Consider the following 72,089-nt stretch of genomic DNA (forward strand, 5'->3'; position numbering starts at 1 on the left):
AAATGCTAATACCAGAGCGCCCCAAACGGGCCCTGCTCAGCAGCCACCCATGGAGAGTCAAGGGAACAGATTTGAGATCCTTGGATCTGAAACCATAATTACCCAGGAGACAGAAACCCCGAAAGAAGTCTCTCCGCCTAAATCTAAAAGCGAACCAGAGAGATCCAAAGGAAAGATGTCAAAGGAGGAGGAAGAAACACAAGAGTCCGAGGAATCGAAGGAAGAAGGGGAAATAGGGGATACGAAGTCTACCCCCAGAAGATCTACAAGAGGCCGAATGTCAACAAAAGGAAAAAGGGAGCAAGAAACATACAAAGACAAGCTCTAGGGTAGCCAGCCTATGCTAGAGAAACTCCTAGTAAAAACCCCGAAGACGAAGAAGATCCAAACCCAGAGCTCCAAAGGAGCTCACCACAGCAAAAGCAAATAATGAAGATAGTCTCCTGGAATTGCAGGGGAATGGGCTCCAAAGCCAAGGAAGAAGCGATGAGTAATCTAATAAGGCTGGAAGCCCCGGACATCCTCCTCATCCAGGAGACCAAACTGGAGGATTTAGCCTTCCTCCAAGCAAGTAGAAAGTTTTGGAAAAAAGACGTAGCACATGCAACCTCTGCCCGGGGAGCATCAGGAGGACTTGGGTCACTCTGGAATCCTAATAAGTTCTCCCTTATCTCTGAGTCCCTGAATACTCATTGGATTTTGTTAAAATTGCAGCATTTAGAATCTAAAGAAATTATTAGTCTGGTCAATGTATATGCTCCTAATAATGCAGGTGAAAAGAAATTATGATGGGATTCCATAAAAAACCTGGCAGATCTGGAAGTTTTGGAGAACATTATCATCGCCGGAGATTTCAATCTCGCCCTCCTTTCATCAGAAAAAAGAGGAGGCAGTATTGTCAGAGACCCAGCAAGAGAAACAGTAGAGGATCTCATGCAGGATTGGGATCTGATAGATATTAAGCCAACTACCAGCAAGTACACGTGGTCAAACAAGAGGGCTAGCCGAGGACAAATAGCTACAAGACTGGACCGTTTCTTGGTGCAAAGTTCCTTCCTACTCCTTGGATTAGAAGCTAGATCGCACATCCTTCACAGCAGTACATCAGATCACAAGCCTATCAGCTTGGAATTGCTGACCACTAAAGATCTGGGGCCTATTCCATTCAGGTTCAGCTCTCTCTGGATCAAGGAGGCGGACTTTATGGATAAGGTCAGAGACTGCTGGAAAGACCCAGTCAAGGGTTCTGCCTTCTTTGTGTGGGAGGAAAAACTTAGAAGAGTGAAAGCCATGCTAAAAAATTGGGCCAAGACCTGCCCAACCTAGCTGCGGAAAGGAAAAAATCTCAATTAGAACTTGAAAGCCAGCATCTTCATCTTGAAACAGCTGAAATTTCAAAAGAAGATCTGGAAAAGGAGGCCAAGCTTCACCAAAACTTCCATAAGGCATGCCTGGCTGAAGAGGAGTACTGGAGGCTCAAATCTAGAAGTCTTTGGCTCAAAGCTGGAGACAGGAATTCCTCCTTTTTCCACAAACAAGCTCAAGCTAGGAAAGGACAGAACTCCATCATCGAAATAAAAGAAGAAAACTGCGTTCTAAAGGACTTTGCAAGCATAAAAAAGGCAGCTTCAGAACATTTTGAGACGTTGTACAGGGAAGATATATGAGCTGAACAAAATGACAGCCTACTAGATGTTGTCCCTACGCTCATCACCCCCAAAATGAACCAGGTTCTAGAAAGTAAAATCACGCACAAGGAAACCAAGGAGGCCCTCTTTGCCATGGACTCGGATAAAGTCCCGGGACCGGACGGTTTCACACCGAGATTTTTACAAACCTGTTGGCAGATAATTGAGAAGGAATTCCTCAAAATGATTTAGAAATCCCAGGACTGTCAGAAGATTGGAGGCTGCACAAATTCGGCATTTCTCGCCCTCATCCCTAAGGAAAAAGGGGCAAACTCCTTTAGCAGATTTCGCCCAATTTCACTATGTAGCATTAGGTACAAAGTGATCACCAAAGTGATAGCAAACAGGTTGAAAATATTTCTCCCTAAAATCATACCGGACAATCAAGGGGGATTCATTAAAGGCAGGTAGCTGGTGGACAACTTCGTGTTGGTGCAAAAGGCAATTCATTCCAGCCAACACCGAAAGGAAAAAGGTATGGTTATCAAACTAGATCTAGCTAATGCCTTTGATCGTGTTAGACATAGATTTTTGTTTGATGTAATGTATAAAATGGGATTCGGGCAAGGCCTCATAAAGTGGATAAAAGCTTGCATATCGGAACCTAGGGGTGCCCTCTCTCACCCCTCCTCTTCGTCATTCAGGCTTCTGTTCTCAGTTTCTATTTGAATAAAAAGCAGCAAGAACATGCTATTACCGAGCTGTGCATTGTAAGAGGGGTGAAACGCATCAACCATGCCCTTTTTGCTGATGATACTCTTCTGCTGGGAGCTGCCACACCGCAATCAGCTATTAACTTCAAAGCAGTTTTGGACGACTTTTGTAAGATCTCGGGCAGTGTGTTAAATAAGGGGAAATGTCAAATATTTTGCTGGAATATCCTTGCTTCCACTACAAATTTCATAGCTAGATGTTTGGGATTTGTAGCCTCCACTATTTGGTCCTCTTTCAAATATCTTGGGTTGCCAATCTTCAATAAGAGGGTATCAAGCAAAGACTGGTCTCCTCTTCTAGACAAATTCAAAGCAAAGATGCAATCCTAGGGATCCTCTTGGCTCAACATCGCCGGCAAAGCAGTGCTCATCAAGGCAGTTCTCAGCAGTCTTCCAATCTTCAAATTCGTTGTCCTCCTGGCACCTGTGGGAATTATCGATAAGATGGAGGAATTAATCAGGCATTTTTTCTGGAAAGGCGACAAGAAAAATGATAAGAGATTCTCCCTAATCAATTGGGAAACAGTCACAAAACCAACTCTTGAAGGGGGATTGAATCTTAAAGTCCTCAAGGCTCAAAATCTAGCGAGCCAAATTAATTTGGAAAAGTATTGCCCCTAACCCAAACTGGGCTCAGATCGCATTATGGAGGAAATACTTTAGAGTATCGAGGCTTAGGTGTTTAGATAAGCCAAAAAACACATTCAGAACACACTTCAGCGGCTTCATTAACAGAATCGCTCCGATTATAAAAAAACCACATGCATTGGATCCCTGGAAACAAGCGAATACAGTTATGGAGTGACAGAATATTGGATCGCCCTCCTCTGGAAGAATCAGGAGATTTTATAGCGTTAAGAACCTGGCTTGTTGCAACAAACGTCCACACTCTGTGGGACATCTCGTTGTGGACAGAGGATTTCTGGGTGGGTTGGAAACAACTATCGGTGCTCAGTGTCTTGCAAACTGAATGGACAGTGCTCAGATCTTATTTACACGGATTGGCCCCTATCCACGCATGTAGGAAGGACGGGAGAGGCTAGGGGAAAAAACGAGCAGATTACACAGTCAAGCAGGGATACTCTAAGTATCTAGAGCGCCCCCACGTGCCTCCCAATACTGTCCCTTGGGCAGGCATATGGAATTTCCCCTCTATTCCCAAAATAGACCACTTTTGCTGGACTCTCTGCCACCAAAAAATCCTCACTGAGGACAGACTCCAAAAAAGAGGATTCAATGGACCGTCCAGATGCATTCTTTGCAAGGCAAACTCTGAAACCGCCCTCCATATTATGATTGAATGCAATTGCACAATTTCTATCTGGCAGGCGCTGCTGGAACCTTGGAATTTCGATCTCAATTTTCCCACTTCTGTTCAAGATCTGTTCGCGGGCTGGATGACCGGATATCTAGGTATTCAACCAAAAAACAAAACGATTAGATCAGCTTGGAGTGCATTGCCAAAATTCACTACTTGGCAGGTTTGGTTAGAAAGGAACAGGAGGATATTCCGTAACAAAGCTCAGGATCATAGAATAGTAGCCAACTCAGTGAAATGCCAATTAAACGAGTGGCTGGAAGGCACAGGTGATGATTCAAATCTTAGTCAACAAGACAGAGATCTGGGTTATGCCCTTAAGCTTAGCTTCCACAAGCCAAGAAGCTCACCCCCAGCTCTTGAAGATTGGCAAATCAGGAAAAATGAGATAGACTTTCAGGTTTGGCTGTCCAAGCAATCAATTCCCTCCCTATTCTTTGATGGAGCAGCTAAAGGGAACCCAGGGAAGGCCGAGGTTGGAGAGCACATTATTATGCCAGACAACACTTCTCCACATAATTTCGCCTGGGGTCTAGGACACACATCTAGCATGCAAGTCGAGGCGTTGGCCCTCTTTCAAGGTGTAATCTTCCTCAAAGAGCTGGGAATTTGGGAAGCAAATATCTTTGGAGACTCCCAAGTAATCATAAGAGCAGTGGCGCTAACTCCAACCCAACAGATCTGCAGCTAGCAAGGTTATTTACAAGAATCAAAAGCATATCAAAGTCTCTACACTTGACTTATTTTCATGTACTGAGAACAAATAATAAAGCAGCAGACACCCAAGCAAACATTGCAGTCCACTTATAGGCTGGAACTATTCTCAAAAATAAGGAAACTCTGTGGGCACCTATCTCGTAAAAAGCCATGTTTTATTGCTATCTTTTAAATCAGTTCGTTTGTATCTTTCAGCTAGGACAATTAGCAACAAAAGTGCACTTTGATAATTGTAAAAAGAGGAAGTGGATAAGAGCAAAAACCAATTCCCTCCTGGTAGAAAGGCACGCTGGAAATTGCTCCTCACTTTGTAACCAATTGTGTGGCCATTAGCCAAGCAGATAATGAAATCCTATAACCGTTCTTGTTAAAAAAAAAAATAATAATATCCATTTTTAAAGTCACAACCAAGCCAGACACCAAATTGGTGTATGAGACCCCCTTGTTTGTGAGACAAGGGACCCACCTCCGCGTAGCGATTTGACTGCTAAGTATACAAAGGCATACATACTCCACCCCCCTCTAGTTTTGAACCTGTGACCTCTTAGGAGGAAACACATGCTCTTAACCATTAGGCCCACTCAAGCTTATATATGTGTAATTTATGCGAAACATCATTGAACATATAAAAAAAAGTGTACATTTCTCTTACTGAACTGTAAATACCACCTTTAAACATAATTCTTATTAATTTTAATAGATTTAAACTCTTATCTCTTATATATATATATATATATAAAAATTGGCACCCCTCGCACCCCACGCACCCGGGACGAGGAGTCTCTTGGGGGTGCGTTTCCCCATGCACCGTTTTTGGGGAGTCTTGGGGAGACGCAAGGGGGTGTGTTTCCCCAGTGTGGGAGTCTAGACTCCCCAAGACTCCTCAAAAAGGGTGCTTCTAGGCGTCCCCCTTCAATGTGGGAGTCTAGACTCCCCAAAAAGGGTGCGCCTGGGCGCCCCCTTTAAATTTGTCTAATAAGATTTAAAAATTAAAAATCAAAAATTCAAAAATCAAAACCATTAATTTTTTTTTTTAAACTAAAATTAAAACTAAATAACTAAAACTTAAAAGTATAAAAAAAAAAAAATTAAAACTAAATAACTAAAACTTAAAAGCCTAAACCTAAAAGTCATGAAAGGCAAAACTTAAAGTTAAAAGCTCATTTCATTTCAACCCAAAGTCATTTCCATTTCCATGCAGCACTGATTTGAATAAGTTATCGATCAATGTATTTGAATATTTTATTATTGATTTTTATTTTTGTTTTTCGAATCTCATGGTATGTATGAATAATAATTAATTCAATAATGAGACTTGTCACTTGAGTATGTCATATGAATGATGTATGTATCAAAATGATGAGGATGGATCAATGACTCAAATTTCAATTGTCTATTTAATATTTTTATGCTTTCATTATTGAACAATGAACAATGAATATCAACTTGAATTATATATATATATATATATATATACCTCGACGACTCCCCGCACCCCCGAAATTTCCCTAAAATTTGAGGGTACTCCCACACGTCCCCCCTGTGCGTCTCCCCGCACCCGCGTCTCCCCGCATTGGAGTCTTGGTGGAACATTGTACAAATGAGAGGGAGGAGCCTGCTTATATACTAGGCAGTGCCTTTTCATGGAGAGTCATGTCTCATTTAGACATGCCTATTCAACCTAATTACTAATTAACTAATCATTATTTATGATTATTATCATTTACATTATTTCCTCTATATTTTATTCATAACATTGCCTTCCTCCTCAAAAAGCTTTGTCCTCAAAGTTTGTTGATGAAAAAGGTTTGATCTCTTTTTTGGGTTCGAATGTGTTCTCGTCTCAGGACAATGATCTTCATTGATACAAATTGATATGATCCTTGGAGTGATATATAAAATTGTCGCACAGAGAAGGGATTAGACCATACTAGATCAATCTTTTGAGGAACCTTGCAATTATTGAGATAATTTTTTATCTTCATACTAGATTGTGCTGAAATCATTATCCTTTGGAACATCAGTATGTTATTTCTGTTCTGAATGGTATAGATATGTAGCTTGATTGGGTTGTCTACTCTCATGATTCGGATGTCGATATGGAACTTTTTTGGTTTGACTTTCCCTTATTGGGCATGTGGTAATTTTTCGATTTTTTTCTGGCGAGTATGTTGTTGAGCTGGTTACAGAGCATTCACTTGGGATGTTCATTGTCTAGACTGCAACAACATCTAAATTTATATTTATTTCAACTTGCTTGTCTTCTTCCTCAGTTGTGACATTCATTAGATTGGTATCTGCTCCCTTATCTTCAACCTGGACTGTTACGACTGGAGACTTCGATACTTCCTCTTGAATACAATGTTCTAACTTGTCTTTTAATGACTTCTTGTCATTCTTAAGCTTTTTAATTTGTGTTAGTAATTTTTCGCTATGATACCAAATGGAACGAACAAAGTTCATTCTTCAATTTAAATACTCCAGAAGATTTGGAATATAAAAATCTCCATTGAGATACAAGAATATATATTAAAAAGTCTGAATAAGATGATGATACAAAGGAGAGTGAGGGATTGCTTATATACTAGGCAGTGCCTCTTGATGGAGAGTCATGTCTCATTTAGACATGCCTCTTCATCCTAATTACTAATTAACTAATCATTATGTATGATTATTATCATTTACATTATTTCCTATATATTTTATTCATAACAAAAATAGTCTAGAATAAGTTTTGCGGAAGTGGTGCAAACAACATTGGAGAAATTGAAATAATATATTCTTGGGTATCACTACTTATCGTTGTTATTTGCTATAGGATAGGTTGCCTACAGAGTTCTACTCCAAGGCAATTGCTAAATGGCTGGACCAACTACCTATTTACAATCCCAGAATGATGATTTTGATCCCACAAATCTTAAACAAGTTAGGTTTCCACTATGGATTGAGTTCACAGACTTATTGCATAAAGCTAAGACTAGTGTGAAGTCAATGGTGATGTGGTTTGGGAAGGTCCTTATTTCTGATCAAGGACCTTCCACATATTGTGCAAGTCTAGGTGTGTTTGGAGATTGGTTTGACAAGACTACTACCTCAATTTATTAAACTTGTGGACAGTGATAGAACTTTTATTCACGGATTGAGATATTTGAATTTCCAATTCCCTGTTTTGCATCCATGTACTAGACCGTGATGTTCAGGATTTGTTGTTCAAAAGAGTACCCAAATCTAGACAGCCTAGTAGTAAAAATTCTGTAGGAAAGATCGCTGAAATCATAGAAAGTGTCTACGGAGATAAAAAAGAATGCCCCCCCTTAATCAAACAACATAGATTCAACCCAAAACTAATGATGAATCGAATGGTTGGAAGGTGCAAGATAAATTGTCCTCCCAAATCTTCAAAGGGGTACAATGAAGAAAAATCAATTCATAGAAGAATGTAGTGTCTAGTAACACACCATATAATCAAGGTGACTTTGAAGAGGTGTTAATGAAGTAAGAGATTGTAATGTTCCCAATTTTTGAATTGCCTTGTGGTGAGATTAGGAGAGTTTTCTAGAGCTTATGTCAGCGAGGTCACTAGAGCAGGATTATATTATTGGTGGGCCCGAAGGGTTTTGAGGAGTTTTATGGGGGTAGACAAGAATTACTTGTCATTTTTCATTATCAGGATCAATTCCGCATGGTTCGATCTTGGTTTCGTTGCATTTTAACGATTTTTGTAAAACGGAGTTATTAATGGACATATTTTAATTAATTACGCTTAAGGTGTTGTTTTGCGCTGATTACTTGGGAAACACCTTAGTGTAATAGCTCGTTGGAATCGGGGCGAAAATATCTCCAGGGAAGGATGATGAAAAGAGGATTCTGGTGGTCGGTGTGACCATGGAGGTGAATTAAACATTATATGGGCTTAAAAGTGGCTTTAATTAGTTAATAAAAGTCACTTTATTACATTAAAAAATGAAAAGTGGTTTTATTGAAGGGAAAAGGTAAAAAGGGTGGCAAAAGAGTTAAGTGAGTTATAAAAAAAAGAAATGAGTGGATCTCTCCTCATTTTGGCATTTGCATTTGGTCACTCGAGAAAAAGAAATTTGGAGAACTCTTGAGGAAGAGTTTAGGGGTTTTGGAAACCCTCATTGCTGGTTGCTAGTTTCAGTGTTGAAACCATACACCCTAGTTAGTTGGAGAACAGAGTCACTCAAATTTCGCCATTGTGCTTCAGCAGATAAGAAGATTTAGCAAAGAGAAGTAAGTTAATAGTGTTATCAGTTGATTTTATTATCTGAAATTGGGTATTGTATATATCTATTTGCAGGCTAAATATCTTTATTGAGAAGAGAAAAATCTGAGACATTTCTGTGGACGTCGAAGTTCCTCATTTGTTGCTAGTTGAAGTTCACAATTGGAGCCACAAAGGGGACCAAGTTCACCATCAAAGAAGAGGGTTGCTTTGTTGGCCGAGTTTGCTTACATTGTTGACTGAGTTTCACTGTCAAGGAAGAGGCTGAGTTCCTGTGAGTTGCTAGTCGAGTTAACTGCTTAAAGGGGTCGAGTTTATCTTATTTCAGAGCTGAGAGCTAATATCTTAAAAGGGGCCGAGTTTTCTCTTTTAGGGTGGCTGAGTATCCATTTTCCATAGAGGACCGACTCCAGTCACTTTAGGACTGAGTTTTACCTGCAAACAAAAGCTAAAAATCTCCTCATTCGTGGCTAAGTATATCTGCAAAAAGAAAAGAACCGAACTGCCGTTACATATGGCCCAAGTTGGGGTATTGTGGGCTGTGTAAGCTACTACACCCATCATTTATAAGAGGCTGAGTTCACTTGCCATTGGCAGGATTGCTGTGCATGGATCTTTGGGCTGAAGATTGAAGTTTGCTGCTACTGCTATCAAAGGAGGCCATTAATATCATCTCGCTGGAGCACACCCAGGTTCATTATACTCTTTTTATATTGTAAAAGATTTCATATCAGCTCATAGAATTAGAAGAAATATGGCTGTTATTACTCCTTACAGTGGTCTGTGCACTTTATGAGTACAATATAAATTATATGTTGATGGTTTGAAGTATTTCCATTCTTGATACTGTGTGTATTATTTTAAATGAAAGACATGGAAATGCACCTACAGCCAATCATACACAAACTGTTTGATGAAATAACACACTGAAAACTCAGACCAAACTCATAAGATAAAAAGCGAAATTCTAAGTATTCGAAGGGGGTATCTTACAGAGATGGAAGGGTTCTGCTAAATTTAGAAGTGTGCTAAATTTGGCAGTAGAACCCACAAGTGAAGCTAAGAAGGACCAAACATTTTTGTCTTCAAACAACAATTTTGTGATGGTTAATCTTTTGAAGCAGATTCAAGCCCAACCGGAAAAATGTAAGCTGGCCCGCTGGGTCAAAAGCACCTCCAACAGTTTTTGGGACATTAAAGTGAAGTTCCCTATATGATCAGTCAAGTTCCACCAGAGCATTTCCAGCTTATGTTTCTTATGCCTTCCCAGATGTCACATGAAGGATCAGGTCAGCATTGATCCTGTCCTAGAGCTAGAAGGTATGAGTGAAGGCCGAGTTCATCACATGGTTGACATGACAATTTACCACGTCTTCCCATCGACAACAAGATCTTATGCATCCCCTTAGCTACTTGTAATGTGGCCAAGCCTTTGGTGTTTGATGAACCTTCCCCAGTGACAAGCTATCCTTCTGGGACCAAAGACGTTGATTCCCTAGATTCTCCAACAGTGGCAGCCCCAGCTGCCTTTGTTTTTATGTTTTGTTTAACCTCCAATTGTGCCCTTGGGGACAAGCTTTGATTTTGTATTTACACTTTTTTGTGCCCCTCAGCTGATGATGGGTTGGTTGAGATAGGGCTTACCTACAGGCTACCAGTTTTTCTTTTAATGCCACACTTTGACATTTGGTGTGAGTATTTCAAGAATATTCAGTTTTTAAACCCTTTATGACTCATTAGTGGTGACCTGTCTTGTCAGTCATTTTCCTTCTGTAATATGCTCCTTGTTCCTAATGTTTAATTAGGAGAAAATCAAAGCATATTTCAAAGTCCAAGTAACCTATAGTAATCACATTAGTTAGATGTTACTTGTTGCTATTCTACAACCAGTGGGAAAAAGCAACATGCACTTTTAACATTTCTCTAATTGGATTTGTTCACATCTTAAAGAATCATTTCAATAAACCTTCGTTGGTTGGATCTTTGGACTCATCTCCCAGTTAATTCTCAAATCATGTAAAAAGATTTGGGCTTTTGAGATTCATTTTACTGGGTAATCATGAATCCACAACATGTGAATAAAGTGATATGGATCGTCAAATTTTACTGGGTAATCATGAATCCACAACATGTCAATAAAGTGATATGGATCGTCAAATCCTCTTCCAATGTAATACCCAAAAGTAATTCGTGAGTAATTTATTTGACAGTTAATGATTTTGCCAATTTAGACTAATAAGAGGTATATACTTGACAGATGCATGTTGGCAGAGTGTCTATTGTTGGCAACTTCGCATGCTAGTACTTTATACCATTGGAGATTGATAATTGTTCGTATATGGTACTTAAGACTTTCAAGGTGGCCAGTAAAAGATTAATCTTGGATGAAACAACCTAACTACTAGATCGTTGGTCATATTATTATACCAGCATAGATCGAGCTTAAGTATGGATCTAATATAATCCGAGTGGGATTAAATTTCTTCATGTACAAACTTGTTTAGTATGTAAAATATAATGTGTTATTTTTATTGTTTAAATTGTATTTTTGAATGCTATATAGAGTATATATAGGAACAAAAATATACGTTTAACCATAAAAACTTAATTTTTTCATGGTGTGTATGTATGTATATATATATATATATATATATATATATATATATATATTTTTTTTAAATGATATATAATAAATACATAATTAACATTAAAATATTTTACATGTACATCGAGACATTTTATAGTGCAAATTAAAATGGTTTTTTTATTATTAATATATTTTTATGTATATGTGAATATTTTTTTTCTCTGTAAAAGCTAATTCTATTAAAAGGAAGGTAAAAAATATTTACAATGAGGCAGAAGCCTCAACATAGAACCACTAAGTTCCTTCTAGAAAAACATAACTGCCCCAGATTTGGGGAAACCAGTTTGGAATTTCAAAAACCATGCTAAAGACCGGGAGAACAACAACAAAACCAAAATGAGGACTTGAAAATTCACCATTCTGAAACAGTTGAAAGACCAGATAGAACTGCCTAACCAGAGCACAAGATACAAAACCACAGAAAACAAGACCTGACCATTCAGCATGAGGACTCTGAGGTGGCAAATGGGAGACCACATGTCGTCACATAGGGAAATCATGGTCTGGAGCCTCCTCAACAACTGGACATGCATTTCCATACCAAACTTCACCTTCTGTCGCCGCATCACCGTCAGCCCTGCCAACTGGAGTTCCAGTCGCCAGAGGAATGCCGCTTGAGCTGCCAGCAATGGTATCAGGAGCGTTGCCACCTGGGATCTCCAAAATTGAAGGAGTGCCACTTGAGCTGCCCACGAAAGTCGACGAAGTAGTGGCACCTCGAGCGCTGCCATTTGGGTGCCGGGTGTAGCCTTCAGAGACATCATCAATCCTCAGGTTGACACGCCGAGCGACTCTGCCTTCATCCAGCGGAGGTTGCTTAGGGCCCAAACTGAATTCCATTTTGCGAATGTTTTGAGTTTGGTCCACAGAGAGACGCACAGGAGCATTAAGCTAGTTTTGTTCTTCAGAAAAGATAATGGTGACATTAGCCAAAATAATAGGCCGATTCATGTTGCTCTGGAACCTGAAATGGTTCGAGTGGAAAGCATAGTGAGGGTGGTGATGGCTAGGCAGACTGGAAGGGAGCGAGCTGGTTTGAGGAGGCGGAGAAGCAGGAGGCGGAGGCGAAGCCTCATTGTGCGCAGCCTAAGAGCGAGCGCTGCCCCCTCGGTCTCCTCCTCTGCGACTCCGCATGCGATGTCGAACCATCACGCTGCACCGAATGTGAAGCTCTGGAGAATTGAGGGCTTGGGAAGAAATCTGAGAATGAGCAGAGGGTGCCTGGGTAAGGTTCAAAGGGCAGAACTGGGAACGGGAATAATGGAAACCATTACCAAAGGCAAGACAACAGAGCAGGCAGCAGCGTTTTCCTACAATAGTTTTGTTGCAGGGGATTTCTGCTTGGAGCGGGCAAACACTGAGGAATGGAGGGCAAGTGAAGGGGTTAATAGGCTCCATATTGAATTGATCTGTCTGCATTTCTCGGCCAGAGCGAGCATTAATGAAATTCTGCAGGCTGGCCTGCTTTCGCTTGAGGTAAGAATTCAGGTACCAAGGCCAGGCCTGGGATGGAGCGCTGGCCACCAGCTGGCTGGGCCGAGCGCCGTCATTCCATCGCCCCTGCATTAATGAACAGTGAATTCACCCGCATCCGGGTTATGTATATGTGAATATTAATTCGTATTAAAATATTTTATTGATAACGACATTGAATATTTTTTTATATAGGACATTAAAAAAAAATTAAGAAATTTTTTATCATAGCTGACATTATTTTTCTATTTAGAACATAATTTTATTTTTATTTTAAAGGGGCATTTGTCAAATCAACAGACAAATATACTTACGCATCCCCTCATACTGGGCTGTAGAATGAGCCTCTGGGCTCAATTAGATGACAATAATTTGACATATAATCATTATTGTTATTTGTTAATGCATTATATTTTATGGGATGCTAGTTTCCAGCTAACTTCCACGTTTAATCTGCTAAATATTTTTCCAGATAAATGTTACTTCAATTACTAGCACATTCAACCCTTTTCCTCGGTGAACCTTACCTCAAGTTCTCAAAATAACTGAATTATAAAGTTTTCTGGGCTCAAAAGTTATTAAATTTATCAGTCTTCTTTTCCCTGCTCGTAGATGAACTTCGATGCTGTGATATGAATTACAGATCATAAAATTCCACACGAATAGGGTCTACAAGTTTAAATTTTAAGTGCAAAGATTTGTTTTGATTCAATATGAGCAAATACTTATGGAAAACAAAGAAACTGAGCAAAAATCATCTCTTGCATACATGATGATAGATATAACAGAGGCATTCTGGCATAAACCGTAGATTTGCAGCTTCTCCCCAGATAAGAAGAAAGAGTCCCATGTATAAAATTTTACGTTGTTGCGCATCCTGCTGTATATTGGGCAACCTATATTTGACAAAACCAGAAAAACTAAACTTTTAAGTATATTCTCAGAATGAACCCTAAAACTACTGCCAGGGCAATATGTCGGTTATCATCTCATTGTGCAACACAATGGCAATAATAGCAAGATGAGTAAAACCATGGTCATATCAGAACATATTACCAGAGACTGCTTTGGCGACCTAAATATTTGCACCACTGCTTGTAATTTTTGAACATCTTTTTCATGACCTCGTCGAGAGCATTGTCATCCAACTGTCAATGCACAATAAGAAAAAAAAGGTGATTCAAATATCCATATTCCCAACTTCTATCTGCAATGGAAATGTTTTCAATAGAATGGAATACCAAGACTATTTCTGTGGATCACCTTGACAGTGTCTGCCGATTTATGAGGTTGCCGTATGTGGGCATTGGCAAGCAACAAAATTAAGTGCTCCCTTTGATTTGCCACGTTGTCTTTCTGCAAAAGTTAATGCATCACCACCAACTGGCTTAGCTCATATTTCATGGTTACAACTTCCATACAAGATATCCATATATCAACTCGCTTAGCTCATATTTCATGGTTACAACTTCCATGCAAGATATCCATATATCAGTTCATGTTTCTTCTGGAGTCCATATGTATGTCAATATAGAAGCAGAATAATTATTTAGGAGTTTGAACACATGAGTGCTGTGGCAAAAAGGAAATGTATAAACAACTCACAATCAGATGCTCTAGAAACCTATTTATGTGCCTCCAAATGCAATTACCTGGAATCCAAACCTAACTTGGAGCCAATCGAGAAGATCTTGGTCTTGCTTTTGATTATTTTCAGGCCATGGCAGGGCACGAGTGTTGTGCAGAGCTGTTACTACGGCTCTAATCTGAGATCATGAAGCAAGTAGGAATAATTTTCCAAAAGTGTAGACAAATAGTCAGGTGCTTAAGTTGCGTTAATAACAAGCGAAATGGATGCACCAGCAATCACTTTCCAAATGAAAACATGCAAATTAATGATTTTGAATATTCATGGGCATTGGATGCATCAAGAACATGAAAGCTAATGGCAAGATTCTTGCACTGAACAGGAATTAATCAGCATAATTGACACATCAACTAGTTACTAACCTCAGGTAACTTCATGATGGCTTGATTTGCACTACCCGGATCAAGAGGAAGAATATTATAGGGCACGAAGATCTCAGTTTTTTCCTTGACATCTTGACCAGTTGCCAGAATCTACAGGAAAACCAACAACCAATCAAAACCTTACTACTAGAAATAATTCATATGGTACAGTTCATAACTTCAAGTAGGGTTATAGATTTTTCTTGACCATAGCAATACCAAACAAATATGTAGTAATGCTGACCTCGGGAGCTACTTCAAGGGCTTCTCTTTGAGTGACTACCCTCAACAGTTCAAACAGTATATTAGCGGTTTGATATGCTTTTGCCAGTTCCGAACTGAAGAATATTCAACAACCAGTTAGCAACCTCTTAAGCACAGCTTCATCAGAGAAAAGATATAAATTATAAGTTCTAAAGAGTACATTTTTCTGGAAAGTTAAGTACTCTTGTCAGTTTAAGATATCGCACGCATTTTACATGCTTAAAAGAATGGAAGGAAGTTCTATCCAGCTGAATTTTTCGTCTATATAACTGAGATAGGCCTATGGAGCTCAATGGAGGAGGACCAAAGTGTAAAAGGATGCAAGGGAAACTAAAAGAAGAAAAAAGTAAATCTAGTCTTTTTTTAACAATAGTTGTACCGATCTGCTTGTTCAGCTGTTTGAGCAAGCTTCTTAACATAGTTCCCATAGTATTCCTGATAATAGGCCTGAATTTCTCTTGCATCACTTTCTTTCTTCCTTGCACATAAGGTTGTGTCACCATCCTGCAATTCAATAAACTCTATGAAATTCATATATTCATCGTCCAACAAAAACACAATAAATCTTTACACTGGTGACTGTTATGCAGGATCAGATTTCTTTATAATTTGTATCATGGATCCCTGTAATGTCAGAAAAACGGATTCTCTGACATTATACACACATAAAAGTTCAAAAAACTTTGGCAAATCATGTCTGGCATTCTTAAGGACCAGGACAATATGTAAAATAATTTTGAGATCCTAGTGCAAATATTTAAACGAGGACAATTCCCAAACATGGAAGATATACTTGCCAGCAGTTGCATACACTTGAAGAGCAGCCAAAGCCAAGTGAGAAAAAAAATCCCTTTTTTAAGATCCATTTAAATATTTTCAAATGAGAGCAATAACCAAACATGGAAATATATGCCCACCAGCAATTTCTTACATTCACGAGCAATCCAAGCTTGTAAGTATATTAGATTCAAAGTGAATTTTGCAACAAATAGAGCTCTGAGAGTATAATTGTTGAAGACAGATAAATAAGGAAATGTTTGTTAATTGAAGTTAGAGATGGAATGGTTCTGCTAAATTTAGTAGTGCACTATATTTGGCAGAAGAACCTGCATCTGAAGATAAGGCACAATCTTACTTTCTCGTGTTGACTTAGGAAACTTCTCTAATTTTCCTACAGTAAAAAATAGTAAAACGAACTGAGCATGCATGGAGATTTTATCTCAGTTCGACTTCAGTTTAGTGAGCTAGTTTGACTCGAGTTCAAAAGGCTAGTTCGCTTGAGTTCAAGATGTCAGTTAAACTTGAGTTATGTGAGGCAACCCGACTTAGGTTCAAGGAGCCAGTTCACTTGAGTTGAAGAGCGGATCAATCCTATAAAGGGTAGAGTACAGACTTGGTGAATCATATGATTATGCACTAGCGAGAATTTGTGTTTTGAGCTCAAGAAAATAGTTCCAGACCAGCGTGTGAGGTCAAGGATAGCGCATCACTTAAGGAGGCCAATATAGCTTGTGCAAAGAGGCAGTTCAACCTATACAGTTGGTACAACTGCACAAGGGAGAGGCCGAATTGGTCTAGGGTGTGCAGGATATTGTGTTGAGGAACAAAGAGTAAGAAGGGAATTTTTCCCAAGTGATTTGTAATTAATTACTGAGATTTTTCTGAGCAAATCAATAAAAACACATTAGCAGATTTTCCCCATTTTGGGTTTCCTAGGTATTTCTGGTGTTTCGTTAATTGTACGCTTGTGTCTTTATGATTATTTTTTTTCATTGCAAATTCATTAGAATACTCATTATATTTGATCAGTGGATTTCGCAGTTAAGTTTTTAGTTCTTGCATTTCAAAATATTGTTTAAATTAGTTGTTGGGTATTAGAAAACTAACATGGTATTAGAGCTACAGATTGATTGAAGACCAACAAGCAATATATTTTCCTTAGAAATGAGTGACAGTTACAGTGCAGGGTGTGCAGTTTCCACAAGAGTGCAGTCTTTTCCCATGAAATCAAATGCATAGGTGTTTTCCGTAGCAGGCTTGCACAACAATGTTTATGAGCAGTTTGAGTTAGAGCATGGCATCCCTGGGTCTAAGATTTGAGGATCGCCTTGATAGGGCCTCGAATTTCTGCTCTTGGAAGGCGAGGATTGGTATGGTATTGGAGGAATAGGGAGTTTGGGAATTGTGGAGAGTCCACTAGTTGCTCCAGCAGATCCTCAATAACAGGCCCAACATAACAAGGATGCAAAGGCCAGAAGAATAATCCTTCAAGGAGTCAAGGATCAAATCATACCTCACCTTTCTGGAAAGAAGACAACTCAGGCCATGTGGACAACTATCTTAGGATTGTACCAAGGTATGAGTGAGACCAGGAAGCTAGTTGTCGGGTAATTTAATTGACTTTAAATTACTTCATTAATTGTCAACCAAGGTTTGTGTAATTATGAAGTGTATGTGCAGTACCATATATGTTATGAATTCTATCTTTGGATGAAATTGATCTAAGTAGGGATAAATATTAGACGAGATTAAAGAGTTGTCACGCACATGTTCTAATAGTATGTGTTCCTAGTCCCATGAATCTTTTAAGTGCTCCATTTTTAAGAGTAGTTGAAAATAATTTCAATTTCTAAGGATAAAATAAGTAGTCATAAGATTTACATAAAACTTCAAATTTAAAGAAATGTTTCTAGATCCTCATTTCTTAAACCATGGAAATTAGGGAGAATAGAGGGTGAAATGCTTTTCATTGTGGTTGTGGTATTTTCATAAAAAATAGGAAATCCATAAGAATTTGGTTCTCCTCTACCACCTCTACCACCTCGTCCTCCACCTTGTCCTCTATTTCCTCCTCTGCCTCTTCCACCTTCAATCCTAAGTTCACCATTTACATTATGTACTTCTCCTTTCCATGCCATTGTGGATTCCTCAGAGCTAATATAAGGTTCTATAATAGGATTATCTAGCTCTTCTTCTGGTTCCTCTACTAATGGTATATTAAAATAAGTTTCTTCTTCTTCTTCGCTAGGAACCTCTAATTCTTGTCCGAAAGGTTGTTCTCCTATTGAAGAGAGAAAGATTACTCCTTTTGTTGGGGATGTAGGTTCTTCAACTACTGTTTCAATAGAAGAAGTTGGTGAATCTCTTGGTTGGATTTCAGACCTATGCACCTCATGGAGTCTATGTCTACCTGCAAATGATGGGATGCGAGTGTCAGTGGATGGTGTGGCACTACGAGGTCTAGCAAGGGTGAGTGGTGATGTTGGAATTGAACTTCTACCTCTACTTACAAATCTACCCCTAGAATCCCTTTCTCTATGCATAAATGGTTTTTATCATGCTTTAATTATGCATCTACAAAATCAAAGTTGAATGCACTTAAAATGATATGCAAACCAAGAATGAAATCGTATATACACTTTCTTGGCAATGACGCCAAAATGTTGGGTAATTTAATTGACCTTAAATTACTTCATTAATTGTCAACCAAGGTCTGCATACCTATGAAGTGTATGTGCACCATATATGTTAGGAATTCTATCTTTGGATGAAATTGATCTAAGTAGGGATAAATATTAGACGAGATTAAAGAGTTGTCACACACATGTTCTTTCCATTAAAGCTACATCAAAACCAAATGCCAAACTGTATTGAAAATTAATCTATAACTTGAAATCTCAATTTATTCTAATTGCATAATTGAAAGTCTATTTCTAATTTCATAAAGGAAATATTAATGCTAATTACAGAAAAGAGATCCTAATACTAATTTGCAGAATTGAAAGTTTAATAATACTTTGCAAAAGGAAATCTTAACACTATTTGCAGAAAAGGAAACTCAACTCTGAAAAGGATATTCTAACTCTAAATTACAAAAAGAAACACAAATGCTAATTGCTTGCAAAAGGAAAGTAATTTGAATGAACTGTAGCTTCAAGTGATTACTAATGTGCGCTAATAGCTTTGAAAAATCATCTACTCATCATCCACAAAATTTAACTGAGTCATAAAACTAAATTGCTTGAATAAAATACATTTTGGAAACAAATCTTTTTGTTTTGAACGTAAATAGATCTTTTTGTATTTTCTTTTTATGAGCGCTTTGGAAATAAAACAACAGGTGATTAGAAAATAACTGAAATGTAACTATTCGTATTGATAGAGAGAAGAAAAAAACTATATGAAATTGCTAATTAGATGCAAACTATCTACAAGGAATTGCAATGTAAATAGAAACTAACTATCCTTACAACCCTCTAGGGGGCCCTCCCGTGAGTGTAAGTTCGTCTTACAACTCTCTAGGGGGCCCTCCCCTGAGTGTAAGTTCGTCACTGATCAAATGATTGCTCAACCACGCATCGGAAAAGAGGAACAAAGTATTATATTAATCCACACAAGTTTCTTAAACAAAACTTGCAAATGCTGAAATAAACAACGACTAAATGTGTTTTTGGTCTTCCCTCACGACTTTTATACAATTCTTTATCAAACTGATCTAAGAATACTATGCCGATAGGCAAGTAACTTAGTCTTCCATCTAAGAAATAAACTTAAATTAAAAGTCTATTTCCTCATGATTTTCTACTGGAAGAGCAAATCATGAGGAATTCTTCTCGAACATGTCTTCTCGATCGAACAAATCATCTCCACACTCGCTTCATCTTGCCATGATCTCCTGTCGAACTTCGCTTGACTGCTGAAACGTCATAGCCAGAGTTTGACTTTTGATTTGACTTTTAGATCTTTCGATCTCTGTATCTTGCTAGATCATGATGGTAGGTGGACATCCATGTGTAGAACAATTTTCATCTACAGGTACCTTTCATTCCTTCATTGGTCCATTGAAACTTGTCTAACCATGGAGATGGCTGCAGAATTTGATATTAGCAGCGAAATGAGCAAGATTTTGTTGTTGTACAAATGTTTTAATTATATTTCACAAAGAAACAATAGGTTATAAAACATGGATGATTAATACCTTTTATATGCTTGAGTAAGTCTATGATGACCTTGATTAGGCTGAAACTGCGACAAGATGGTCACAAAAAGGTAAAGGAGAGGGAAAAAAAGGTAGTAAAAAAAAGAACAATTTTGGACTTCAACATTAGTACTTCAAGATAAGCTCAGAAATATCAAGATGGCTAAGTCTGAGTCTATGATTTCTTATATATCTAGATTCACCCAAGTAAAGGACAAGTTAGCTGGGGTTGGAGAGATTGTCTCTGATAGAGACCTTGTCAGTTTTGCACTATTGGCCTTTCCCAAGTCATCGGAAAACTTCATGGCTATAGTGAGTGTCAAAGAAAAGCTTACAGATTGGGAGCGACTATGGACTGATTGTGTGCAAGAGGAGATCCGAAAGCAAGCAAAATCTGGGTCTCATGCAAACACTGAGGAAGACGAAAACATTGCCCTAGCTAGCAAAGGGGGCAAGGGAAAGGGCAAGAAAAAGATAGGAGAGATTGGGTCCAGTACAGGAGGCAAGAAGAAGAAAGATCTCAACAAAGTGAAGTGCTTCTCTTGTCATCGGTTTGGGCACTACTCCACCAAGTGTCCAAACATGAAGGAGTCCAAGAACAATCACGTGGCATCATCAACAGAGGTGGAAGAGCTCAATTCTTAGTTTGAGGAGTTTTCAATCATAGCTTGCATGGCAAGCTCAGTGGCTAGTAACGTATGGTATATTGATAGTGGAGCATCCTTTCATATAACCGAGAACAAGAGATATTTCAACTATTTAATAGAGAAGGATATGCAGTTTCATATAGAGATGGGAGATGATGGTAGGTACCTAGCGCATGGCGTGGGTACAATCAAGTTTGAGAGGGAGTCTTAAAAACCTCTCTACCTTAGAGATGTCATCTATGTCCTAGGGTTGAAGAAAAACCTTGTTTCAGTCACAACCTTGGAGAGCAAAGGGTATGAGGTTACCTTTAGTAGAGGGAAGGCCTTCATCGATCATCTCAACTCCGAAGTAGTTAAGTAGTTTGGAGTTAGGATGAAGAACATCTACAGGTTGCAGTTTGAGACAAAAGTGGCCTTGAGCAGCAGAGAGATCGGTGCGCATAGATGTGACCTTAGGGAGCTTTGCATAGGCATATGGTTCACTTAGACCATGGCGGGTTGAAGATTTTGAGGCAAATTGCCACAGGGTGACCACAATACAGTGTAGATCAACATGACTTATGCAAGGTTTGTGTTACCACTCAAATTAGAAGGGGACCTAAAGGGGTTCCTAAGAGGGCAACTGCTAGGTTAAGGGCAATTGTGGAGGCTTAGCCCACTATCACTACAGCTAAGTCTCCCTGCTCTTTATGAACTTTCACCGATGGAAGGAGTCTCAGTAGTGTAGGGATTCACTTTGTAAAGTATATGTCAATGGATATGTGATAAGTGACCCTAAAAACCCTTTCCCAAGGATGGAGTGAAGAATGGAGCTTGCTTGCTCTTTAAGCAAGGGACTTGGTCCACCAAGGATAAGGGGTGAGGATTGGAGGGTTGAGGGAGAAAGATAGGCTTATGAACAAGTTTCTCAATCCCTATAATCCTTGGGAAACTTGGATTCCCAAATGGTCCTTGACAAATAGTCTTTATTAAGAAGTGGGACTGCACGGGGCCAAGCAGGCCCAACCTAGGTTTGAGGATGGAATGTAGCAACCAATGATGTTCCTATTCTGGACAAGGTGCGAAGAAAGGACCAAACAAAGAACACTTTCTTCAAAAGGTTGAATTGATCCTATTGAGGCCTAGCCTTCGGGATGCTTAGGCACAATTCAACCCTAGAGCTAGGGCTTGAGATTCTCGGGGATTCCACCATTAGAATTGCCTCAAATTTGGAGGAGAGGGAGGGGACCCACTAGTGCAGTAGCCTATACGAGATCGAATTTTTTCCTTAGGTCAATTCCTGGGTAATTGATGCCCTAGTTGACCTAATGGGGCTAGACTTGGGGAAAAGGGGAAAATGGTTAAAAAAGAGTTGAAATGATCACCCTTTTTGAGGGATCAATGCCTAGTTCACTTGGGGATGTGGAATCAAGGATAATGATGAGTAAGAACTTAGTTTCTTAATCAAGGAGGCCCAGAATGTCATGAGTAAGAACTTAGTTTCTTGATCAAGGAGGCCCAGAATGTCACCTTCGTCCAATGTTGAGAGGAATAAAAGAAAAGTGACATTCAAGGATTTAAAAAGCAAATGATGCAAGCTTCTCGAGATAAATAAATCTCTAGGACGTTTCATTCATATAACATTGGCCCATACATTAAATTAGCTAAAATATGCTCAATTCCACATTTCGATAATGTAGCAAACAGCCCTAATTTTAGCAATATGCATCAACAAGAATAATAATATCAAAATTTATTTACAACGTTATAGAATATATCCAACCAGCATTTCGTTTGCACAATAAAGCTCTAAGACAAGGGAATAACTCAAATCCATACATCAAAATTCATCCATCTTAAAAAATATCCACCAAGGAAAAAGAGCGAAAATTCTTTATGATTATAGAGATCCCCAGTCCAGTGATGATACAAATGAATGTATCTAACATCAATATATAGCCTCCTATGGAGCTCGAATTAGCCTATGGGCATGCATTAGCCCATAATGACAAAAAAATGTGCAAATAAAACCCCTATTGGTGACAAGCCCACCAAACTAGCTCGTAAGTGTAAAAACAAGCCTCACAAGGGGGCAAATAATGATATGTGCATGTTGTAGGGCTCTCTAAAGGCTCAATAATATCATGAAGTGCCATATTGAGGAATAAATTCCTCGGAATATGATGGACGAGGGGGTGGCCCCTTGTTCGCCAAGTAGTAGGCCTGTGGTGCTCCCATTAGGTATGAGGGCACATAGATGACCTCATGGGTCTCCATATGAATCGGAGATCCTCTGCAAGGGTCTAAGTGGTGGAATGAATGCTACCATGACATCGTGCAAGTCCTGGGACACCTATCAAGAGTGTGGTACTCTTGTATCCAAAAATGGATTGCTAGTAAACTCTGAGCATCCATGAAGATCGATGGAGTGTTTTCTGTTGTTGTGGAGGTCCATGTCTCTCTATGTACACCTTACATGTGCCAATGTAGACCTCTGGGGGTTAGGATCCCATATAGGGAAACCAAACCCAAATGGAAACCACCTGTAATCTTGCATAAGATCCAATGTGTCCCCAGGCTTCCAGTACAACCAGTCGTTGAAATAATCAGGTAAAAAGCTTACAAATCATGGATAACAATGTGGGCACTTCATAATGGCATGCTCTTCCGTAGTGGGCTTTGGCATGTGCTATTGTCTCCAAGCTCCAAAGGGGGTTAGCCATGTACCTTATTAGGTGGTTTCAAATCCTAAAGGGGATAGTATGTCCAAGGTACATCCCTCTAATGGGGGTGGCAAGTGACAAATAAGTGGAATGGAATAGGGAATGAGAGGGGCAATCTTGGGCCATGTAGTGGGGCATAGGGGTAGCTAGATAAGGGGAAGCCCACACCTAGTAATGTAATGTATAGGAGGGAGCAATCATGGTATATGAAGTGCTCCAACTTTGATTTTTCCACCCTTCTTCATATACCTTTTGCCTTTTATGAATTTTCTTCAATTGACTACTCGGGGCTCAAAGGACAAGAGCATGATTTGTAAGATATAGCAGTGATTACCCCCTTTCAGGTAGGGCGGTTCATTGCCCTCCAAAGGTTGGGAAAATCATGGGTTCCTGAATGATAAAGGAGGTTCATCTAGGGCCTATGGAACCAGGGTGATAGCCAATGATTGGGGTAGAGCTCATGTAATGGCTTTTTCCCACGTGTTAATTATTTTTGTCCCGAACATCTTTTGCATTTTGTGGTACAATTTCCTGTTAAATGTGGCCAATTATGTTTTTTCTTCCTTTTTAGTTGCTTCCACCTTCAGGGCATCATTCTAGGCTTGACCCAAAGTGGGGGCAAGGAGATAGGGAGGCTAACCCTATGTGGACCTAGAATGGCAATGTGGACCCAGGTGGGAGAAATGATGAATGGGGTATAATGAGTGGGAATGGAGTAATATATGTGGGTAAATGATCGAGACCACGCACCCAAAGTCAAGGTTTCCCAAGTAGTACCACCCTAGAACCAAATGGTCAATAAGGAGATCCCACGAGACTAAGATTCAAGGGTAACAACCAAAAGAGATCAAGGAGACAAGAGTACAAATTAAGCCTACTATTTCCGCCAAATGCCCACATCAATCCATACCCAGAAGTATCCATGATAAGTAAACCCAATACTCAATTATCAAATGACAAGACATAACTTTAGATTCGGGAGGCCCACCTTCAAACATAAGATCAATACAGGTGGGTGAGGAACCACATGGCTGGCTCAGGTGGCAGAGAAATGGCACAAGGAGCTAGTAGGAGGCATCAAGGGGTTGCTGGTTGTCGACTGAGACTCATCATGGAGAAATTTTTTCTCTTGGGGATATCACCCACAAAGTGGTGGGTAACAAGTTGCACACTTGGCAAGTATGCCAAGACATCCTTTTCCAGTAGAGACAACAGGGCCAAGACTATCTTAGAGCTGGTACATTCGAATGTATGAAGACCATTCTCCTCTCCATCCTTGATGGGATACAAATATTATGTCACCTTTATTGATGACCACTCAAAAACGACATGGATCTTCTTCATACAAAAGAAAGATCAAGTCGTCTTGAAGTTCGTGGAGTCCAAAGCCTTAGTGGAGAACCAAACTAGTAGGAGGATCAAGGCGCTGAGGTCAGAACATGGTGGGAAGTACATCTCTAATGCTTTCAAAGACTTGTGTGCCAAGGATGGCATCGAAGAGAGCTCACTGCACCTCATAACCCTTAGCAAAATTGGGTGGTTGAGCACAACAACTAGAGAATTGTAGGAGCGACCAGGGTTATGTTGCATGATCAAGGACTACCCATATTTCTTTGGGTAGAGACATGCAACATTGCAACCTTTTTGCAGAATAGGAGTCTAGACAGGGTGTAAGGCAGAGTCACAATAGAGGAGGCTTTCATAGGCAAGAAGCTTGATGTGTCTCACTTTTGGATTTTTGGCGGTCTTGTTTACTACCATGTGTCTTCAGATTGCTGGAAGAAACTAGAGCCCACAACAAAGAAGGGCATTTTCGTGGGCTACACATAGAAATCTAAGGCATACAAGGTGTATCTTCCAGCACTCAAAAAGAGAGTGAACTTCGACAAAGGAGGAGCTTTCAGGAAGCCCTTGGAGCATGAGCAGGGAACAACACAAGAGGAGGAGGAGCAAGCTCCCAAGAAGGAGGCTCAGTCAACTCCTTAGACTTCACAACAACCAGTGGTTAGACAGACCGAGCAACATGCAGATGAAAAGAAAGTGCACATACAAGAGAGACTAGAGCGAATGGGCCCCACTCAGCTAGTGACTTCCAGTACAGGTACAGTTCGAGCCAGGTGGGTAGAGGAGTTGATTAGGGAGACTCAAGAGAGAGTTGGACCTTCCAGTATGTTGATGGTGTTGGACTCGCCAACATTCAGGGGATCACCCTGGTATGAAGTCCCAACTAGACCTCACATCGTTTGGTGTGGGAGTCCCATCCGGTATGATGGCCCGGTTGCCATTGTCTTAAGGATTTGCCTCAACTCTTGCTTGTCAGCACAAGAGAGGTGTGCTTTGTCTTCGGGAAGTGCGGTTGGTGTGCCTGGTGAGTGTAAGTGTGCTTGTGTCAATGGTTCTTTCACTGTGAGGGGAAGAGAGTCAAGGTGAGTTCCAAGTTGAAAGGGATCAGTCCCAACTTAGCTAGGAACACACAACACAAAAGGACATACACAACTTTCGGCAAAGCAGTCCACTGAGATGCGATAGTCACAACATACAAGGTAAGATAACACGTACAACACTCACAGATCAGTTCGAGACGAGTGCGACTGTTGTTACAGCAAGGTTCATGTGAAAGGTCTATCTAAATGTCCGACAAAGCAATCGACACAGACGGGACAACATTAACAGTATATACAACACATTTCCATTAATATATTATGCATTACAACAAATGAATCAGTTCAAATGTAGAACACATGGTTAAAGCAACATGCATTGCAAGTGTTAAAGATCAGTCTTACAACAAATACAATACATGTGTGAAAACTTGTTGGCTTGTTTACAGGCTTCTGAATTAAGCGAAAGTTCCAAGACACATCGCTACACTATACATCACTAACCTCGTCAGCGGGTGTTGGAGCGACTACTTACTCCTCAAAGAAAAGATTACAGACTCTCTTGGCTAATGGGAGGAGCTCAAGTGAAAAATCCATTCATGTACAAATGAGGGGGTTATTTATAGCCAAGGGTGAAATTGACCCTTGTGGTTGTTTGACTACCCTCATGACTATTCGACTTCCATGACTTTCCGACTTACATGACTCTATGTTCAACAAGTGGGTCTCTTGGACTTCCACGTTACATCACATTGATTGACAACAAGCCCATACTGGGGATGGTGGGCAACATGACCTATGACTTGACTCGACATGACTTGACATGACAGTGTTGGTATATTCGTGTTGCTGTTGGAGTGCATGTCAAGCTACAGTGTTGTTGAGTGATGGATGTCTTCATGGTGTATCATAGCTTCACCTCCGCATGGCGAAGTGTGTGGAGTCTTCGATGGTCCTTGGTTCACTTGATGAAGCTCTAACATGTTGTTCCTTGCTTTCATGTTGGAAGGCTTGACAGGATCACTTGTTCAGGAAAGTGCATGTTCATTGCGTTCGTCTGTGTCGCATGCTTCGTTTGTTCGTCCATTGGTGAACCTATCCATCTGCATGTGCTCCCTTCGTTCATCCTGTTCGTCGTCTTGACATGTTTGTTGGTGTACCTGTACCTGCAGTCACTCATGACGAGACGACATCAAATCCAAAACCTCCTAGTCTACCATGACACATGATCATTCAGATGCGGGTGACCAGGAGAGGCAGCAGGGCTATGATGCGGGATGATGGCTCCAGGCAACTGTTGATGAAAACTGCGCAAGAGTCACTGAGGGATGGAGACAGACAATTTGAGTTGACAGTGACTGTCTGCAAGGTCTGGCTCGGCTGGGAGACAAAATTACGCAAATTTTGGGAGAGATACTCCGGGTTGCAAGAGGGTAGGGCAGGCATGCTCTACGCATTTTTCGGAACGAATAGTCAGCAGGGGCTGGACAGCCAAATTGGCACAATTTTCCAGAAGAACGGGTCGGGCTGCATGAAGAGTCAGCAAGCAGGGATTGCGCAATTTTTCTGGGGAACTGCCTGGGAGACTGGTAACCAAAATTGTGCAATTCCCAGAGGGAACAGCCAGTTGGCTGTTGAGGTCACTGGCAGCGAGAACTGTGCAATTCCCAGAGGAAACTGCCAGTTGGTTGTTGGGGTCACTGGCAGCCAGAACTGCACAATTCCCAAAGGGAACTACCAGTTGGCTATTGGGGTCACTGGCAGCCAGAACTATGAAATTCGCAGAGGGAACTGCCAGTTGGCTGCTCAGTCACTGACAGTAGAAACTGCGCAATTCGTGGAGGGAGCCGGCAGTTTGCTGCTGGGAGTTGCTCGTTGGGAAAACTGCACTAAGGCCGGGAGACCAACTTGTTGATCACCTCTGCACAATTCCTGAGCTGAGCTGACTGATGGGCAGCGGGAGGCCTACTCATGAGCAGTGCGCAATTTTTGAGATGAACAGTCGATCAGCTGTCTGGGTGGCCAGCATGAGTGTTACTTGAGTTGCTTGCGGGCAGCGCAACTTGAAAGAACTAGTTTGGTGTTTTTGCGCTGTTCTGGTTGACAGTCGAAAGCAGGGTGATGGTCCGACTGTCAATGAGGAGTCTGGTCGTCAGAACTTCAGCAAAAATGACTAAGTGTGTGAATAGTGGAAAGATGCATAGGCGATCATACGAACACACATGTTCAACATCACTGACCGATGGTGCAAGCAACAAGATTGACACTCGTGATTGATCGTTCATGATCGAGACAAAGCTTGCACGATAGTGAATGTGACTTTGTGTGTGAGTGTGACAGATGCTTTCATGGCGAACACAACAAACACATACGAAGCAAAGGCTTTGAGCATACCCAAAACATGGTCGCAAGCATGACTTAGACATCAACATGCAGGGACTTGAGTGCAATAGACAAGTAAGGCGAATGTTAAGACACATGAGCTCACGGAGTGAACCCGAGTGTGTGCAATCATCAAGAGAAACTCTTCAAGGGAGGCTCCGAAATTGGTGCAAGCCAAAATTTTGGAGGGTGGTTGTAGCTACTACAACACAATACCACATTCAGACAGAGTAAACAACCATAGAGATATATGAGGTACATGGCAATTATGACTAACGTGATAGAGTCAAAGCCTTCTTGTTATAAGGAGGTAGCTTCTTAGTAGGTTTGGCGTGATGTTATGGTGGAAGAGTACTCTTCCATCATGCAAAATGATGTTTGGGAGATAGTGCCAAGACTAGATGGCAATTCAATTGTTAGGTTACATTGGGTGTACAAGATTAAGCATGCAATTGATGGGAGTGTGGAGAAGTGTAAGGCTAGATTTGTGGCCAAAGGGTTCTCTCAATTCGAAGGAATTGACTATGATGAGACATTCGCACTTGTCATGCGGAAAGAGTCAATTTTGCGGACAAAACCGACCTCCCTAGAAGCTAAGGCTTTCTAGTGACAAACAAGACAAGTAAACACTACCTTTCTCTAAATATGCATTTAGAATACAAGTAATCAGGTGTTTATAACATACCTTTAGTCCAACGCTTTGTAGTAGTCCAGCCTCGCCGATCCGGATGAGCTCCTCCTCCTCTTCGAAACCTGCATTCACTAACAAGCCAAAAGATTACATAGCACCTGAATAACTTATAAAATAACACATATTCATCATACAGACCAAGGAGTATATGAAACAAATCATGTATAACAACTTGTTGAGAAAAATGAGTTTATTTGCATTAAGTGGAAACAAAAGAAACCATTACAACCTGAGCCTTGGTGTTGTGCAGGTCCCTCCCAGGGTCCAGCAAGAGTTTTCCTTTACTTTGATCAGCTCACCCACTTCCAAATGAAGCTAAGAAAGGATGGGAATCTCTCCTCTCAAGCTCTATAAGGGAGTCCTAATCTCAGCAGCATCTACCCTTAGGAATGTTCAGCTTTCAACCTCCCCTCCCTCTGGCCCAATGCCTGTATTTATAGTGCTTTGGAGGAAGTTAATCAGGTCCACCATGAATGGGATAAGCCCCTCTTTCAATGGGATAGCTCCCCTCTTCATGGGATAAGTTCCTCTTACATAGGGATGCATGAACCATCTGGAGGCGCTCAATCCACGTCAAACCATCTTCTAGAATGCTCTAGAAATGACCACAAGTAACTTTTTTGAAGTGAAACTTGTGCCTTTTGACCTTTACAGGAGTACGCACCCAGCCCTTTACATACAGAGCGTACAAGTACGCAGGTTTTATGAACTGGAGGTGCGTACAAGCAGGTAAGGCTAAGAGAAACTGCGTAACCAGAGTTAATTGACTTTTAAAGGACTTTCTATTTTTCTTGGGGTTTGACATGAGGAGCAGAGGTATGAGACTTGCCAAGGAGGATAGTATGACAGATGATAGAGCCATACTAACTGTAGATAGTCATGGTGACAAATTTTAGTGTAACAGATTGCCCCCTAAAGTGCAAAGCCTGTAGTAGATTTAGGGTTTCATATCATCTAGGAAGGGTGAAGTACTTTATCATTTCAAGGATTATCTTGTGGAGAGCCTGGTTGGAACCTGCAAGTATTCAACACAAAACACATGTATGAGATCATATCATCGCTGAGGTAGGCATTTCCATACTCAGATTAAAAACTTTAACTAGCAAACTAACTACTGCTCTGATACAGGAATGATTTCGCAGTACATCATAATCATAGACTCATGTAGACACAGTATGGACGCAGCCATCTGTTTATAGTTAGTCTACTATACAATGAATACAAAACTCCTCGCAGCCTGGATGGTGGAAACTAGATCCAGGGTCTTCATTTCTACTTCCCGAAATAGTACGATTCTATCCATGCGAATAAATGAGTTGATGTCGAGCATGGTAGAAACCACTTGATTACCAGTCAATGATGTAAACTGTTAACAAGTGTGAGAGAAACCACCAGTGATGTCAATGGTTCTCAAAGTACCCAGTACAATCCATGAGATGTGAATGAATGTGTTGATGTCGAACATGTCACGGAATCCTTCGATCGAAAGTCAATGATGTAAACTGTCGTCGAAGGCGAGAAATCTGCCATTGATGCATGCAGATCTCAAGGTACTGACGATTTCTAGATCATCTTTCTAGATAATGTGCTGATGTCGATAGAAAGCGATCCGTCGTAGGCAAGCCCACAACACGAAATCATAAATCAAGTTGAAGAAATGTAGCTGTAAGGACTGACTCAGGGATGGTCAAGATGGATGACAGGTATTTTGCAGATGAATGGTTTATTTGCAGCGACCTCTTGAACACATAACGACACAACAGATGGCTTGGTGACATTTGACCCAAAGTTAATACCCGGCTGAAGACTTTCAATGTGGTTCAATCAACTGTGAGGCAAAGGATTTCCCAACCCAGGTGAATGAAAAGTGTCGTGTTCAAGAGTGGTGATAAGGTTTCTTCTGAGACGAAGGATAACAAATAGGTTCATTTTTCTCTCTTTTCCCCCACCATTTCTGGCAAGTACCTCTTTATTTTTTACAAGCTTGAGGAGGATAACATATGCTTGATTATAAGCTCATCCTTCGAATGAGTCCAACTTAGTTTAGATTCGAACCCTAAGAAGGAGTGGTCCATTCCTGTTTGTAATCGAATAGGTCCTTTACTGTGAAATTTTAACGAGTCCAGTATAGGAGAAACTCGGCGTTTTTCAATTTTAGAGAGTCTGAAAAACTTAAGAAGACTCCAGGGTTGAACTTTTTCGTAAATTTGTGTCTCCCAAGCCCGAAAAAGTATAAAATAATACTTGAGAGAACCGCTTGGTTTTTTACGACCAAGGAGTACTTTCATAGTTAGTGTCTTTGACCTGAAAAGTAAAAAGCGATCAAGGACACGTCATTTTATTTCCAGTATCGAGTTTGAAACGACAAAAACCCAGCAATCTTTTCCTGTTTTTACGGTCATAAAAGGGCTATAAGGGGACCGTCTTTTAATTCCGTTTTAACGAATGTAAAAGAAACGCTCAGCAATCTTTTCATGTTTTAGGAGTCAGAAAAGGGCTTAAAAGATGACTCTGATGTTTTTGTTTGTGAAAAATGACAATTTCCTTGAAAATCCTTTATCCTGCACAAAAACTAACACATTACTCATACCTGTTTAATATAGATAAAAATACTTTGAAAAATACCTTTTCATGGTGGAAAATAAACAAATTTAACATTCATTTACTCAAAAAACCTACAAAAAGGGGTTTTACCATTTTACTGTTGAGGAGAGAAAAAGGGCTTTTGGCAAGAAACTTCCCGTGGTCATTGCGGAGAATCCGACCGTCGAAACCGAACGTCGTCTCATCAGGTATTCTACAACATCCTCTCTTGCATTTTCATCCGTTTAGAATTTGTTTTTAAGCTTTAGTTTCATTTTTTGGAGGCCTTGGGGTTTCAAAGGCCGCTTTTCGGGGTACGCAGGTGCTCCACTGGTGACCTGCGTACCCCAACATTTTCTCAGTTGGGAAAATGCCGGGCGTACGCAGCTTGCCTTAAGAGAACCTGCGTACACACGCTCTGTCTCTAAAGGCGGGCTGCGTATACCGCGGAGTGGGTTTTCAAACCCCCATCTCTCCAAAATGAACAAAAAACTTTCAATTTTATGGACTCTAACAGATGTTTTATGGTGTGTAGATTGCCCACCATGCTTGATTGGCGCGAAAGAGAACACGAAGATGTTGATTTGGCCGCGATTAATCACCAACCTTCCATTGATGCTTTGAAGGCATGCGGTCTTTACAAATACTGGGCCATACCTGGCATGAGGGCCCAGGTGCGCTTTCTAGAGTGGCTGGTTGAAAGGTGGAACGTTCAGGATCAGTGCTTCTATATTGGAGGGCACCAACTCGAGATAGAGCCCTCAGACATTTACTTTCTCACTGGTTTGCCCAAGAGGGGCAAACAATTGACTCTGTCCGGGACTAGGCCGGGTGGCCAGTCCATCGCTAGTCTCCATCTAGAGTGGTGCAATAATCAAAACCAGGAGAGAGGGATAGAGATTAAAAAGATATCCCGACCTGAACTTATGGTAATTGCCTTTACAGTTACCAGACTTTGCGGCGCTGCCGCTTTGCACATTGCCACCGGGTCCCAAATGCGGATGGCGATTGATTGCTATCAGGGCACCATTTTCAACTGGTGTGATGCTGTGTTGGCCAATTTAAAGGGCCAACTGACTAGGGCAAAAAACGGGCAACTGAAGACTTTTGGTTATGGGCCTTTAGTTGTGAGTTTTGCTCTAGAGAGGGTTCCGATGCTGATCCCGCAGCAGCTCACTGTTGAGGCTGGGCTTCCCCGAGAGCCTAAGTTGATGCGATGGGTTGCGGTGATGGCCCGTCATCCTGACGAGGGCACGGAGGTTGTCCGATTTAGACCGGAGTACTTTCACTGGTTAGAGGACCAGGTCTTCTCGATACAGGATTTTCCTTATGCCGGAGTCGATTTTCGTGGCGATCCGGACATGATTCTTCCACCGGGAGAACAGTGGGATGACACAGGTACTTCATTTTTCACAAGTTTTTAAATTATCTATTTTTTTTGTTTTTATATCGTCTCAAAACTGACAGTGACAATTTTCAAAATGCAGATGTAGGCCCACGGTGTCCAGCCAATCTCCGGCCTTTCGAGAGGAGACAACCAGTTGCACCGGCACTGGTCCCACAGAACGAGGCTACAGAGACCTTAGCTGAGTTGGAACAAGACCTAGAGCGTCTGACGGCAGATATACCAGAGACTACTATAGATGATATTCCTATCAGACTTCAGCGTTATGTAGTCGGAGTTCCAGGACCTTTTAGGAGGTTCTTGTGTAGGGTAGCCCGTGCAGTGGTGTCGTATAGAGATCATCACCAGTGATTGGATGATCGTTTTTGTAGACACGTGACATTTTGGTTTTTGTACTTATCATTTTTGCCAATCATAAGGTGTTTTGCAACCTATGATCGAAGACGATGTATTTTTGACACACTCCTATCTATATATATCATTATTACCGGCTTATCTTGTTAAACATGTGTGATTAAATGTTTTTAAATTTACATGTATGATTATCGCAAATGTCTGTCTAACATTCGAGAAGCAATTGCATCTACTAATGTATTTAAAGACCTTGGAATATGTTGATATTCAATGTAATCAAATTCACGTTCCAAGAGACGCACTCTCAAAAATAACCTTAATAACACTGGATTTCTAATGGCATATACTCTATTAAGCTGTAATACAACGAGTTCGGAATCTAACCTCACTATCAAACTCCGAATCCCAAATGAAATAGATTCAGACAATAACTCAATCACTGCACTGTATTCTGCAATGTTGTTTGTTGTTTGACCGAGGCTCACCCCATGCATAGAAACTAACTCGTCAGAGGGCGAATAAATAACCCAAGCTGCGGAAGAGATATTCCGTGTACTACGACAAGCACCATCAGCAAATCCAATGTATGTTTGGAGAGGCATCGACATCTGCAAACATCAAGGGTAAAACCAAGATAAGCAGAATAACGACGAAAAACACACTTTCTAAGCTAAGCACACTGTCTAAACTAACAAACACACTAGCTAGAAAGAAAAACCTAACCTAATCTAACTAAAATCTCCACACCCATCATTTAAGCATAATACCTCTTTAGGTAAAGTCCATTTCTAGGTTTACCCAAAGAGTCCCCGTCAAAGTCAACCAGCTCATAGGCCCCTTTTGCTAGCTTTCGCTTAACAATGTAGGGCCCATGCCACATAGGAACGAATTTTCCAGCACCTAATTTATCGTTAGCTTGATCATACAATAGCACTAGGTCTCCTTCCGAAAAATTTCGAGGGGTCACATTTCGATCATACTGAGCTTTCATTCGTTTTGCATGAGTCTCGATTGCCAATGCAGCATCACGTCGAGTCTCATCTAATTGAGCTAAGTATAATAAACGCTTCTCCTCTTCGGAAGTAGCTGGAAGTAATTCGACAGCCATTTAAAGTGATGGGATTTCGCATTCAATGGGCAGTACAGCTTCCAAACCATAAACTAGTTGGAAAGGAGTGAACCCTGTTGATGTTTTCACTGAGGTTCGGTATGCCCAAAGCGCGGAAAATAACATGTTGTGCCAATTCGACCGATGAATACCAATGATTCGTCGGATCATGATAACTAAAACTTTGTTGATGGACTCAACCAGACCGTTGGCTTGTGGATAATAAGGAGTTGAGCTATCGTGACGCAAACCAAGCTGGCCTGTAAGTTCTGTCATCATAATGTTTCGAAAATGGCGCCCATGGTCAATGATTATCGCTTGTGGGACACCAAACCTAGCAATAATGTGATTGAATACGAAAATTGCAGCTGTCTTGCCGTCAGCCTCGAATGTAGGCATCGCCTCAGCCCACTTAGTAAAATAATCAACCGCAAGGATGATATACGCATGCCCCCCGGCCGAGTGAGGGTTACATGTAATAAAATCGATACCCCATTTGGCAAAAGGACCAACGGCAATTATAGGGTGGAGAGGAGCAGGTGGTGCGCGCATCTTGCGATCAAACACTTGACAGTTGTGGCATTTTCGGACCGCAATGATACAATCTTTAAACATGGACGGCCAGAAGTAGCCAGCACGCAACACCTTCTGAGCTGTGGCATACCCAGACATATGACCGCCACACGCCCCAGAGTGACAGTCATTCAAAACCCTCTCAGCTTCTTCGTGAGTTAAGCAACGTCGGAAAACCAAGTCTGCCCCACGGCGATAAAGAGTATCTCCAATAATTTTGTACTGTTGGCACTGGAATCGAATTTTCCGACGTTCCGACTTTGAAGCTTCGGGCCGAAAGGATTGGGTTTGGAAATAGATGATTATATCCCCATACCACGGATCTAAAGTGCTAATGAGAAACAAAGATTCGTCCGCAATGGGTTCCTCTGCCACAGTTTCCGTGTCAGCACGCGGAAAATCACACATCAACTCTGCAAAAACTAAAGATTTCTTAGACTTAGATTTTTCAAATTCTAAGTCGAACTCATGCAGGATAACGATCCATTTAGAGTACTTGCCCCCTAGCAATTGTTTAGTCAAAATGTAGATCATAGGGTTGCAATCCGAAATAACTGTAGTTTTACGGAGAAGAATGTAGTGACGAAAACGTTGGACAGCCTGAACGGCTGCCAGGGCCAATTTCTCCACATGCGAATATTTTAGCTCAGTGGGATTTAACGTTCTATAAGATAATATATCACATGTTCCGTTGCGAATTCGTCTTCCTGAACTAACACCATTCCAATAGTGGAATGAGAGGCGGCGAGGTACAAAAAGTAATCTTGGTTGTAGTTGGGAGGATGCAACAACGGTGCATGGGTCAACGCCTGTTTAAGTGCATCAAAAGATTGCTGAGCTATCTCATCCCAAGAGAACTGAGCGTTCTGTTTCAACAACCGTGTAAAACCTTTTGTAACCTCGGCGTAGTTAGGAATGAATCGGCGTAAAAAGTTTGCTTTCCCCTGCAAACTTTGGAGTTGGCGAAGACTCAAAGGAGGAGGCAATTTGATGATAGCTTCTACCTTCGAGGGATCGACGCGAATGCCGGCTTTTGAAACTACAAATCCCAGCAATCGTCCCACTTCTATACAGAAGACACATTTGTGTGGGTTCAACCGTATACGATAATGCCTACACCTCATAAAGATTGCTCGTAAATGGACAAGGTGATCAGCTCGATGTAATGAATGAGCTGGCAAATCATCGAGATACGGTTGCACAAAGTGTTTGATGTCATGAAACGCATAAGACATCGCCCTTTGAAAAGTGGCTCCGGCATTCTTAAGCCCAAAAGGTAATTTGCAATAAGCAAATGTCCCCCATGGACAAATGAAAGTCGTTTTTGGTTGATCGGCAGGTAGAATATTGATTTGATTGTAACCGGAAAAACCGTCCATAAAGGAAAATATTTCACTGCCGGCACAATCATCAATTATTTGATCGATATAGGGTGTTGGATAGTTGTCTTTGGGACAAGCACGATTGATATCCCTATAAGCGATGCATATTCTTATTGTTCCTTGTTTTTTGTTAACCAGAACAATATTCGATACCCAATCCGTTAACGGGATCGGATAAATGAAACCTGCTTTCAACAGCTTCTCAACTTCTGCTTTAATTGCAACCGCTTTTCGTGGGTGAATCTGACGCAAACGTTGCCGGACGGGTTTAGCGTCCGGGTAAGTCTTAATCTCATGGACAACAATTGCAGGATCAATTCCTGGCATTTCCTCATAGGACCAGGCAAACACATCGCGGAATTCTTGAAATAGGGCCTTGTATATCTGAATTTCGTCGTCTGAACACGAGGCACCTATATGAATGTGCTCAACAATTCCGGGCTTGACTGAAATGTCAATGGGAACAGTGCGAGAGATGTTTCCCAAATTCAGCTCTGAATCAGGATGTTTCATTGGACTCTGAGCTTCCTTGACATATTCAGCTGTAAAGATTGATGAGAAATCGTTTTCAAAACGATCATCCTCAGGTAAAAACGAAGATCTATGATGGAGATTTTCCCATGGTAAATCGTCTACACACAGGAGTTCACAAAGTTGTTCGTCAGATGACACAACTTCGGGAAACGTTATTAACTCCGAGGTTGAGGGGAAAAGTGATTCCTCACGGACCACATTCATTTGGTCGATTTTGGTTGAACGCGAGTCGGTAAAAGACTGCACGGCTTCGTAAGCAATTTCATATGGACTCAAAGGCATAGCATCACCAAATGAGTCTATATCAGATTCAGAAGGAACGATCCAAGGATCGTCGTAAACAATGGTGTCTGATGTAATCATATGAATGGATGCGAACGAAGACACGGCGTTGATTGGAGGAAAAGGAAAAGTTCCCAGTAAACCGGCATCTTTAACTAATTCTACACCAACATCCTTATAAGGGATAGTCGTTTTACCGACATGCTGGATACTCTCTGAAGAGGCTGGGTCGGATGAAAAGTAAGCCAGCTGGTCTATGGTCACGATCTTGCCATTATGTGGAAATTTTATTACTCTGAAGACCGATGAGACGATCGCTGTCATAGCGTAAGACCAACTTCGACCCAAGAGAAGGTTGTAGTCTAGAGGGGCAACAACCAACTCCACATCCAGACTAACGGTTTTTCCTTCAACCCCTATAGGCAAATCCTGTAGAATGCCAAACGGATGGAACCCACGGCCATCAAAGGCCTTAAGAATTGTCGGGGATTGATTTAGTGAAGGAGAACCAAGTGATCTCCAGCACTGTATCGACATAATACACGTGGAAGCTCCCTCATCAATTACAGTCCGATGAATAGGCTTGTTTTTTACTATCACTGGGATCTGGAAAGCCATCTGATGAGGTAAACGCGGTGTACTATTTTCTAGATCAAAGATTATTAGATTCGGGTCCTGAACATCAACAGCCCCTATAGCCGACAAAAGTAATTTTCGTTGTGCTGGGCATGATTGCAGCACTTCTAAAGCCGACATTGCTGAGGGTGAAACAGCTAAATCCTCAACAATGTTGTAATTCTGGGCTGCTCTCGCATGTGGATTGAAAGCAGACCTTCGAAGTACACCCTTAGCGGGCGGTTTAATTACTAAGTCAGGGTTAGGTTTCTCGATCTGTAGTGGATCGAAACCGGGAGCTGAGGTTGATGGATTTGACTAAGAAGATTCTGCTTCTTTCGATCCATCAACAGGACTTTTACTACCATAATCGTGTGACCGAGTCGCAATCCTTACATGAGACATCATCAATATGGGTTCTTCAGCGGCACTCGAGGAAGAACCTATCATTTTGCTATCTTTCGGAAATGGGTCCTTCAAGACAGCAGGAGTTTGGGAACCCTTGACAATTTTCGCAACCTCAGCCCGATGACGGCAATCTCTTGTAAAATGATCTTCTTCACAAATAAGACAAGGATAACGGGGCTTGCGCTTTTCGTCATTGGTTTCCGACTTTTCTGTTTTCTCCTTTGGAGTTTTGTCTGCTTTATTCTTCTTCTTGCCTTTCTTTTTCCCACCGTTTTTTGATTTAGCCGTAGATGACTCTACAGCGTGAATATCAGCGAAAACTTCAGCAGAAGAATCTCCTATCGGGGAGTCTGGTAAGGTTATAATGGGCGAAGAATTCTTTGAAGACTTCTTCTTGCTTTTAGTATTCACCGTACCAATCATGCCATCAGCAGCATGAGATCCCGAAGGAGCAGCAGCGATTTGATTTGACTTTGGAAGATCTGGGATCTTTTCGTGTAACGTACCCGACTGAGTATAAACTAAGTCAAGGTACTGCGCTTGAGCAATCACTTGCTCCTCAGTAACTACTCCGGCCTTAGCTACATCTTCAGTAATCTTCGGTAATAATGATTTAACAAACCATTCAGCTAAGATTTGGTCCGGGATAAAAACTTTCACTAATCGCCTTCGACGTCTCCATTCATGAATATGATCGGAAATATAAGTGGACGTCGACTGTTTTAATGAAGTTAATAACTCGGTGCCATTATCATATCTGACCGGCAACTGAAAATGAGTTAAGAACGAGGTAGCTAACTGACTAAAATTATAAAAAGAGGCCCGTGGTAACTCAATGTACCACTTGGCCGCGAGACCAATGAGTGTACGCTGAAAAAGACGTAAACAGATCGAATCATCCGAGATGGAATTTGAAGCACACCAGAGGTGGTAAGTCATCACATGATTTGACGGATCCTCTCCAGACTTACCTTCGAACTTGGGTATGTCACTGGGCAACTTATTTGGCATTGGCGGCCAGAACGGAAGATAATTTATTGGATCGTTCGTTAGGCGCGTCAAGTCTGGTAAATCCAAAGTTGCGATAAACGGCAATTGCCGATTAGGATCCCTAAAACTCTGGGTCACAAGACCAGTCCCAGGAGGAGGATATCCAGGATAACTTGGAATAGGAATCGCATTCGGGATATTGTATCCTCCCGGAAAACCAGGATTAACCGGACCGTACTGGGGTTGCTGTGGTTGTTGATAAGTGTACCCAGGATACGGTTGATACTGGTAAACCGGTTGTTGGACAGCAGGCCCGTATTGGTACTGTCCCTGGTATGGTTGATAAACAAATTGTGGTTGACTAGTGACAACCGTACTTAAACCAGGCTGCCCCACAGGCATCTGAACCGTAGTTTGAATCGTGGATCCAGACAATGGTAAAGATGTTTGCGGAGTAGTGGCAGAGACAGTAGAAACCGGAGCTGTCGATACTCCAGAAGTAAGTGTGGTGGAAGGAACAGATGTTGCGGTAGTTGCAGCAGTCGTTTGAGATGGAGTACTAGGTGCAATGGGCGACTGAGTAACTACCGAAGGTACAGAAGTTTGAACATTACACTGGACTGGTTGCTGGGGTGGACCAGAAACTATAGGTTGTCCAGTTTGAGATGACAACCGTACGCTTGGCTGCAACACCTGTTGAACTTGCGATGGATCCCACACTATGTTCATTCCGGGGTATTGACCCATGACAGGTTGAGGATATTGAGATCCATAACCGGATTGAGGGTAGGATTGATAATTGAAAGGTACATTTCCCGTACCTTGAATATAAGATTGACCTTGGGGTGGTTGATAACCTTGACTCGAGTACTGACCTTGGGGTAGATACCCTTGAGGTAAGTACTGATACTGGGGTTAACCTTGAGGCATAAATTGATACTGAGGTTGACCCTGGGGTACATATTGAGGCTGGGGTTGACCTTGAGGAATGTACTGTACCATGGGTACATACTGTCCTTGAGGTTGCCCCCCATACGCAAGTTGTGTACCTTGAGGTTGCCCCCCAGGCGTTAATTGAGGCTGCCCCCCAGGCGGTAACTGGCCACCTTGAGGTTGAGAACTGGGAATTGAACCTGACATCATGTAAATGTCTCCTACGCCCAACGGTTTATTACCATTGTTTCCAGTTAATGACCCATGTCCAATGGGTTGAGGAGATGCTCCTGCAAAAGTACCAGAAAGTGACTGATACCCAGCAGGAACAGAAAGACCACCGTACAAGAAAGATTCAGGAGATTGAGTAAACACGGACGACTGCCTAGACATATTTACAGGAGTATAAATACCTCCGGGTGGATAAGGAGTACGAGGTGGAGAAAAACTTATCTCTGAGTTGTCTAAGTAATTAGTTAACGAAAGATACCAAGTAGTACTTCTAGGTGGACTGTAAAAAATGGATTCACGCTCCCTTAGATCAATGGTAGGTTGATCTTCAGGGATAGGGACGCCTACTTCTTCTTCTGGAGCAAGTTCTTCAATAGTTATCAAACCAGAAGGAAGATTTTCGATGAAGACTCTTTCTACCCTAGGTGAATCGGGAACACTAGAGGTTGGAGTAAGAGGTTCAGATATTTCAGGTTCTTCGCCTATATCACTAGTAGATGAAAAACTACCAGCAAGCTCGGAAACTGCAACAGCTTCAGGATTATAACCTGTTTCTAGACTTTGGTAATCTGGATGGACTACCAACGAAGACTCTCCTTCTTCAGGTGAACCTACTTTACTGCTACTAGGAGTTACAAGGACTTTCAAACCTTCGTAATGACCCGGGACGTCTTCAGGAGGTCCACCCCGTAGTCTACGGGACTTCCTCAATAAATCGGCCACGGTAACAATCTCAGGAGACTTGCCCCGAAGTCTACGGGACTGTCTCGGTAATTCAGTCACAGTTAAAAACTTTTAACTACTGCACACGCAAACAAAGTAAAATCTCAAAGCAAACCGCCTAAAGGCTCTAAAGAACCAAGCAAATTCGAATCACACGCCTAAAGAATCTAGGGCGTCAAACCAAACACAAACAGTAACCTTCCGGACCGAAAACACTAGTTGGTGATGAAGCCCAACATCGCCGGATTCAGTACAGAAGTGGTGGGTGGAACAGTTACCCCGGCAACCTGCTTAATGAATAGACCGGCACAAGTTCCTCCACTTTAACCGTCTCGAGTGAAGTGAACCCCCCGGAAAATCCAAGTGAGTCTAGCCGACGTCTGCTCCAGGTACAGTGGGATCTTCCCTCCACCGTCACCTCGGGTAGAATCCTAAAGATAATGGTCACTAAGGTTACCAACAGCAACAAATATACCTGGGGGAACAGTCTACGACCCGATAGCACGCAAGGGCAGAGTAACAAGCTCAATCCCCTTGCCGGCTCCTTGACAATAATCCAAGGTTTACCGACAAGTGACCCCAAGCTCCTCGACAATAATCTGAGGTTTACCGTTTGTAGTACGTGCGTATCTGGCGTCTTTCCCAATGAAGGAGGATTGATCCCCTCACTGGTTCGAACACGGTCTCGTGCTTCTCCTTTAAGAGGAGTTTTCCCAGAGTACAAATGAAACAATTGGATTTATCCTACCACAAGATAAGCTACTTGTTTGGTTTTGTTGTCTTGGAGAGTTAATTACTCTCCTACTCCAAGACACTAGCCTGATCTATATTGGTGTTTCAGAGCCCTAGTAAATAAAAAGTTACTAAGTTGATTTTACTTTAAGCGTTAATTTTTATGGCTTTTCTTTAAGACAAAAGGTAACGGAGATGAAACTGATGGTGTGTAGACTCGACTCAAATCCACTAAAAAGATGCACTTAAGATGATTTATACTAATTTTCTTTTTCAATGAATTCCCTAGCTAAGAGAGTTGGAGAATGCAAAATTAATATAAAGACAACTTTCTTGGCAATGAAAATCAAAAAAACAATCTCTTTATCTTTTCCAAAGCATACAACACATGACCACTAATTATTTCGCGAAAATTCCTTTTCCTTTCAAAGACTCAAATGCCACTAAGCAAACTTTTCCTTCAAAAGAGATTTTTGGATTTTTTCCTACTTAACAAAGCATATAAAAATCAAAAATCAAATCTTTAAAAAATCTATGACAATCAAATCAAAGCTACTTAAAAGCAAATCAAAAAGAAATTCACCTAATAAGCAAATCTAATGAGGCCAAAAACTACAAAGTATGATCCCAGGATGTTTTACTCAGTCATGATTTAACTAAGGACTAGTCAATGCAGAATCAAAAACTAGCCAAAAACAAACATCAAAATCTTTTGTTCTTTTTCTTAAAATGAAATTCACAGTTCAATCAACAAACTTTTTCGAGATTCGGCAAAGAGACAAAACAAAGGTAGGTGTCTCACAAGGGTGGATTCTATGAAAGGTCCGACTCCTAAGAAGACTGCAAAGACCAGAGATATCCAAGGTTTTACGACTTCTAAAGCCAAAGTCACTACAGGACCAATGCAAAAACCAAACCCTAAGGCTAAAACCTCTACGAATTTCACTAAAACTCTTGACACTGATGAAACAAGTTCAGATGAAGATCTCTGGCAGGTAACCAGTGGATCTGGGTGGTAAAAACAACTTATAAACAAAATCTAAGAGGCAAAAAAGAGAAAATTGAAATTTTCTCAATTTTGACAGGGTACGCAGGCTACCTGTTTGCACAGGTGCGTGTACGCTCTGTGCACATATCCCAATCCATAACACCTGTGAATAAACTGAAAGAGGTTTTTGTTATATGGCTCGTACTTAACAAAAACCTCCTTGGGTTTTTCAAAATTACTTTCCATTTGTTGTAAAATGGCCTCGTACTAAAATGACTAAACAGTAAAAAAAAATGAAAAATTGCTTTGTTTTAATGTAGGCTCCAAATATCACTTTATATCTCCCACATAGTAGCACCTGTGCATAAACTGAAGGAGGTTTTTGTTATTTAGTATGTGATGAACAAAAACCTCTTTCACTTTTGAAAAATTCCTTACCATTATTTCAGAAATTGATTTTGTACTAAACTTGTCATTGTGTGCAGCAACTGACCTCAAAACATGTATAACCAAAAATCACTCATTCATTTCTTCTAATCCAGGAACCGGTTACAAGATTGTGATATACCGTTGGAAATATTTTTACTGAGCTTCTTCTGATGGACACACTTGTGACATGTTTTGTGTTGAACATCATGTGCAAAACATCTAACAAAACAGACATAGTAAGAGCTCATGTTGATCCCTGGTGACAGGCTGCGAAGACTGGAACTAACATCGGCTCCAATGGGGATGGTAGCTCCTTGGAGGTGCCAAGAACTACAGATCTCTGGAAAGCAGACAGTGCCTCTTCCATAGGGCATGGATGGTCAAGCAACTGCAAATCCAAAACAACTCATACCAATCCAAAAACATACATACTACAACATGTACATAAACAAATACCGAAAATTGAAATGCTGCCCTGGGCAGCTTATTTATGTACAAATCTAACCCACTTTGCTACAAAATTGATAGATCAAGTAATGTTGTAATGCCATATCAACCAATCAAGTAACTGTGACAAGGATGTTGCTTGAAAGTGTTTCAACCAGGACACAAATGTAAATGTTGATAGCCATACATGCACATAACGAGTCTGGTTGTGTAAAAGACAATTTGATCTATCATTCAAATTGAAAAAAAAAAATCATGTATGTTGCAATAGGATCAAAGAAACCAGAGTCTGTTTGCTGCCCTAATTCCTCAACACAGACCTCCAACTGCAAATTGTCAATGCAAACATCCACGGGCAGCTCTATTGTTTCTTGTTTTGAAGGAGGGAGAGTTTCCAAGAACTTTTTGGGATCTCAGAATTCATATGATTGGATCTGATCATTTAAATACTGAAACTCCTCAAATTTTTCAACAACTAACTCAAAGAAACCAGCTTTAGCTTTAGGAGGAAACTTCGGAGATCTCAAACATTTAAGCACGGCAATGAAAAATGCTTCATCAATTTCAATATCCACCAACTGATCTCTAATTTCTTTTAAAGCTTCACAAAACATAGGGTCTGCCACATACCCTACCATTTTATTTTAGTGCATGAACGGATCGGTGAGCGTTGGAATCTCTGGATTGAGTTGGAGTCACCAGGTGAATGTTTCAGCCTTCATATGTGTTTGACTGTTGTCCACCATCAACAATCAGATCTAACTTGATACAAGTACTGGGGCAATTTGCAAATTAGACTTTCCGTTTATAAGACTAGACCGGAGATTGACTGAAGTAGCTTTTATCTACTTGCGCTAATGCAAAGCAAGAGCGTTTCGAAGGCTACCTGGCTAATTTCAGGCTCCGTCTGTAGTCTACAAAGCCAAACAATGAAAATAAACTTTTGTCCCCAGTACGGTCGCCACTATGTTAGAGCCTAGATTTACCTCAGGCTGAAAAGGTAGGGTTCTAGGTCCACATCAAACCACACTCAGCTTGGTAGCTAGCCCTACCAGGTCAAGAGATGGCTCTCTCCAGGTCAATCTCAGTAAATTATAATCAATGAGGGCTAGAGATGATTGAAATATCTTCTAATCTTAGGCTAGGTATATGTGTGCAAGAGTTTTGATTGAATAAAATGATGATTTGTTGGCTCAGATGAGAAGACAGATTTTGGGTGCAGGGATGAGGCATAGTCCTGCAGAGATCTCAATGGGGCAATGTAGGCAATCGTTTTTGGCACTTAAATCGATTGAGATGGAAGGAGCAGACAGGTGAGGAGCTGAAGAGGGCAAGGTAAATCATGGATCCTCTCCAAACAGCTGAAAACATCAAGAAACTAAAGCAAACCTCAAGTAGAGCATTGCATTTTCAATGGATTTTACTTACACTCTTGTTTGTTTAGTTAAGAAGAAATAAGATAGAGAATGGCATACATAAACAAATTCACAATTACAGAAGAAAGTGTTGTACCAAGACAAATTGCCACATGGATCCCAAAGAGTGCTGCAAACCCTAGTCTCAATTCCTTAGCCAAAATGCTAATATGGGTATACAATGAAGCTCAAGGCTTTCTCAAGAGTCCAACCTTCTATAAAAATCCAACCCCTACTCTATGAAATTCATAAAATATATACATTTGTTCATCCTTGTACTAAGGGATTGAGCTCAACCATTTTCTTCAAAATAGAATTAGTTACATTAAACTTGAGCCGAATTTCTGAAAATAGGTGTTGAAGATGAATTCTTATCTCCTAAACCATAGCACCTGTTACAAAACTGAAAGAGGTTTTTGTAGATAAGGTCATGTTGGAGAAAAACCTCTCTCAAATTTGGCAAATTCGTTCCCAGTAGCTCACAATCGATTCCACAAAATCATCTCTAAAACAGAAAATCATTAAAAATTTAAATCTGTGAAAATGAGTTGTAAAGATCTAGTCACATATCCCAATCCATGACACCTGTGAATAAACTGAAAGAGGTTTTTGTTATATGGCTCGTGTTTAACAAAAACCTCCTTGGGTTTTTCAAAATTACTTTCCATCTGCTGTAAAATGGCCCTGCACTATAATGACTAAAACAGTAAAAATATGAAAATTTTGCTTTGTTTTAATGTAGGCTCCAAATATCACTTTATATCTCCCACATAGTAGCACCTGTGCATAAACTGAAGGAGGTTTTTGTTATTTAGTATGTGATGAACAAAAACCTCTTTCACTTTTGAAAAATTCCTTACCATTATTTCAGAAACTGATTTTGTACTAAACTTGTCATTGTGTGCAGCAACTGACCTCAAAACATGTATAAACAAGAATCACTCATTCATTTATTCTAATCCAGGAACCGGTTACAGGAGTGTGATATACCGTTGGAAAGATTTTTCTGAGCTTCTTCTGATGGACACACTTGTGACATGTTTTGTGCTGAACATCATGTGCAAAACATCTAACAAAACCAGACATAGTAAGAGCTCATGTTGATCCCTGGTGACAGGCTGCGAAGACTAGAACTAACAGATTGTTGTACAACTAGGTTCATGGAGTGAGTCTTCAAAGATTCACAAATGCAGATTGGGTAGGGGAATCAACAGACAGGAAGAGCACTTTAGGTTTTGATTTCAATGTTCCTATTCCATTGGAGATAGTAAAGAAATTATGTGTTCATGTGAGAAAAAGTACATTTCAGATTACTCATATTAGTGAATCATAATTTTATGGATTTTTCTACATGGTATCAGAGTTATAGAATATAGTAAAGACCATCCAATCCAAGGAGCAAAAACATCAAAAGAAGATACCTCTCAGGTAGCCGCAGATGAGGAGCCCTAGCTAAGGAGAGATATTGGACCGTTTTGGGTCCAATAATCTTGTGACAATAAGCCGAGTTTGTGGAGTTACAAACAACATAGAGGAGACATATTTTGAGGCAGTTTTGTGTCAAATTAGAGGGCTAAATCCTCAAGAACACATCCATGTATTTTTTTGTATTTAGGATGACATTTACATTGTTGTTGGTGTCCTTTTGGAACGCCGAAAGGCTAGGGAAGTGGGAAAAAAACAGTCCAAAAGGCCAACAAAGAGGAGTTGTATAGTCGCGGGTTTTTGGTGGAGAGTTTATCTACAAACAAGTCTGAATATTTTATGAGTATGCCCTAGCGCGGCCCAGTCTTGTAGGTGGTCTCTTTAAGTACAAAAAAGGCCAAACAATGGACTGTACAAAGGAAAGAAGGACAACAAATAAGGAAGGATTGCTGGGAAGCTAATCCACACTATTTGGAGGAATAGAGGGCCATGTTTATGGGGTTGTAACTATAGTTACAAATAACCCTAATAGAGAGTCGAGAATTGTAGGGAAGGGCACATAAGTCGAGGTCAAGAGGAGAAATAGTTGGCTGAGAAAACAAGGTATGTTTTGTCGTCTTGAATTTGATGTTTGCTAATGGATAACATGTCCAGTTTGGACAGTTTTGTTTCGCATCTTAAGTATTGTTAGGAGGGTTGTAGTAGGTAACAAAAGAGCCCTAAGAACATACACTTATAAAGGAATTTGAGGATTGTTAGAAGGGTGATATCAGAGAAGCCCTAAGAGCTAGTTCTTGAAGGAATAAGGACCAAGAAAGTGGGCTTATGAACAAGCCCTAAGTTGACTGTTGGAGGACTTTTGACAGTGATAGAGGGAAACCTCCATGCCCTAAGTTTGTCTTCGTTGGAGCAGCACAGGAAGGCAGAAGTGGGAAGAGTGTGAAGTCCCAAAGTGTTATGTCCTTGAAGAACTAATAAGCAACAAGTGGGCAGTGGATGAAGACCCTATGTGTTGACTCATTGATGGACTAATGATTAGCTCACTGGAAAACAATTTGAGTAGCCTATGTTCAATCTTCTTGGAGCAGCCATGAGAGATTGATAGTGGCAGATTTGATGGTTGGAGATGCAAGCATTTTGCAGTAGCAGAAGTTGCAATGATCAATAAAAGAGGAGGAAAAGTACCTACCATATGTGTTCAAGGAGCATACTTCCACATGACCGGAAACAAGAAGAGTTTCAGCCACATGAAGGAGAAGGACATGTAGTTTCAGATCGAGTTAGGAGATGATGGTGTGTATGCAACTAGAGGAGTTGGTACTGTCAGTGTTCAGAGGGATTCAGGTAATCCTCTTCATCTCAGGGATGTTATCTATGTTCCAGGATTGAGGCAAAATCTTGTTTCGGTGGCTAATCTTAAGGACAAGGAATAATATTCAATAGAGGTAAGGTGTACCTCCAACACTTACCTTATGGATGTAAGAAGTAGATAGGTGTGAGGGTGAAGAATTTCTACAAGTTACAGGTAGAGACAGATGCAGCCTTGAGAAGCAAGGCAGGGAGAGCTCAGAGTAGAGAGGTGGTGGTTGAGCGAGAGCATGATAGAGCTCTCAAGATGGAACCCCAACGAGTATCTCAGTTTTAGTCTAAGCTAGTTAGCAGTGGGGCTGACCAGCAGGATGATGAGGAGCATAGCCCAAAGCAAGTGGAGGCAGCCACTTAGTTAGATACTTCCAATATAGGGAGAGTTCGAGCCAAGTGGGCATAGGATTTAATTAAGGAAGATCATAAGAGAGTTGAGTCTCCACAAAGGTACATAGGGTACATGGCACTTATGACTAAAGTAGTGGACTCGCAGAGCATGGTGGGAAAGAACAGGTCTTCAAAGAAGCTACCATAGAAGAAAGCAGGAAAGTCTTCTAGTTCAAAGGGAGCAAACGCAGCAGCAGAGAACTTGGTAGTGTTGGAAACAAATCCAGGTGGACGAGGTTCTTCCAAGAACACCTTACCCACTAAAAGGGAATGTTGAAAATAATAGCAAGAAATAGTTCCTTGATTTGTACCTTAATCAAAGGAACCACAACGAGTTTCTCCTTGGCATGCTCAAGTTTCCTATAATTTAGGACAATTTCCTAAATTTTAGGAATCGTTCCTAAAAATCAAGACAAGTTTAGAAGCAATTAATTGATGTGTTAAAGTGGAAGGTTGAGTTATAAGTCTTCTAGTGCGAGTTAAATGAGGAAAAGAACATGTGTTTTAGTCTCAAGTCCTTAATTTGAGATAGGACGAGTTGCATGAGTAATTAACTCATGCCAACTCAATCAATCACAGAAGCAAACTCCTTAATTAGAAACTCACTAAACTTAGCAATTCGAATTGCTTTAAAAGGAGGAACGAAAGCACAATTTGATCGTTGTCTTGTAAGCACAAGTTGGTGAGACAAGACAATAGAGCTCACGGTTTATGAGAAGGTTGCATAGGTTTATGTGTGGATCTTGTGAGAGAAAGGTATGCCAAGAGAAGCTTGTGCACATAAATTTAGGAGGCAAAGATCAACAATCTTGCAAGGGTTTCAAGCTTAGTTCAAGGCAGAAAAACATGGTTGTTTCCAGATTGAAACAAGTTGTATTTGTAAGAGATCTATTATAGAAATTTCTTCAATAAAATTCTCAAGCAAGCGAGGGTTGTCCTAGTTAGATTCCTTAGAAAAATTGTATAGTTCTATTGTGTGAATTGTACTTTTATTTATATTCCTATTCTGCTACATCTTGTAGAGAAATTCTATGTTTATGTGAGAAGAAATTACATTTCAAATTGTTCATATTAACCTATCAGAGAGAAGAAATTACATTTCAAATTGTTCATATTAACCTATCAGAATTTTGTGGATTTTTCTACCTTAAAGACATGTTGAGTTTTTCTTGAAAGTAAGACTTCCATTTGCTGACTTTTATACTATTAGGAAATTTATGTAGAGCGGACATTATACTGTGTGCAATGGTGAGGGAATCAAATTTATGTAGAGTGGACATTATACCATGTGCAATGGCAAGGGAATCCGGCAATTCATGCATGTAGATTCGATAATAATTTTTTGACAATTTTCCAAGCGTGGAATCCGAGACATAAAGACTTTAAATTTTATCGAAGTCTTATAGTTGCAAGATTCCATGTATGGAAACTTATAGAAATTTGGAAATATTTCGCTTAAAATGGAATTTCTATCGTTTCAAATTCATTGCAAAAAATTGATGTGAGTATTTCAATGTGTTCATGACTTTTTTGAAACATGATAGTGTGAGGTAAGGTTTAGCAATGCATTGTAAAGCAATAAAAAGTCATTTATATATTATAATGAACTATTACTTGATAAGTCAATAAACATTAGCTCTCTATTTAAACATCTCTTAATATATATAATATTATATTATATTATGTTATATATATATATATATATATAATTTGAGGAAGTGTAAAAAAATTAATATATTTTTAATGAATATAAGGTTTTGATGCATTGTTACAATAAATAGTAAATGTTGCTTTATATTTATATTCAAGCAAAATCCAATTTATATGAGAGGAATGACTTTGTTATAGTATGTCTTAAACTAGTTTAACTGATAATTTTTTGTAAGATAATTTAGTTTAAAGTATGGATCACTTACATATAAGAAATGTTCTAGTTACAATGTCTTTTTTTTTAATGTATTTATAAGGTAGTTAACTAACAATTTTTTTTTCAAAATGGCATAACTTGAAATATTTGTTATATAGATTTAAGGAATTCTCTACATAATATAACTTAGGATAGAAAAGAGATATAAATCTTTTGCATATGTCTTTTCATATAATCAATTTGCCTAATTAGGAATGGTCACAAAATATTTTGAACGTTGAGTAAACTATAATCTATAATTCATCATAAGATTTTGATGTGCTTGAGGAAAATAATTATCATTTCAATGTTAGATTAGTTCTTAAGTGATGTATATTAAACAATTCAATTTTTCTAGTAAGTTTATTGGAGGAACAAGTCATAATGATTCAATGTAAATGCATATTTGAAGATTCGACAAATTATTAAATTAAACTTGATAAACCCCAATTCTCACTTAGGGAATGTGAGTGTCTATCCTTGAGGATTAGCTCAAATAGTCGTGAGAAAAACATGAGATCCCTCCCCCCAAGTTGGGAATGTTAGGGTAGTTAGGGTAAATCTGACTCGGTCAAAGTCAATTTATAGTTGGCGGTTTCAGGCTCTAGATTTTGATAATCCATGATATTCTTTGTAATGTAGCTTATTTAAAGGCATAAAGACTCCATTGGAAATTTGTCTTTGGGCCATGAATGATTGTTCAGTTGGTTTTCCCATAAGGATTTCTAGGGTAAAACATTATGTCCATGTTGTTGATGTTATGTGTTTTCATTTATTTGTTTATTGCTCTCGCTTTGTTGTTTTATTACTAACAACTAGCATCAGATCCACGGGTGGTTGTTGTTATCGGTGTAAGCTAGGCCCATTTAGTAGTATGGACACCATTGTTGTAACTTTAGAACTTATGTTTTATTTATTATTGCAATAGCAGAAGCATGCTTATATACTTCTAACAATAACATTGATTGGTTACTTAACTCGGGGGCATCTCACCATGTAACTCCATGCAAAAACAAAAGATGAAGAGAGAGACCACTTGAATCCAAAGGAATTTGATTCCCGATCCAACACTCCATCAACAAAAGACGAAGTAAGAAACAACATGGATCCAAATGAAATTGATTACAAGTTTATCATGACTTGTCCAATGTTTTGACTCTTGTGTTTATTAGATACAATTCTCGAATATTACTATGTACTTGTAAATTATTACAATGTATCTCCAAACTTGAAAATTCAAATTTAAATGGATAGAAATGAATTTGACTATTAACCCATCACTTCATTAAGATTCAACCAATTTGATTACGAGTTTATTTATAATGACTTGTCCAATGTATAATGTTCAAATGAATTTTACTATATGTTTCAAAATTTTCTTATTGAATATAAGGATTAGTAAAATGTGCACATTCTTGTGTGGAGAGGCACATTCTACAACCCAATATGAGGGTGATCTGTGATTCTGTCCATTCTTAACATGGAGTTGACATGTGTCCATTTTCAAACAAAAATAAAATATTCTCTAAATAGAAAAGCAATGTTGACTAAAAAAAAGTATGTTTAATTAGTTTTAGTTAAAAACATTATAAAACGTTAATAATCCCAACCTCACTATAATTAATTTGTTATTAATACTTATATAAATATAATTTCATATAAATTTGAAAAATAAATAAAAAATTATGCCAATATCAACTTCTTAAAAAAACTACTATAATATTATGTATAATAAAATATTAAAAAAAAATCAACCTTATTATGTATATTGTAATATCATGTATGTTTATATATATTTTCAATCTTGTCCATCTGCTCAAATTTCAGTGATCTAGGGGCTGATGTGTATTTACATATTCTCGCTTATGTTGACTGAAACTTACTTTGCCATTGCATAATTAAGTACATGCGATTTGTTATTTTCGTGGACTCTTTGACACGACTGGTATGTGGGGCTGCAATGGTCTGTCTGATCATTCGATTAGGTTTACTGTTTCCTAATCAAACTGTTTCTTAGGAGATCGGCCACTTTTGGGTTGTTCTACCGTTGACCCTATTCGTAATGTTGCATGTCACTTGAACTGACTATTTTTTTATTTTAATATGTTATGTTGTTTTAAAAAATTATGTACATATCTTAAGTTTGAAAAAAAAAAAAAAAATTAATATTAAGAGGTTATATTAATTTAAAAATTATGTATATATTATAAGAAGTGAAAAAATAAGTTTTTAATAATTGAAATATTTGAAATAGTTTTATTATTTTATATTTTGTTTTTTTGGTATATTTTATTGTTAAATTTTATTGAAATTCATTAAAAACAAATTGGACTTGTAAGTTTGAGCTATGTAATCTATATAATATTTAAAAATCAAGGAATAAGATAAATGCAATTTTTTTTTCTTCAAATTTTACACTAAAAGATATTTGCACATCAAGATAGATTTGTGTTTAAAATGAATCTATATTAGTAATAAATCCAGTGATATATAATTTTTTATGATGTGGATACAAGTTGTGTTGACATATTTAAGGTTTTTGGATGTGCATTGATTTTACTATTTGTTAATATATAATATGAAATTGTTTATCTCACTTTTTTTTTTATAACAATGGGAAACCCTATCATAACTTAGTTGTCAAACTAGCAGTGATGACAACCATCTTTGGCCGTTATGCACTAATGCAGGGTGATAAACTACACAACCTATGCAGGTTGATAAACCACACAACTTAGAATGACCGGGTGGTGATCCTTAATGGACTGGGTGGTGGTGCCTCTAGGTCTAGGGTGATAAACTACACAACCTATGCAGGTTGATAAACCACACAACTTAGCATGACCAGGTGGTGATCCTTAATGGACCGTGTAAGGTCCTTGGGCATGACCGCGTTTGGAGCGCCGGGCGAGTCACCGTGCACGACGGACGCGCGGGTGAACGACGGGCTCGCGGGCGGGCGCACAATGTGGGTGAGGTCTGCACGACGGGCAGGCAAGGCGACACGGGAATGCGACAAAAGGGAAAACAGAAATGCGACGAAAGGTTGTAACAATAAAACGATGAGCGAAGGTTTATACCAACACTTGGAGTGGCTTCCAGTGGGCAAGGCCAACTTGAAGGAGATATGTGAGGGCGTGTTAAGTCATGGATTGGGGGTCGGCTGGAGTGCCACCGCCCACATAATGGCCCCACGCTAACATGTGTATATATGTGCAAACGTTATGCCTCATTTGGCATCGAATTCTCTCAACACATCTTCGCATAAGCTTAAGGGTAAAAGGCAAGTGCGCAGTTTGGGTTGGAAGTGCGCATCACTTGAAGGCGCAGATTTGGTATTGTCTTAAGCCGGTAAAGGTGTGGGCAAGGTGTGCCCGGGGTTCGGTGAAGGTGCAGATTTTGTGTAGGACTTGGCAAGGGTGTTAGGTGGCTCGGGTGAGCACCGCCCTTCGTGCAAGAGGTGCACAATATTGTAAAAGGTTGGGTTGCCTCTCATTGTAAATTTGACTAAGTGTGAGACTTGGTTCGGCCAAGACACACTTGTACATTGTAAACTGATATTCTTAATATATTGTCGGGCAGACTCACATTACGGGGAGTTTCCCCTCCCCTTTATACTGTTGCAATCGTTGTGTTCTTGTTATAATTGCTATGGATAATGAATGAGTATGGGCTTCATTGGTATAAAGGATAATTATATGTTTACTTGGTTGCGAAACACAAACTAAGTAATGTTAAAGTGAAAGTAGGCGTAGTCCATGAATGTTAGTATTGGTGAAAAGAAAGCATTCGGTGGTGCCGCACCTTGCTACAAGCGGTTGGAAGACTACCGCAGGTGTAGGGGCGTGACAGGTGGTATCGGAGCAGCTGATCCGAGTATTGAAGGTTGAAGCTGATGAGTAGGGTTGCTCATGACAGGTGATATTGAGGCTTGAACAGGTTCAGGTGTTGAAGCATTTGAAGGTGTTTTCAAGACTCGGCTTTGAGTAGGGTTGCTCATGACATGGAGAAGGCTGGAAAGGCAGAGATGGTGGATGAGCCTACGACAGGTGAGTCTAGCCATAGTGCAATTCAAGACCTTCGGTACGAAATGTTGGAGCAAATGGGTCAATGGAGTTCTAACTGGGTTTCAATGAAGGCTGAGAGCATGAAGATTCGTGAAAGCTGTTCGGAACTAAGGAAAGAACTCGAAGAACTCAAAAGCCAATGTGAAAGTACCGCAGACATGGAACTCAAGGAACTTGATGAGGGGATCCAACATAGTGGACTTGATCTTCAAGAGCTCTTTGATGAAAGAGCCCGGTTAAGGAAGGAAAGTGCCCGGGTGGAAGCCGAAATCAAGCAAGTTGAGGAAGAGATAAGGAAGAAGCTTCTTGGTAAGAAGGTTGTTGTGATTGAGCAAGAGGAGCTCGACTACATTGACAGGTTGGGAACTCACTACCGAGAGAATCCAGGGGACATTCGGAAGCTAAGTTCCATGAACTTGGTCAATGGACACTTGGTTGGTGCACTTGAGCAGAATGCGGTGGAAGGGAAGCTTGAAGCAAGTCAAGCTAGGCCAAGACCAAGCTGTCTAGAAGGGCCACGCAAGGAGGTGAAGTACCTTAGGAGGAATGTCAAGAAGGAGCATGGATCTATTGACACTTCTGAGGCCGAATTCTTAAAGAAGGTTGTTGAGGTGAGACACAAGACAAAGCCAACAGAAGGAGGAGATTCCTTGAAGCTAAGTTTTGTGCAGCTGACCGTGAAAGGGAAGAAGTTTGCAGCTTTGGTTGATACGGGAGCTACTCATAGCTTCTTGAGTAGAAAGGCAGCAAAGTCTTTTGGGAAGAAAGCAAAGATGGAGAAAGAGTGGAGTGCTTTTAAAGCAATCAACTCTACCATTAGAGCTGTTGATGGTGTGTTGAAGGACACTCAGGTGAAAGTAGGATCGTGGTTTGGAAAGTTGGACTTGAGAGTTGTGGACATGGATGATCATTCTATGGTGTTGGGGCTGGACTTCATGGAGCTTGCACAAGCCATACCAATGGTGGACCGGGACATTCTCTTGATCACAGCTGAAGGAAAGACCACGATGGTGCCTGTGAATAGAAGGAGTTGCTTGGGGTATAGACCAAGGATGAATTCTATGATTTTGTATCCCAAAGATCCTAATGTGAAACATGAGGATGTGGAGAAAAGAGGACTTGGGAGTATTGTGCAAACAAAGGAGAAGAAGTTGGTGGACTTCATTGCAAAAGCTCGAAAGAAGAATGAAGGAAGTGAGAAGGTCTCACGAACATGGAGACACTTGATGGGAGCATCTTCTACTAAGGATCTTCACAATGAAGTTGCAAATGAAGGGAGCCCGAGTGCTACTTCAGAGGCAATGATTGATGGGGATTATGGAGGTAGAGATCCTGCTAGGATAGTGGACTTCTGCAAGTATGCAATGGGCATATATGACTTCCAGCTGACAAAGGACAAGCTAGGTGAGCTTGGGTGTACATGTGAAGAGATTGAGGCTGTGCATAGATACTTGAGGACACAACATCAATCTGACACATGGGTGGATGAGAGTCAGGGAGGAAACTTCCTGGCCCTCCTTTCTCTATCGATAACCTTGGAGAAAGGTTGGTGTGGAGACCTTGATAGGAAGGGACCACACCAACTTTACAAGGAGCCTTGGAGGAGGCTTCTTCATGATGGAGTGCAGACTTGGATGCAGATGGCCAGAGGTTGGGATGGAGTCTACATGGGTTAGACATCATAGACACCTAGAGTCATGGACATCAGGTTGGAGATTATATGAGCTAGTGGAGAGGTTGTACACTCTTGTGCAACAAGACCATAGCTTGACATGTTGCAGATGAGATGGAGCTTCCATGGACCTGAGCATGGGTTGATAGATTCTTGAATGAATCTGAGATGTAGCAGGAGTCAGGAGAAGACTTGTGATGGCATAAGGATGTGCATTCTTATGGTTTGAGCGTATGGTTGGATTGATCACCCAACTAGTTCGAGTCATGAGGGGTACCAGTGTGCAGAGATATGTTGGCATTAGTCGAGACATGGTGACACGTGTGTTGGCATTTGATAGGAGACTACATGGAGGAAGGACACATGATGAGGACGACACAAGATGTTGCAATGGAGATTGTGACAAAGGGGTCGGTAATCATGGATCAAGATGACATTGATGGAGAGCATACCGTTGAGGTGTATACCTTGGTATGGTGAGCTTGGTGGCAGTTGGTCACTAAGTCGAGGCATGATGGAGATGAGGCTCTACATATGTTGCAAGGATGTTTGTTTTATGTGGAGGAGTTGACATCATGGATAGTGATGATCTTGGTGGATGGTTACCGGGATGGTATGTTGTCGAGGACGACAATAATTTCAGGTGGAAGAGGATGTAAGGTCCTTGGGCGTGACCGCGTTTGGAGCGCCAGGCGAGTCACCGTGCACGACAGGTGCCCGGGCGGGCGCGCAACGTGGGCGAGGTCGGCACGACGGGCGGGCGAGGTCGGCACGACGGGTGGGCAAGGTCTGCACGACGGGCGGGCAAGGCGACATGGGAATGCGACAAAAGGGAAAACAGAAATGCGACGAAAGGTTGTAACAATAAAACGATGAGCGAAGGTTTATACCAACACTTGGAGTGGCTTGCGGTGGGCAAGGCCGACTTGAAGGAGATATGTGAGGGCATGTTAAGTCATGGATTGGGGGTCGGCTGGAGTGCCACCGCCCACATAATGGCCCCACGCTAACATGTGTATATATGTGCAAACGTTATGCTTCATTTGGCATCGAATTCTCTCAACACATCTTCGCATAAGCTTAAACGTAAAAGGCAAGTGCACAGTTTGGGTTGGAAGTGCGCATAATTCATGCACATCACTTGAAGGCGCAGATTTGGTATTGTCTTAAGCCGGTAAAGGTGTGGGCAAGGTGTGCCCGGGGTTTGGTGAAGGTGTAGAATTTGTGTAGGACTTAGCAAGGATGTTAGGTGGCTCGGGTGAGCACCGCCCTTCGTGCAAGAGGTGCACAATATTGTAAAAGGTTGGGTTGCCTCTCATTGTAAATTTGACTAAGTGTGAGACTTGGTTCGGCCAAGACACACTTGTACATTGTAAACTGATATTTTTAATATATTGCCGGGCAAACTCATATTATGGGGAGTTGCCCCTCCCCTTTATACTGTTGCAATCGTTGTGTTCTTGTTATAATTGCTATGGATAATGAATGAGTATGGACTTCATTGGTATAAAGGATAATTATATGTTTACTTGGTTGCGAAACACAAACTAAGTAATGTTGAAGTGAAAGTGGGCGTAGTCCATGAATGTTAGTATTGGTGAAAAGAAAGCATTCGGTGGTGCCGCACCTTGCTACAAGCGATTGGAAGACTACCACAGGTGTAGGGGCGTGACAGACCGGGTGGTGGTGCCTCTAGGTCTTGGATTGTAAACTTGTTTCCTTACGTCACAATAAGAAAGATTTTAGCCAAATAAAAGTAGTTTTAGGGAGATTTTAGCAAAACAAATGATTTTAGCCAAGCCTCACACCAAATTAGTACATATATATTTTATCACTCTGATTTTAAACCTGTAACTTCTTAAAAAAAAAAACTTACCTCTTACCTATTTTACCTCTTACCTATTAACTATCATGGATAAATCTTTAAAATATATTAAAATTCGAATTCAAACAATTAAGCAATCCATTGGTCTCATGATGAAGTTTGAACGAGTCACCCAAACATCACATTATTCAATTACGGATTTCTGCTAAGCTTATGGTGAAGCGACTTTTAGTGACAAGAGCAGGTTTACTGGTTTTCTGGTAAAGGAGTCATACCCTTTCGAGTCTTAGGATGAGAGCCGTCTTGAACCGGCGAACACCTCTGCCACTGCAATTGGGATCGAGCTTATGGGCTTTTTCAAATGCATAGAACCGGCCTGCAGTAAAGTAAACCAAAGCATACCCAATTAAAGACAAAACCCTAGTTACAGAGAGATAAAGAGACGAAAACAGGATTTAGGGCAAGTGATGCTCACAGAGATATGCGCCACGAGGCCATTCAGGCTCAATCTCATTCGCCACACGAATTATCGAAGCGATTTCGCTGAGGGAGGGAGGGACGACTTCACTGTCAATTGCCGATTCAGGCATGCTCGCCATTGTTTGTGATCTCGTCAAGGTCCAAGACAGCGGCTGGCTCGAACTTGGATCGCTCCCGGCTTTTTTCTTCTCTCTTCACAACAAGGAGCTCTAAGAGAGATAAAGAGACGAAAACAGGATTTAGGGCGAGTGATGCTCACAGAGATATGCGCCACGAGGCCATTCAGGCTCAATCTCATTCGCCACAGGAAGTATCGGAGCGATTTCGCTGAGGGACGACTTCACTGTTAATTGCCTATTCAGGCATGCTCGCCATTGTTTGTGATCTCGTCAAGGTCCAAGACAGCGGCTGGCTCGAACTTGGATCGCTCCCGGCCTTTTTCTTCTCTCTCTTCCCAACAAGGAGCTCTAAGAATCAACCCTCAACCCTCCCCTGCTATTAAATACTAGTCTGAATCTCGTCTTTATTCATTTTGCACATACCTTTCCTTCACTTGGCATTCATGGTACAGCAATAATGGGAGAGCCTAGAAATCTCGATCTGCAAAACTGGTAACTCGGACGACCTCTCGTGGCGATCTGGGATGGCCTCTCCTTATAATCTCAACCATAGTTACCATCTCAACCATAGTTACCAAGTTCGAATTCCAATTCAAATACGAATTCGATTCGATACGAAAAAAAATCGACTCTATAAAATTCAATACGGAAAAAATTCACCAATATACATCTTACACCATTATTAATAACCTTTTTTCTTAAATTTTGAATAATCTAAATTAACATTTTAATTATATTATAGAAGTTGCAAATAAAATTAGACATTGAAATTAGTAGAAACAATTATTCTTCATTGGAAGTGAATGAGATGTGGAAATTAGTAGAAACAACTCCCCTTCAATGGAAGTGAATGAGATACAATAGGGAGAACAAACTCTTTAACATTAAAAAAAAGGAACCCTTAAAATTGTAAATTGGTCAACAAAAGATAGTAACTAATGTTGTAGTTTTTAATGATAAATATTTAGGTAATTTCTTAATCACTAAAGTAAAACATAAATAAAAAATCATCAAATTAGAATTAATCAAGAATCATCAAATTAGAATTAATCAAGAACCATCAAATTAGAATTCTTGCTTTTTTCCTAATTGTTCAAATAGAAGTGAATGAGATATTGGAATTTATAGAAGCAATTCCTCTTGGTCAATCAAACGATAGTAACTAACGCTGTAATTTTTAATGATCAATATTTAGACAATTTCCTAATTAGTCACTGAATAAAATATAGATAAAAAATCATTAAATTAGAACTGTCAAGAATCATCAAATTAGAAATATTTTGTTGTTTTCCTAATTGTACCAAAAGATAGTAACTAATGCTTTAATTTTTAATGATGAATATTTAGTCAATTTCCTAATTACTAACTGAATAAAATATAGATAAAAAATCATTAAATTAGAATTATCAAGAATCATCAAATTAAAACTATCTCGTTGTTTCCTACTTGTTTAAAAGATTTAGAAACCATATTATATTTTCTTCACAAATTTCTTAAAAGAAAAAAATTAAACTACAACCAATTTTATTATGAATAAATAATTCCAATTACATTACTCACTCATCAAAGAATTATAAAAAAGAGATTAAAATATATATATAATTGGAAAAAAATTTATTTTATTGTGAAAATAAAAATTTAATATGAAAATTATTTATTTAATTTGTATACATACTTTTTAGAGAACTTTATTATTTTTAATATAAAAATTAAACAAACATTAAACAATGTAAAAATTAATAACAAGTCAAATAACATTGATATAAATAAAACTCTGAATTTTTTAATCATTAGTCACAAGAGTATTGCAGAACAAACCGCGAAAATTAAGTTTCTAACTGCTCAATAGTTTTAAACATCTATATAAACGGAGAAATAGTTTTAAACATCTGTATAAACTAAGTCACAGAAAATGGAGTCCGAACGATTTCTTGAAAAACACAAATCAAAGAAAATTTTAAAAATAAATTTGTGAGACTGAAGTGTTCGAATCGAATTTCAGTGTATTAATGGTCGAATCGGACCGAACTGCCGAATTTTCGAATTCTTCAGCCCGATTCGGCCGAATTTGGTAACTATGATCTCAACCTCTTTTTCTCTAGAATAACTTCAGAAGAATTCCTCTTTTAGATATTGAAAACTGGAAGAATATTGATAAAAGAAACCGCTAGAAATATTTACTGCTTCGACCGCTCATGGAACTCTCACCGGTGTCAATCCTCATGCTATCATTGTGCCCTCTTCACTGCAATCAATTGATCTCCAAGGTTGCCCATTGATTTCTTTCTTTTATAATTTGTTGTTGAGAAATCAGAGACCAAGATTTAGATATGAAATAATCTAATCAATGGCTAAAATTGCTTAGAAATTTTACTAGAAGTCTCCACCAAAAGCAATCATATCTCAATTATTACTAATTAATTAATCTAGTTTGCTAAATTAAAACTTAGGAAAATAATTAAAATTGATTAATTAATTTAATTGAGACATTTACATTCAAAATAATAACTTGGGCTTGGAGATATTTTCCGCTCTGTGTTCCTAGTCCTATTGATACCACTCGAGGCTAGAACACTTGTCCAAGCTACATCAACCAACACTCCCTCTTAGCGATGAAGTAGTTCTATATTCAACATCATCATGCTCAATGCCCACATTTGGAACACTTAAATTGCCTTTAGTACCCCATGACTCATTTCACTATGCCACAACTCTTCTAAATTGTTCTTGCAAGCGATGAGTGCAAGCTCATCCTCTATCCGAGTCAAAAGCTCATATGCGGTTGTTGCTATGTGCTTCTTGTCACCTTTCTTCTTATGCAGGAAGTTGCTGCAGTGATGGCCAAACTCGTGACAACCATAACACTTGATCTTTGACATGCCCTTCTTCTTTTCCTCCTTGAAGTTTGACTTCTTATTGGATCCCTTCTTCACTTTTCCCTTGTTCACAAGAGCAACATTCTCGATGTCATCTCCCTTCTGCTCAGAAGTATTGCTAGTATCACTATTTGCTTTCACAAGGCTCAGTCGAAGCTCATCCTGTGTGAAGTCATTCCACAAGTGTTCCCAACTAGGAAAATCAAATCTTCCACTAACCACTTGCATGAAAACATCCCACAGCTTCTGAAACCCATTAAGGGTTGTTCTCACAAGATCTTTGTCCTCAACCTTCTCTCCAATGGCTGCTAGCTCATCTTTGATTGTCCTGATGCGGGTGAGATAACTACAAACATTTTCTCCCTTATTTTGTCTAGTGCTTCAAAGCTTCACTCTTAGGATCATTTTCTGATTCATATTTTTATCTTGGAAATTTTTATTAATGACATCCCACATCTTCTTGGTTGTATCTTCTTCCACTAAACGTGGAACTATGTGCTCCTTGACCCCATCTAAAATAATACATTTATCCTTGGTATCATATTTCCGATAATCATGCAACATTATAGGATATGTTGGTATAACAATATGTGTCGTAGTAAACCCCTGCAGTGTATGCTCTTCTAAATTAAGAAGGCACCAGATTCTCCATAAACCAAAGTTTGATGCACCATCCAACCTATCTTGATCCCTCAATCTTGTTGAATCCATTACTGAAGTCCTCGAGAAAATAAAAATAATATCTTCTACTAGTAAATAACAATACCTAGACAACATCATGATCTCCCTCTGCAAGTGATATCGGCCCTTTCCATCGATTCGCTTGGCTATCCTGAAAATTTCCTTCCCAACAGTTCGCCACTTCCTGTAATTATAGTAATCTACCCTTTCTTGTAATCTGCCTATGGGAATTCACACTTTCCATAATCACAAATTTCTTGCAATTCGCACTTGCAACTAGAAACTCGATCCCAACTATTCGCACTGCCTCTGGAAATGTGCTTTGACAATTCACATTGTTGAACTTGACCTACCTTCTTACATAAAATAACACTGGTAAAATTCCTCCAAGTAATTCTCAAAATCGATCTAGGTATTAAACCCCTGCGCTTCACATTTGCTATGATACAATGCGAAATTCATTGCAGTTAATCAAATTATTATTCTCCTATATTTAAACATATTATTTGTCCCAACAAATTATTTATTGCAAATAATGAATAAAACACAAATGCAAATTTCACCAATTAAATAAATTGTGGAAACTCTAATAGAAAACCAATCACAAAATGGACACAAATTTTTTGGACAAAACGTCCCTCGAAAAACCCTGACAAGAAAACCAGTTCTTCATATATGAGGGTTTTATTATTAATCTTCAACAAATTCTACAATTGATTAATATTACAACTGCTTGCCAAACCATGGCAAAACTTTGGCAAATTATTTCTTCACCTTCAAAAGTCAATCTGACCACTAGAATGCTTATGGCCTCCCTCTACAACCTGACACAACGTTTCTTTCAATTCCCATTGCGAATTCCAACAATTTGTTGTGATCCTGAAATCGGCCTTTTCCTGCAATCGCACTAATTTCTTGCAATTCACTCTGCAGCTAGAAATCTCAATTTGTTAAACTTGCAACTTATATGGCCTCCCCTAGAAATATCGACCTCTCTATTTGCAGAATAAATTTGAGAGAATTCCTGCTTTGGATCTTGGAAATTGGAAGAATACTGATGAAAGGAAATTCTGAAAGTATTTGTTACTTCAATTGCTACTAAAACCCTCACTGGTGTCAATCCTCATGCTATCACTGTGCCCTCCTCACTGCGATGAATTGATCTCCAAGTTTGCCCATCGATTTCATTTATAATCTCTCGTTGAAAAATTAATGACCAAGATTTAGATATGAAATGATCTAATCAATGGCTAAGATCACTTAGAAGCTTTACTAGAAGTCTCTATAGGAAAATCGATCATGTCTCAATTATTACTAATTAATTAATTATTTTCCTAAGCTAAAACTTAAAAAAAAAAAAAAAAAAAAAAAAAAATTGATTAATTAATTTAATTAAGAAATTTACATTCAAAAGAATAATTTGGGCTTGGAGATATTTTCTGCTCTTATGTTCCTAGCCTCATTAACACCACGTGAGGCTAGAACACTTGTTCGAGCTACATCAACCAATAAAAGTCTATAATAAGTGGCACCAAGGAGGAATGTTAGGTGATAAGGTACTCAAAATTAGGCTCAAAACTCAAAGTGTCAGAATCTTGATAAACTTAGTTGCAGATCGAAGAGTTTGTCATTCTGATTCCAATGGTGTGAACGACACTCAAATCCGAGCTCGTATGAAGAAGTTAGAGAAAATAAAAGTTCATGTTTGACTTTGACAGATGGTAGGAAAAGATGATGTGGCAAGGCCTTCTAGCGAATGAGGAAGCGCCAAGTGGCAGGCTGCCATTGGCCCCTGCATTTCACAAATCACATATTGCAGCTGGGTCGTGTTAAAGAATCTGCCCCAAGGAAGGTTGGGTTGCAATGCAATAAATCACAATCACACTTCGTAATATGGAAGGCATTGCAGAAATCGGCCCCCAGCATACCTGAGTTGTGATGCGATAATAGCAATCACAGATCGTAATTGCACACCACAGAAGGCAGAGTTTTGCATTATGTTACCCGTCGGTTCTCTGCCAATTGCAATTTGCGAAAGGATCCCGGATGCGAGGCGACTATGGGTTACGGTTAATAGTACTGTCGGGTCCGCCATATCGCAATCATAAATCGCCTTGCTGCATTCACAGACCATAAGACCACTGGTTTTCCGACGATTGCGATTTGTGATGGGATGGTCGATGTCGACAGATTATGGATTGCCGCACAGTGAAATTTTCGCTCAGTTAGCACTTTTTGGTGCTAATTTGTAGGATCATGCCGGAAATGGGGCAATTTGTGGAACAAATATTGGGAAAAGAAGGGGAAGTCATAACTTCTTGAGTTTTTCACCAAATTTGATGAAGAAAAGAGGTTAAAAAATCATTTTTTAACATTTTGGACTCATTAGAGTAGGTTTCAGAAGCATTTGATCATTGTAAACACATTTTTATACGTTTGAGCATAATAGAGAGGCCCAAGCCATTGGAAGTTAGACCAAGGAGATGTAGCCCAAGAGGGGTGAACTCCTTTATCATGTTCCTGTTGTAATGTATTTTTGATGATGTTCTATACATGTTTATGTTGTTGTTCAGTCTCTTATTTATGTCTAATTTATCATAAAATTAACATAAAAACTCATCATTTTGCTTGCAAAAATTCATGAATCCTTAAGCACAATGAAAGCATTTTGTTTCTAATCTTAGGAGGATCTTAGCACAACAATCTAATATTCTAAATTAGATCATTTTGGTATCAGAGCACTATGTTTGTTTTATGAAAGAAATATTTAATGGTTTGCAAGTTTATGTCATGCTTACAAGGTTAAAACTCAAAAGAGGTGAAGGAAAGGTGGTTGGAAGCCCTGAAGTTGGGTCAAGGGGAAGGAGAGCAAGGTTGCCACAATCTCCAACACTAGTTCAGCTTCAAGTTGCAGTTGAAACTCCAAAGATCATGTCTCATGAAGGAGAACCTACAAACATGACAGAATATGAGTAGACCTTCAAAAAGGCTTTCTTTGATATGACAGAGATGGTAAAGGTCCTCTATGAAAAGAGGAATACCAGATTGCTAGGGGAAAGTTCCAAACCTCCCAAAGGAGAAGGCTCTTCAGGAGGAGGTAATGGAAATGGAGACAAACCTCCACCCTCCCCACCATCTTCTTCATCTTCGTCTTCACAAGCGTCTTCACCCTCTTTCACTAACACAACCTTTATTCATACTCATCATCATACTTCAAAAGGAACTGGTAAATCACCTTTTTTAAAACTTGATGTTAAATTTGAGCTGCCCAAGTATAATGGTGAAGTGAATGCAGAGAAGCTTGATAATTGGATTCGTCAGTTGGAGGTCTATTGCAAGATTCAAAACCTTCAAGAGGATGACATAAAGTTTCAATTAGCTTCCTTGAGAATGGAGGTTGCAACACTAGTATGATGGGAATCAAAGACCCAAGAGGAGATTAAAAACACGGTAAGATCTCAATTTCTTGGAATGATTTCATTGCTACAATCAAAATACAATTCTACCCTCTAGCTTATATGAAGAAAGCCATCATGAATTGACAGAATTTTAGACAACTTAAAGGTCAAAATGTGCAAGATTACACCCAAGAATTCAGAGAAAAGGTCTTTGATGTTAGGTGTAGGTCTGCAATCACAGGACACATTGTTGAAGTACATAAGGGGTTTACATGGTTACCTTAGGCATATTATCTTAATGTTTAATCCCAATAATCTAGATGATGTGTGTGTGCAAGCCACTAATCTTGAGGCAAGAGGGAAAAACACCCCAGAAGAAGGTAGTAAAAAGCCATTTAAGAGTAAAGGAAAGGAAAAGGTTTTCAAAGGGAAGGCACAAAAAAATGTGTCTATCAAAAAAGAAGGAGAGAAAGTTACACGCAAACATTGTTCCAGAGAGGGTCACGATGAAGCTCATTGTTGGAAGCTTCATCCCGAAATGAGACCAAAGAGAAACAACAAGGGAAAACAAAAGACAACTGCCACCACTCAACAGAATTTGGGATCTGATTCTGGTGATGAAATTAAAATCACAGCCATGGGGTTAAAAGGAAAAGAATCCATTGCCAGCACTAGTTCTTCAGACTCGCAAAATGAAACTCCAAACGAAAAGAGGAGAATATAACTTTTTTCACATAAGGGTGATATCAAAACACAACAAGATTGATACATTTTTTGATAGTGGCTCTCAAGCCAATCTTACCTCTAAAAACATTGTCAAAAGTTTAAATTTAGAAACCGTTCCACATCATAAATTGTATCGACTTGGATGGGTGTGTGACAATGCGCAATTGCAGGTTATGAGAAAGTGTAAATTGAGATTCACCATTACTACAAATTTCATAGATGAAGTGGAGCCTGACGTTGTGTCATTAGATCTCTGTGGCATAGTTCTGGGCAACCGATACCTTTATGACAGAAAAGTTATCTTCCATAGACATGAAAATTAATATATTTATTCAAATATGGAGTAGAATATATTGTGAGAGTTCATAGCAAGAAAACAAATCTTTCGCTTGTTAATGTAGGGTAGATAAAAAGACTAGTAATAGGAAGTTAGGATTGTACACACCACTTCTGGTTCCTTCACGACCGTGGGAGAGTGTTTCTATGGATTTTGTAGGAGGTCTTCCATTTTCAAAAAGACGTCATGATTATTTGTATGTAGTTGTGGATAGGTTCAACAAAATGTGTATTTTGATGCCATGTAAAAAACAAGTTACAACTGAACAAACTGCTCAGTTATTCGTTCAGAATGTTTGGGTGCATTTTAGATTGCCCACATCTATTGTTAGTGATCGAGATTCTCGATTTGTTGGGAATTTTTGGTCAAGCGTGTGGGGATTCATGGACACCAAATTGAAAAAGAGTACAACCTTTAATCCATAAATAGATGGTCAAATAAAAGTGGTGAACAGAACAATGATACATCTTCTTCGTGGGTATTGCAGTAAGCATCCTAAGTTGTGGGATGAACATTTGCACTATATTCAACATGCTTACAACCGAGCCAAGCGCTCTTCCATTCAAACTTCGCCATTTGAGGCATGCATGGGATACTTTCCTAAATCTCCTTTGTATTTTATTTTTGGCAAAGATATTTCTATTGAAGGCCATAGCGACATAGACAAAGCAAGAAAGTTCATTGAAAAATCCAATTAGTGCACCAAAAGGTTCAAGAACAACTTGAGAAAAGCCAAGGCAAGTACAAAGCAAGGCACAACAAGCATCGTCAAGATCACAAGTTCCAAGATGGTGATGAAGTTTGGGTTCACATTAACAAAGAAAAGCTCCAAGGAGAAGGTAAAAAGCTAAAACCAATTAGATATGGTCCATTCAGAATTTTGGAAAAGATTGGTAACAATGCCTTCAGGTTGGATTTGCCTTCATATATGCAAATTTATGTTGTTGTTAATGTTGAGAATTTAACGTTATATGAGCCTCCTTTGATTGAAGATAAATGAGAGAATATTTAGATTCCATCTATTGAAGACTTTTCTCCATAATTCCTTGACGAGCTTTAGCAAGACACTATACTTGACAGAAGAGACATCAAAAAGGGGAAGTATTGATTATCTTCGAGTGGGGCTTAAGGGTACAAATCCTTTAAAAGCCAAATGGATAGAGGTTGGAAAGGTGAGGGAACTGTACCCTCACCTGCTGAACAATTATAAGTGATTATGTTGGGATCCAAAAGGCTTCCAGTGGGGAGGAGTGATCAGGTGTAATTAAGCTCAAAAATCGAAGTGTCAAAATCTTGATAAACTTAGCTTTAGATCAAAGATCTCATCATTATGATTCCAACGGTGCAAACGACACTCGAATCCAAGCTCGTATGAAGAAGTTAGAGAAAGTCAAAGTTTAGATTTGACGTAGACAAATGGCAAGAAAAGATGATGTGGCAAGGTCCTTCAGCGAATGGGGAAGCGCCAAGTGGCAGGCCTCCATTGACCCCGGCATTTTACATATTACAGGCTGGTCGTGTTAAAGAATCAACCCCAAGCAAGGTTAGGTTGCGATGCGATAAATCACAATCGCACTTCTCAACAAGGAAGTCATTGCATAAATCAGCCTCCAACGTACTCGGGTTGCGATGCGATAATAGCAATCACAAATCGCAATCACACACCACAAAAGGAAGAGTCCTGCATTATGTTACCCGCCGATTCTCCGTCGATTGTGATTTGTGAAAGGATCCCGGATGCGAGGCGACTATGGGTTACAGTTGGTAGTACCATGGGGTCCACCATATCGCAATCACACATCGCTCCACTACATTCATAGACTATAAGACCGCCGGTTATCCGCCGATTGCGATTTGCGAGGGGACAGTCAGTGCCGACAGATTATGGACTGCTGCACAGTGAAGTTTTCACTTAGTGAGCGCTTTTTGGACATATTTTGTAGGATCATGCTGGAAATGGGACAATTTGTGGAGCGAATATTGGAAAACAAGGGGAAGTCATAACTTCTTGAGTTTTTCACCAAATTAGATGAGAAGAAGAGGCTAGATAACCATTTTTGAACATTCTGGACTCGTTGAAGCATTGAAGTCATTGGAGCATTTGAGCATTGTAAACACAAATTTTTACACATTTGAGCATAATAAAGAGGCCCAGGCCTTTGGAAGCTGGACCAAGGAGACATAGCCCAGGAGGGGTGAACTTCTTTATCATGTTCCTGTTATAATGTGTTTGTGATGATGTTTTGTACATGTTTATGTTGTTGTTCAGTCTCTTATTTATATTAAATTACTCATACAATTAACATAAAAACTCATAATTTCACTTGCAAAAATTCATGAATCCTTAAGCACAATAAAAGCATTTTGTTTCTAATCTCAGGAGGATCTCAACACAACAATCTAATATTTTAAATCAAATCACTACGTATCTAAGAATACATCTTTCTTTTGACATAGATGTAGTTGTAACCAAGCGATCACCTTCTCCATTAGACACTTTCTTGCTTGATTATCCCTCAAGAGGTGTGGGGGGGGTGAAGAGAACAAGTGAATAAGATAATTCAAACTAATTAAGAAAAAGAATTGGTCCCTTCAACCAAATTAAATGAGGCAATGAAGTTAACATTCAAGACCTAAACTACCCTTGATTAATATGTTGGATTGATAGAAATAAGAAAAAGGGAGATAAGTGCGGCTTGTTAGTTTACAATGTCATCAACAATTAAATTAAAAAAGACATATCTTCTCCTAAAATGTTGTAAAATGACCAAGTTGAATTTTGGCCTTTGAAATGTTAAATTTCTAATTGGACATTTAAACTTAGACAAACAATTAAAACTCAAAGAAGTGACCTAGATGTAAGTTGTATAGGGATCAAGATATTGAATATCAGGCCCAAATAGTGAATCAAATTATAAAATACCTTATTAATAATGTAAATATTCTACTTATCAAAAAATAAAACATAACAATAATTGTGAGTTTCTTTAATGTTCTATTTGTATTCTTTATGTATCTAAAATCTCAAACCCTAGTGTAGTGCAATTACAATAAAAAAAAAAATTGATGCGCACATGGATTTTCAACCAATATGAAAATATAATAGCTAAATGCACGAAAAAATAAGTAAACCATATTATTCCCATCACATTTAAAAATCATAAACCAGTGGCAATTAACTCATCTCTTTTATAATGCAGACTACTTTGTAACATTGTACAAATAATTCCATTTCTTTAATAATTTGTTTTAAAGAGATGACATGTGAAACCCATTGCTAACAGGTAGCTCTTCTCCCTAGCCATAAGTGTGTCAATGTTGATTCTATCTTTAGATTAAGGAAATGATATGATAAAAGAGTTATAGGCATAGGAGTGAGTCACAAGTATCAAAACTTGTGACCACAAGACCTTTGTAAGACTCCTTTTCCAATTAAGGGCAAGAGAAACAATATACACTCCCTAACACTAACTCATTAACTCCACTTGGATGAAGATTCAACATAAGGCTTTTGCATGGAAGAAGCTTCTGCTAAAACCAAAAAACACCAAATTGGTTATATCAAAACAATATCTCATTAATATATTTTAGAAATCCCCAATAATTTATAACCACAAAACCCTTTCTACTCTCCTTGTTGGAATACAAAAATATGTGTATTAGGTCAACACTACTTTGTTTGATCTACATAGATTAAAGTGAATGGATATAAGCACAAGAATTTTTCATGGAAACCACTTTTTCCACATGCAAAAAAACACCTTGTTGGTTAATCTCCAAAATAAAATCTCTATAAGTGAATGGATATAAGCACAAGAATTTTTCATGGAAACCACTTTTTCCACATGCAAAAAAACACCTTGTTGGTTAATCTCCAAAATAAAATCTCTATATTAGATATTACTAGTACGAGGGAGATTTAGGTATCAACTCCTCCTTGTTATGTGCTTTGTTATGCTAAAGATTATTTTGAAGAAAATATAACAACGAAGATTCTTGTATCCTTCTTTCATTTCATCATATCATAGGTGCAAGTAAACAACTAACTAACAACATAGTATCTTCTGTTGGTTAATCTCTAAAATAAAATCTCTATGTTGAATATTCTTTGTTCAAAGGAGATTTAGGTATCAACCCCTTCTTGCTAGGTATTTTGTTATGATAAAGTATTTTTAGAAAATAAATATATAAAAACAAAGATTCTTACATCCTTCACAACTAATTAACAACATGGTATCTTTCTTTTGATTATATCATATAAACATGTTTTAAAAAAATGTAAGATTAAAGTCAAATAAAACATAAATCTTGAAAAACGTAAAACACAAAACATGATATTTAAAATTTCTCTTCTCAAAAAATAATAAACCATATATATAAATGAGATAATTCGAACTTTCTTTCTCAAAAATAATAAACCATATATACAAATGAAATAATTTAATTGGATAATTTTGAACTATATATACAAATGAGATAGTTTGATTGGATCATATCATGAGTGCAAGTAAACAAACCACTAACAAAATAATATCTTTCATTTGATTATATCATAAAAACATGATAAAAGGAAAATAACAAAAATAAATATAAATTAAAAATAAATAATAATACAGGATTAAAATCAAATAAAATATGAATTTAAAAAAATATAAAATACAAAACAGCATTTGGAACTTCCCTTCTCAAAAAAATAATAAAGAATATGATATGAGATAATTGGTAGGGACAAATGAAGAGCTAATATCAATTTTTATTTTTATTTTTTTGATATTCTAATCTGAAAGTTGAATAAATTCTTCTAAAAGATATTCAATCATGTCCACTTACATTTTTTTTTATAGATATTCAATCATGTCCACGTACAGTAACGACATCATAAAAACTTTCTTTCTTGACATTCTTAACTTAAGGTTGGATAGATTCCTTAGATTTATCAAAATGCATTAGATTCATGTTTTAGATGTATACTGTAAACAAAACTTCGTTTATCCAATAGCATTTTCCCTTCATCCTACCAAGAAAATCATAACCCTATACATTTCTTTATGACTAGGCTTATATTGATAATGTGAGAAAAGGGTTACACTTAAAAATATTCCACATATAAGTACATTCCTTTCTCAATGGGGTTTTGTAATTGCTTTTAAATAAAGTGATGGTGGATAAGAGTAATATAAATGGTAAATACAAAATTTTATATTTTTAATAAATGTGTGACATACTTTTTTTAATATAATAAGTTTTTTTATATTTATTATTAAATATATTATTTGCTATATAAAAATAAAGTTTCTATTTTTTTTAAATAATTTAATTATATTTTTAAATATAAAAATTTGTTTAATTGATTATGGTTAATATTATTGATTAATTAGTTTTATGTTAATGAGATTTTTTATATGAAGTGCATTAATGTATATTGATGAATTTGTTACATCAAATGTGAAAGGAAATAAAGTGTTTAAATATATTAATGTATAAAAGATAAATTTTTAAAGAATTATAATTAATAAAATAAAATTTGTAAAAATGTTTACAAATACAAATGATTATATAAAAAATAAACAATTAATTTTACAAAAATAAATAAAAAATGGAAATGTAATTGGTTAAATGATATTGAGATTAAATAGAAAAAAATAAAAAATAAAATTATAAAAATAAAGAACAATGAAAGAAATGAAAAAGGCCAATTAAAATATAAATAATATATATAAACAAAGAAATATGAAATATGAAATAAACTTTATTTATTTAGAAAAACAATTATTTAGATCCAACTTCAAAATCTATTTGTATCTCCTAACTTTATTGAATTTTACAATATTTCACGTAA

At 39.1% G+C, this 72,089-nt stretch overlaps 1 protein-coding gene and 1 long non-coding RNA gene across 2 annotated transcripts; one reads left to right on the forward strand and one right to left on the reverse strand.

Moving 5' to 3' along the window:
* Window positions 1–8,505: 8,505 nt before the first annotated feature.
* Window positions 8,506–9,510, forward strand: LOC149169152 (uncharacterized). Its single transcript, XR_016259366.1, has 2 exons — window positions 8,506–8,687; window positions 9,277–9,510. It is a non-coding gene; the product is annotated as an uncharacterized LOC149169152 (long non-coding RNA).
* Window positions 9,511–13,515: 4,005 nt separating this feature from the next.
* On the reverse strand, window positions 13,516–58,782 carry LOC149169153 (callose synthase 1-like). Its single transcript, XM_089428588.1, has 9 exons — window positions 58,109–58,782; window positions 57,909–58,009; window positions 15,453–15,577; window positions 15,054–15,147; window positions 14,810–14,920; window positions 14,452–14,565; window positions 14,063–14,155; window positions 13,856–13,947; window positions 13,516–13,695 (listed from the first exon to the last, which is right to left on the reverse strand). The coding sequence occupies exons 1-9, from the start codon at window positions 58,230–58,232 to the stop codon at window positions 13,554–13,556; spliced, it is 996 nt and encodes a 331-aa protein (XP_089284714.1). The 5' UTR covers window positions 58,233–58,782; the 3' UTR covers window positions 13,516–13,553.
* Between the last annotated feature and the right edge of the window lie 13,307 nt (window positions 58,783–72,089).

The sequence above is a fragment of the Pinus tabuliformis genome, chromosome 4_2 (genome assembly GCF_031772625.1).
Source record: "Pinus tabuliformis cultivar Carrire ecotype Pingquan chromosome 4_2, CPIR1, whole genome shotgun sequence".
NCBI classification, from domain to species: domain Eukaryota; kingdom Viridiplantae; phylum Streptophyta; class Pinopsida; order Pinales; family Pinaceae; genus Pinus; species Pinus tabuliformis.

Bases quoted from the DNA above. Each gene is read 5' to 3' on its own strand.
- LOC149169153 (XM_089428588.1), bottom strand. From the start codon at position 58,232: ATGGCGAGCATGCCTGAATCGGCAATTGACAGTGAAGTCGTCCCTCCC. The intron at 14,566-14,809 runs GTTAGTAACTAG...TCATGATCTCAG, and splicing joins CCATCATGAAGTTACCTGAG to ATTAGAGCCGTAGTAACAGC. The intron at 13,948-14,062 runs GTGATCCACAGA...GTGCATTGACAG, and splicing joins AATCGGCAGACACTGTCAAG to TTGGATGACAATGCTCTCGA.